Here is a 51,653-nt window from a genome sequence, read left to right as displayed (position 1 = left end):
GGGTCTGAGGGTGCAGGCATCGGGACCCACCTTGGGTCTGAGGGTGCAGGCATCGGGACCCTTTCCCGGGTCTGAGGGTGCAGGCATCGGGACCCACTCCCGGGTCTGAGGGTGCAGGCATCGGGACCCACTCCCGGGTCTGAGGGTGCAGGCATCGGGACCCACTCCCGGGGTCTTAGGGTGCAGGCATCGGGACCCACTCCCGGGGTCTTAGGGTGCAGGCATCGGGACCCACTCCCGGGGTCTTAGGGTGCAGGCATCGGGACCCACTCCCGGGGTCTTAGGGTGCAGGCATCGGGACCCTTCCCGGGGTCTTAGGGTGCAGGCATCGGGACCCTTCCCGGGGTCTTAGGGTGCAGGCATCGGGACCCTTCCCGGGGTCTGAGGGTGCAGGCATCGGGACCCACTCCCGGGTCTGAGGGTGCAGGCATCGGGACCCACTCCCGGGTCTGAGGGTGCAGGCATCGGGACCCACTCCCGGGGTCTTAGGGTGCAGGCATCGGGACCCACTCCCGGGGTCTTAGGGTGCAGGCATCGGGACCCACTCCCGGGTTCTTAGGGTGCAGGCATCGGGACCCACTCCCGGGGTCTTAGGGTGCAGGCATCGGGACCCACTCCCGGGGTCTTAGGGTGCAGGCATCGGGACCCTTCCCGGGGTCTTAGGGTGCAGGCATCGGGACCCTTCCCGGGGTCTTAGGGTGCAGGCATCGGGACCCTTCCCGGGGTCTGAGGGTGCAGGCATCGGGACCCACCTTGGGTCTGAGGGTGCAGGCATCGGGTCCCACCTTGGGTCTGAGGGTGCAGGCATCGGGACCCACCTTGGGTCTGAGGGTGCAGGCATCGGGACCCTTCCCGGGGTCTGAGGGTGCAGGCATCGGGACCCTTCCCGGGGTCTGAGGGTGCAGGCATCGGGACCCTTTCCCGGGTCTGAGGGTGCAGGCATCGGGACCCTTTCCCGGGTCTGAGGGTGCAGGCATCGGGACCCTTTCCCGGGTCTGAGGGTGCAGGCATCGGGACCCTTTCCCGGGTCTGAGGGTGCAGGCATCGGGACCCTTTCCCGGGTCTGAGGGTGCAGGCATCGGGACCCTTTCCCGGGTCTGAGGGTGCAGGCATCGGGACCCACTCCCGGGTCTGAGGGTGCAGGCATCGGGACCCACTCCCGGGTCTGAGGGTGCAGGCATCGGGACCCACTCCCGGGTCTGAGGGTGCAGGCATCGGGACCCACTCCCGGGTCTGAGGGTGCAGGCATCGGGACCCACTCCCGGGTCTGAGGGTGCAGGCATCGGGACCCACTCCCGGGTCTGAGGGTGCAGGCATCGGGACCCACTCCCGGGTCTGAGGGTGCAGGCATCGGGACCCACTCCCGGGTCTGAGGGTGCAGGCATCGGGACCCACTCCCGGGTCTGAGGGTGCAGGCATCGGGACCCACTCCCGGGTCTGAGGGTGCAGGCATCGGGACCCACTCCCGGGTCTGAGGGTGCAGGCATCGGGACCCTTTCCGGGGTCTTAGGGTGCAGGCATCGGGACCCACCTTGGGTCTGAGGGTGCAGGCATCGGGACCCACCTTGGGTCTGAGGGTGCAGGCATCGGGACCCACCCCGGGGTCTGAGGGTGCAGGCATCGGGACCCTTCCCGGGGTCTGAGGGTGCGGGCATCGGGACCCTTCCCGGGGTCTGAGGGTGCGGGCATCGGGACCCTTCCCGGGGTCTGAGGGTGCGGGCATCGGGACCCTTCCCGGGGTCTGAGGGTGCGGGCATCGGGACCCTTCCCGGGGTCTGAGGGTGCGGGCATCGGGACCCTTCCCGGGGTCTGAGGGTGCGGGCATCGGGACCCTTCCCGGGGTCTGAGGGTGCGGGCATCGGGACCCTTCCCGGGGTCTGAGGGTGCAGGCATCGGGACCCACTCCCGGGGTCTGAGGGTGCAGGCATCGGGACCCTTCCCGGGGTCTTAGGGTGCAGGCATCGGGACCCTTCCCGGGGTCTTAGGGTGCAGGCATCGGGACCCTTCCCGGGGTCTTAGGGTGCAGGCATCGGGACCCTTCCCGGGGTCTTAGGGTGCAGGCATCGGGACCCACCTTGGGTCTGAGGGTGCAGGCATCGGGACCCACCTTGGGTCTGAGGGTGCAGGCATCGGGACCCACCTTGGGTCTGAGGGTGCAGGCATCGGGACCCTTCCCTGGGTCTGAGGGTGCAGGCATCGGGACCCACCTTGGGTCTGAGGGTGCAGGCATCGGGACCCACCTTGGGTCTGAGGGTGCAGGCATCGGGACCCACCTTGGGTCTGAGGGTGCAGGCATCGGGACCCACCTTGGGTCTGAGGGTGCAGGCATCGGGACCCACCTTGGGTCTGAGGGTGCAGGCATCGGGACCCACCTTGGGTCTGAGGGTGCAGGCATCGGGACCCACCTTGGGTCTGAGGGTGCAGGCATCGCGACCCTTTCCCGGGTCTGAGGGTGCAGGCATCGCGACCCTTTCCCGGGTCTGAGGGTGCAGGCATCGGGACCCACTCCCGGGTCTTAGGGTGCAGGCATCGGGACCCACTCCCGGGTCTGAGGGTGCAGGCATCGGGACCCACTCCCGGGTCTGAGGGTGCAGGCATCGGGACCCGCTCCCGGGTCTGAGGGTGCAGGCATCGGGACCCACTCCCGGGTCTGAGGGTGCAGGCATCGGGACCCACTCCCGGGTCTGAGGGTGCAGGCATCGGGACCCACTCCCGGGTCTGAGGGTGCAGGCATCGGGACCCACTCCCGGGTCTGAGGGTGCAGGCATCGGGACCCACTCCCGGGTCTGAGGGTGCAGGCATCGGGACCCACTCCCGGGTCTGAGGCTGCAGGCATCGGGACCCACTCCCGGGGTCTTAGGGTGCAGGCATCGGGACCCACTCCCGGGGTCTTAGGGTGCAGGCATCGGGACCCACTCCCGGGGTCTTAGGGTGCAGGCATCGGGACCCACTCCCGGGGTCTTAGGGTGCAGGCATCGGGACCCACTCCCGGGGTCTTAGGGTGCAGGCATCGGGACCCACTCCCGGGGTCTTAGGGTGCAGGCATCGGGACCCACTCCCGGGGTCTTAGGGTGCAGGCATCGGGACCCACTCCCGGGGTCTTAGGGTGCAGGCATCGGGACCCTTCCCGGGGTCTTAGGGTGCAGGCATCGGGACCCACCTTGGGTCTGAGGGTGCAGGCATCTGGACCCACCTTGGGTCTGATGGTGCAGGCATCGGGACCCACCTTGGGTCTGAGGGTGCAGGCATCGGGACCCACCTTGGGTCTGAGGGTGCAGGCATCGGGATCCACCTTGGTTCTGAGGGTGCAGGCATCGGGACCCACCTTGGGTCTGAGGGTGCAGGCATCGGGACCCACCTTGGGTCTGAGGGTGCAGGCATCGGGACCCACCTTGGGTCTGAGGGTGCAGGCATCGGGACCCACCTTGGGTCTGAGGGTGCAGGCATCGGGACCCACCTTGGGTCTGAGGCTGCAGGCATCGGGACCCACTCCCGGGGTCTGAGGGTGCAGGCATCGGGACCCACTCCCGGGGTCTTAGGGTGCAGGCATCGGGACCCACTCCCGGGGTCTTAGGGTGCAGGCATCGGGACCCACTCCCGGGGTCTTAGGGTGCAGGCATCGGGACCCACTCCCGGGGTCTTAGGGTGCAGGCATCGGGACCCTTCCCGGGGTCTTAGGGTGCAGGCATCGGGACCCTTCCCGGGGTCTTAGGGTGCAGGCATCGGGACCCACCTTGGGTCTGAGGGTGCAGGCATCGGGACCCTTCCCGGGGTCTGAGGGTGCAGGCATCGGGACCCTTCCCGGGGTCTGAGGGTGCAGGCATCGGGACCCTTCCCGGGGTCTGAGGGTGCAGGCATCGGGACCCTTCCCGGGGTCTGAGGGTGCAGGCATCGGGACCCTTCCCGGGGTCTGAGGGTGCAGGCATCGGGACCCTTCCCGGGGTCTGAGGGTGCAGGCATCGGGACCCTTCCCGGGGTCTGAGGGTGCAGGCATCGGGACCCACCTTGGGTCTGAGGGTGCAGGCATCGGGACCCACCTTGGGTCTGAGGGTGCAGGCATCGGGACCCACCTTGGGTCTGAGGGTGCAGGCATCGGGACCCACCTTGGGTCTGAGGGTGCAGGCATCGGCACCCACCTTGGGTCTGAGGGTGCAGGCATCGGGACCCACCTTGGGTCTGAGGGTGCAGGCATCGGGACCCACTCCCGGGTCTGAGGGTGCAGGCATCGGGACCCACTCCCGGGTCTGAGGGTGCAGGCATCGGGACCCACTCCCGGGGTCTTAGGGTGCAGGCATCGGGACCCACTCCCGGGGTCTTAGGGTGCAGGCATCGGGACCCACTCCCGGGGTCTTAGGGTGCAGGCATCGGGACCCACTCCCGGGGTCTTAGGGTGCAGGCATCGGGACCCTTCCCGGGGTCTTAGGGTGCAGGCATCGGGACCCTTCCCGGGGGTCTTAGGGTGCAGGCATCGGGACCCTTCCCGGGGTCTTAGGGTGCAGGCATCGGGACCCTTCCCGGGGTCTTAGGGTGCAGGCATCGGGACCCACCTTGGGTCTGAGGGTGCAGGCATCTGGACCCACCTTGGGTCTGAGGGTGCAGGCATCGGGACCCACCTTGGGTCTGAGGGTGCAGGCATCGGGACCCACCTTGGGTCTGAGGGTGCAGGCATCGGGATCCACCTTGGTTCTGAGGGTGCAGGCATCGGGACCCACCTTGGGTCTGAGGGTGCAGGCATCGGGACCCACCTTGGGTCTGAGGGTGCAGGCATCGGGACCCACCTTGGGTCTGAGGGTGCAGGCATCGGGACCCACCTTGGGTCTGAGGGTGCAGGCATCGGGACCCACCTTGGGTCTGAGGGTGCAGGCATCGGGACCCACCTTGGGTCTGAGGGTGCAGGCATCGGGACCCACCTTGGGTCTGAGGGTGCAGGCATCGGGACCCACCTTGGGTCTGAGGGTGCAGGCATCGGGACCCACCTTGGGTCTGAGGGTGCAGGCATCGGGACCCACCTTGGGTCTGAGGGTGCAGGCATCGGGACCCACCTTGGGTCTGAGGGTGCAGGCATCGGGACCCACCTTGGGTCTGAGGCTGCAGGCATCGGGACCCACTCCCGGGGTCTGAGGGTGCAGGCATCGGGACCCACTCCCGGGGTCTTAGGGTGCAGGCATCGGGACCCACTCCCGGGGTCTTAGGGTGCAGGCATCGGGACCCACTCCCGGGGTCTTAGGGTGCAGGCATCGGGACCCTTCCCGGGGTCTTAGGGTGCAGGCATCGGGACCCTTCCCGGGGTCTTAGGGTGCAGGCATCGGGACCCTTCCCGGGGTCTTAGGGTGCAGGCATCGGGACCCTTCCCGGGGTCTTAGGGTGCAGGCATCGGGACCCTTCCCGGGGTCTTAGGGTGCAGGCATCGGGACCCACCTTGGGTCTGAGGGTGCAGGCATCGGGACCCACCTTGGGTCTGAGGGTGCAGGCATCGGGACCCACCTTGGGTCTGAGGGTGCAGGCATCGGGACCCTTTCCCGGGTCTGAGGGTGCAGGCATCGGGACCCACTCCCGGGTCTGAGGGTGCAGGCATCGGGACCCACTCCCGGGTCTGAGGGTGCAGGCATCGGGACCCACTCCCGGGTCTGAGGGTGCAGGCATCGGGACCCACTCCCGGGGTCTTAGGGTGCAGGCATCGGGACCCACTCCCGGGGTCTTAGGGTGCAGGCATCGGGACCCACTCCCGGGGTCTTAGGGTGCAGGCATCGGGACCCACTCCCGGGGTCTTAGGGTGCAGGCATCGGGACCCACTCCCGGGGTCTTAGGGTGCAGGCATCGGGACCCACTCCCGGGGTCTTAGGGTGCAGGCATCGGGACCCACTCCCGGGGTCTTAGGGTGCAGGCATCGGGACCCACTCCCGGGGTCTTAGGGTGCAGGCATCGGGACCCACTCCCGGGGTCTTAGGGTGCAGGCATCGGGACCCACTCCCGGGGTCTTAGGGTGCAGGCATCGGGACCCTTCCCGGGGTCTTAGGGTGCAGGCATCGGGACCCTTCCCGGGGTCTTAGGGTGCAGGCATCGGGACCCTTCCCGGGGTCTTAGGGTGCAGGCATCGGGACCCTTCCCGGGGTCTTAGGGTGCAGGCATCGGGACCCTTCCCGGGGTCTTAGGGTGCAGGCATCGGGACCCTTCCCGGGGTCTTAGGGTGCAGGCATCGGGACCCTTCCCGGGGTCTTAGGGTGCAGGCATCGGGACCCACCTTGGGTCTGAGGGTGCAGGCATCGGGACCCACCTTGGGTCTGAGGGTGCAGGCATCGGGACCCACCTTGGGTCTGAGGGTGCAGGCATCGGGACCCTTTCCCGGGTCTGAGGGTGCAGGCATCGGGACCCACTCCCGGGTCTGAGGGTGCAGGCATCGGGACCCACTCCCGGGTCTGAGGGTGCAGGCATCGGGACCCACTCCCGGGTCTGAGGGTGCAGGCATCGGGACCCACTCCCGGGGTCTTAGGGTGCAGGCATCGGGACCCACTCCCGGGGTCTTAGGGTGCAGGCATCGGGACCCACTCCCGGGGTCTTAGGGTGCAGGCATCGGGACCCACTCCCGGGGTCTTAGGGTGCAGGCATCGGGACCCACTCCCGGGGTCTTAGGGTGCAGGCATCGGGACCCACTCCCGGGGTCTTAGGGTGCAGGCATCGGGACCCACTCCCGGGGTCTTAGGGTGCAGGCATCGGGACCCACTCCCGGGGTCTTAGGGTGCAGGCATCGGGACCCACTCCCGGGGTCTTAGGGTGCAGGCATCGGGACCCTTCCCGGGGTCTTAGGGTGCAGGCATCGGGACCCTTCCCGGGGTCTTAGGGTGCAGGCATCGGGACCCTTCCCGGGGTCTTCGGGTGCAGGCATCGGGACTCTTCCCGGGGTCTTAGGGTGCAGGCATCGGGACCCTTCCCGGGGTCTTAGGGTGCAGGCATCGGGACCCTTCCCGGGGTCTGAGGGTGCAGGCATCGGGTCCCACCTTGGGTCTGAGGGTGCAGGCATCGGGACCCACCTTGGGTCTGAGGGTGCAGGCATCGGGACCCTTCCCGGGGTCTGAGGGTGCAGGCATCGGGACCCTTTCCCGGGTCTGAGGGTGCAGGCATCGGGACCCTTTCCCGGGTCTGAGGGTGCAGGCATCGGGACCCTTTCCCGGGTCTGAGGGTGCAGGCATCGGGACCCTTTCCCGGGTCTGAGGGTGCAGGCATCGGGACCCTTTCCCGGGTCTGAGGGTGCAGGCATCGGGACCCTTTCCCGGGTCTGAGGGTGCAGGCATCGGGACCCTTTCCCGGGTCTGAGGGTGCAGGCATCGGGACCCACTCCCGGGTCTGAGGGTGCAGGCATCGGGACCCACTGCCGGGTCTGAGGGTGCAGGCATCGGGACCCACTCCCGGGTCTGAGGGTGCATGCATCGGGACCCACTCCCGGGTCTGAGGGTGCAGGCATCGGGACCCACTCCCGGGTCTGAGGGTGCAGGCATCGGGACCCACTCCCGGGTCTGAGGGTGCAGGCATCGGGACCCACTCCCGGGTCTGAGGGTGCAGGCATCGGGACCCACTCCCGGGTCTGAGGGTGCAGGCATCGGGACCCTTTCCGGGGTCTTAGGGTGCAGGCATCGGGACCCACCTTGGGTCTGAGGGTGCAGGCATCGGGACCCACCTTGGGTCTGAGGGTGCAGGCATCGGGACCCTTCCCGGGGTCTGAGGGTGCAGGCATCGGGACCCTTCCCGGGGTCTGAGGGTGCAGGCATCGGGACCCTTCCCGGGGTCTGAGGGTGCAGGCATCGGGACCCTTCCCGGGGTCTGAGGGTGCAGGCATCGGGACCCTTCCCGGGGTCTGAGGGTGCAGGCATCGGGACCCTTCCCGGGGTCTGAGGGTGCAGGCATCGGGACCCTTCCCGGGGTCTTAGGGTGCAGGCATCGGGACCCTTCCCGGGGTCTGAGGGTGCAGGCATCGGGACCCTTCCCGGGGTCTGAGGGTGCAGGCATCGGGACCCTTCCCGGGGTCTGAGGGTGCAGGCATCGGGACCCACTCCCGGGGTCTTAGGGTGCAGGCATCGGGACCCTTCCCGGGGTCTTAGGGTGCAGGCATCGGGACCCTTCCCGGGGTCTTAGGGTGCAGGCATCGGGACCCTTCCCGGGTCTGAGGGTGCAGGCATCGGGACCCACCTTGGGTCTGAGGGTGCAGGCATCGGGACCCACCTTGGGTCTGAGGGTGCAGGCATCGGGACCCACCTTGGGTCTGAGGGTGCAGGCATCGGGACCCACCTTGGGTCTGAGGGTGCTGGCATCGGGACCCTTCCCGGGGTCTGAGGGTGCTGGCATCGGGACCCACCTTGGGTCTGAGGGTGCAGGCATCGGGACCCACCTTGGGTCTGAGGGTGCAGGCATCGGGACCCACCTTGGGTCTGAGGGTGCAGGCATCGGGACCCACCTTGGGTCTGAGGGTGCAGGCATCGGGACCCACCTTGGGTCTGAGGGTGCAGGCATCGCGACCCTTTCCCGGGTCTGAGGGTGCAGGCATCGCGACCCTTTCCCGGGTCTGAGGGTGCAGGCATCGCGACCCTTTCCCGGGTCTGAGGGTGCAGGCATCGCGACCCACTCCCGGGTCTGAGGGTGCAGGCATCGCGACCCACTCCCGGGTCTGAGGGTGCAGGCATCGCGACCCACCCCCGGGTCTGAGGGTGCAGGCATCGGGACCCACTCCCGGGTCTGAGGGTGCAGGCATCGGGACCCACTCCCGGGTCTGAGGGTGCAGGCATCGGGACCCACTCCCGGGTCTGAGGGTGCAGGCATCGGGACCCACTCCCGGGTCTGAGGGTGCAGGCATCGGGACCCACTCCCGGGTCTGAGGGTGCAGGCATCGGGACCCACTCCCGGGTCTGAGGGTGCAGGCATCGGGACCCACTCCCGGGTCTGAGGCTGCAGGCATCGGGTCCCACTCCCGGGTCTGAGGCTGCAGGCATCGGGACCCACTCCCGGGGTCTGAGGGTGCAGGCATCGGGACCCACTCCCGGGGTCTTAGGGTGCAGGCATCGGGACCCACTCCCGGGGTCTTAGGGTGCAGGCATCGGGACCCACTCCCGGGGTCTTAGGGTGCAGGCATCGGGACCCACTCCCGGGGTCTTAGGGTGCAGGCATCGGGACCCACTCCCGGGGTCTTAGGGTGCAGGCATCGGGACCCTTCCCGGGGTCTTAGGGTGCAGGCATCGGGACCCTTCCCGGGGTCTTAGGGTGCAGGCATCGGGACCCACCTTGGGTCTGAGGGTGCAGGCATCGGGACCCACCTTGGGTCTGAGGGTGCAGGCATCGGGACCCACCTTGGGTCTGAGGGTGCAGGCATCGGGACCCACCTTGGGTCTGAGGGTGCAGGCATCGGGACCCACCTTGGGTCTGAGGGTGCAGGCATCGGGACCCTTCCCGGGGTCTTAGGGTGCAGGCATCGGGACCCACCTTGGGTCTGAGGGTGCAGGCATCGGGACCCACCTTGGGTCTGAGGGTGCAGGCATCGGGACCCACCTTGGGTCTGAGGGTGCAGGCATCGGGACCCACCTTGGGTCTGAGGGTGCAGGCATCGGGACCCTTCCCGGGGTCTGAGGGTGCAGGCATCGGGACCCTTCCCGGGGTCTGAGGGTGCAGGCATCGGGACCCACCTTTGGTCTGAGGGTGCAGGCATCGGGACCCACCTTGGGTCTGAGGGTGCAGGCATCGGGACCCACCTTGGGTCTGAGGGTGCAGGCATCGGGACCCACCTTGGGTCTGAGGGTGCAGGCATCGGGACCCACCTTGGGTCTGAGGGTGCAGGCATCGGGACCCACCTTGGGTCTGAGGGTGCAGGCATCGGGACCCACCTTGGGTCTGAGGGTGCAGGCATCGGGACCCACCTTGGGTCTGAGGGTGCAGGCATCGGGACCCACCTTGGGTCTGAGGGTGCAGGCATCGGGACCCACTCCCGGGTCTGAGGCTGCAGGCTTCGGGACCCACTCCCGGGTCTGAGGCTGCAGGCATCGGGACCCACTCCCGGGTCTGAGGCTGCAGGCATCGGGACCCACTCCCGGGTCTGAGGCTGCAGGCATCGGGACCCTTTCCCGGGTCTGAGGCTGCAGGCATCGGGACCCTTTCCCGGGTCTGAGGCTGCAGGCATCGGGACCCTTTCCCGGGTCTGAGGCTGCAGGCATCGGGACCCTTTCCCGGGTCTGAGGCTGCAGGCATCGGGACCCTTTCCCGGGTCTGAGGCTGCAGGCATCGGGACCCTTTCCCGGGTCTGAGGCTGCAGGCATCGGGACCCACTCCCGGGGTCTTAGGGTGAAGGCATCGGGACCCACTCCCGGGGTCTTAGGGTGAAGGCATCGGGACCCACTCCCGGGGTCTTAGGGTGAAGGCATCGGGACCCACTCCCGGGGTCTTAGGGTGAAGGCATCGGGACCCACTCCCGGGGTCTTAGGGTGCAGGCATCGGGACCCACTCCCGGGGTCTTAGGGTGCAGGCATCGGGACCCACTCCCGGGTCTGAGGGTGCAGGCATCGGGACCCACTACCCGGGTCTGAGGGTGCAGGCATCGGGACCCACTCCCGGGTCTGAGGGTGCAGGCATCGGGACCCACTCCCGGGTCTGAGGGTGCAGGCATCGGGACCCACTCCCGGGTCTGAGGGTGCAGGCATCGGGACCCACTCCCGTGTCTGAGGGTGCAGGCATCGGGACCCACTCCCGGGTCTGAGGGTGCAGGCATCGGGACCCACTCCCGGGTCTGAGGGTGCAGGCATCGGGACCCTTCCCGGGGTCTTAGGGTGCAGGCATCGGGACCCTTCCCGGGGTCTTAGGGTGCAGGCATCGGGACCCTTCCCGGGGTCTGAGGGTGCAGGCATCGGGACCCACCTTGGGTCTGAGGGTGCAGGCATCGGGACCCTTCCCGGGGTCTGAGGGTGCAGGCATCGGGACCGTTCCCGGGGCCTGTGGGTGCGGGCATCGCAGAGGACCCTTCGGGGCCTGTGGGTTCGGGCATCGCAGAGGACCCTCTCGGGGCCTGTGGGTTCGGGCCATCGCAGAGGACCCTCTCGGGGCCTGAGGGGGCGGGCTTCAGGACGCTCACGGGCCTGAGGGGACGGGCTTCAGGGCGCTCACGGGGCCTGAGGGGGCGGGCTTCAGGACGCTCACGGGGCCTGAGGGGGCGGGCTTCAGGACGCTCACGGGGCCTGAGGGGGCGGGCTTCAGGACGCTCACGGGGCCTGAGGGGGCGGGCTTCAGGACCCTCACGGGGCCTGAGGGGGCGGGCTTCAGGACCCTCACGGGGCCTGAGGGGGCGGGCTTCAGGACCCACACGGGGCTTCGCACAGACCCCTCTCGGGACCTGTGGGTGCAGGCTTCGCACAGACCCCACACGGGGCCTGTGGGTGCAGGCTTCGCACAGACCCCACACGGGGCCTGTGGGTGCAGGCTTCGCACAGACCCCACACGGGGCCTGTGGGTGCAGGCATCGCACAGACCCCTCTCGGGGCCTGTGGGTGCAGGCATCGCACAGACCCCTCTCGGGGCCTGTGGGTGCAGGCATCGCACAGACCCCTCTCGGGGCCTGTGGGTGCAGGCATCGCACAGACCCCTCTCGGGGCCTGTTGGTGCAGGCATCGCACAGACCCCACACGGGGCCTGTGGCTGCAGGCTTCGCACAGACCCCTCTCGGGGCCTGTGGGTGCAGGCATCGCACAGACCCCACACGGGGCCTGTGGGTGCAGGCATCGCACAGACCCTCTCGGGGCCTGTGGGTGGCAGGCATCGCACAGACCCACACGGGGCCTGTGGGTGCAGGCATCGCACAGACCCCCTCACGGGGCCTGTGGGTGCAGGCATCGCACAGACCCCACACGGGGCCTGTGGCTGCAGGCATCGCACAGACCCCACACGGGGCCTGTGGGTGCAGGCATCGCACAGACCCCACACGGGGCCTGTGGGTGCAGGCATCGCACAGACCCCACACGGGGCCTGTGGGTGCAGGCATCGCACAGACCCCACACGGGGCCTGTGGGTGCAGGCATCGCACAGACCCCACACGGGGCCTGTGGGTGCAGGCATCGCACAGACCCCACACGGGGCCTGTGGGTGCAGGCATCGCACAGACCCCACACGGGGCCTGTGGGTGCAGGCATCGCACAGACCCCACACGGGGCCTGTGGGTGCAGGCATCGGGACCCACTCCCGGGTCTGAGGGTGCAGGCATCGGACCCACTCCCGGGTCTGAGGGTGCAGGCATCGGGACCCACTCCCGGGTCTGAGGGTGCAGGCATCGGGACCCACTCCCGGTCTGAGGGTGCAGGCATCGGGACCCACTCCCGGGTCTGAGGGTGCAGGCATCGGGGACCCACTCCCGGGTCTGAGGGTGCAGGCATCGGGACCCACTCCCGGGTCTGAGGGTGCAGGCATCGGGACCCTTCCCGGGGTCTGAGGGTGCAGGCATCGGGACCCTTCCCGGGGTCTTAGGCTGCAGGCATCGGGACCCTTCCCGGGGTCTGAGGGTGCAGGCATCGGGACCCACCTTGGGTCTGAGGGTGCAGGCATCGGGACCCTTCCCGGGGTCTGAGGGTGCAGGCATCGGGACCCTTCCCGGGGTCTGAGGGTGCAGGCATCGGGACCCTTCCCGGGGTCTGAGGGTGCAGGCATCGGGACCCTTCCCGGGGTCTGAGGGTGCAGGCATCGGGACCCTTCCCGGGGTCTGAGGGTGCAGGCATCGGGGACCCTTCCCGGGGTCTGAGGGTGCAGGCATCGGGACCCTTCCCGGGGTCTGAGGGTGCAGGCATCGGGACCGTTCCCGGGGTCTGAGGGTGCAGGCATCGGGACCCACCTTGGGTCTGAGGGTGCAGGCATCGGGACCCACCTTGGGTCTGAGGGTGCAGGCATCGGGACCCACCTTGGTCTGAGGGTGCAGGCATCGGGACCCTTTCCCGGGTCTGAGGGTGCAGGCATCGGGACCCTTTCCCGGGGTCTGAGGGTGCAGGCATCGGGACCCTTTCCCGGGGTCTGAGGGTTCAGGCATCGGGACCCTTTCCCGGGGTCTGAGGGTTCAGGCATCGGGACCCTTTCCCGGGGTCTGAGGGTGCAGGCATCGGGACCCACCTTGGGTCTGAGGGTGCAGGCATCGGGACCCACCTTGGGTCTGAGGGTGCAGGCATCGGGACCCACCTTGGGTCTGAGGGTGCAGGCATCGGGACCCACCTTGGGTCTGAGGGTGCAGGCATCGGGACCCTTTCCCGGGTCTGAGGGTGCAGGCATCGGGACCCTTTCCCGGGTCTGAGGGTGCAGGCATCGGGACCCTTCCCGGGGTCTGAGGGTGCAGGCATCGGGACCCTTCCCGGGGTCTGAGGGTGCAGGCATCGGGACCCTTCCCGGGGTCTGAGGGTGCAGGCATCGGGACCCTTCCCGGGGTCTGAGGGTGCAGGCATCGGGACCGTTCCGGGGTCTGAGGGTGCAGGCATCGGGACCCACCTTGGGTCTGAGGGTGCAGGCATCGGGACCCACCTTGGGTCTGAGGGTGCAGGCATCGGGACCCACCTTGGGTCTGAGGGTGGCAGGCATCGGGAACCCTTTCCCGGGTCTGAGGGTGCAGCATCGGGACCCTTTCCCGGGGTCTGAGGGTGCAGGCATCGGGACCCTTTCCCGGGGTCTGAGGGTTCAGGCATCGGGACCCTTTCCCGGGGTCTGAGGGTTCAGGCATCGGGACCCTTTCCCGGGGTCTGAGGGTGCAGGCATCGGGACCCACCTTGGGTCTGAGGGTGCAGGCATCGGGACCCACCTTGGGTCTGAGGGTGCAGGCATCGGGACCCACCTTGGGTCTGAGGGTGCAGGCATCGGGACCCACCTTGGGTCTGAGGGTGCAGGCATCGGGACCCTTTCCCGGGTCTGAGGGTGCAGGCATCGGGACCCTTTCCCGGGTCTGAGGGTGCAGGCATCGGGACTCACTCCCGGTTCTGAGGGTGCAGGCATCGGGACCCACTCCCGGGTCTGAGGGTGCAGGCATCGGGACCCACTCCCGGGGTCTGAGGGTGCAGGCATCGGGACCCACTCCCGGGTCTGAGGGTGCAGGCATCGGGACCCACTCCCGGGGTCTGAGGGTGCAGGCATCGGGACCCACTCCCGGGGTCTGAGGGTGCAGGCATCGGGACCCTTTCCCGGGTCTGAGGGTGAAGGCATCGGGACCCTTTCCCGGGTTCTGAGGGTGCAGGCATCGGGACCCTTTCCCGGGTCTGAGGGTGCAGGCATCGGGGACCCACTCCCGGGTCTGAGGGTGCAGGCATCGGGACCCACTCCCGGGTCTGAGGGTGCAGGCATCGGGACCCTTTCCCGGGTCTGAGGGTGCAGGCATCGGGACCCTTTCCCGGGTCTGAGGGTGCAGGCATCGGGACCCTTTCCGGGTCTGAGGGTGCAGGCATCGGGACCCTTTCCCGGGTCTGAGGGTGCAGGCATCGGGACCCTTTCCCGGGTCTGAGGGTGCAGGCATCGGGACCCTTTCCCGGGTCTGAGGGTGCAGGCATCGGGACCCTTTCCCGGGTCTGAGGGTGCAGGCATCGGGACCCTTTCCCGGGTCTGAGGGTGCAGGCATCGGGACCCTTTCCCGAGTCTGAGGGTGCAGGCATCGGGACCCTTTCCCGGGTCTGAGGGTGCAGGCATCGGGACCCTTTCCCGGGTCTGAGGGTGCAGGCATCGGGACCCTTTCCCGGGTCTGAGGGTGCAGGCATCGGGACCCTTTCCCGGGTCTGAGGGTGCAGGCATCGGGACCCACCTTGGGTCTGAGGGTGCAGGCATCGGGACCCACCTTGGGTCTGAGGGTGCAGGCATCGGGACCCACCTTGGGTCTGAGGGTGCAGGCATCGGGACCCACCTTGGGTCTGAGGGTGCAGGCATCGGGACCCACCTTGGGTCTGAGGGTGCAGGCATCGGGACCCACCTTGGGTCTGAGGGTGCAGGCATCGGGACCCACCTTGGGTCTGAGGGTGCAGGCATCGGGACCCACCTTGGGTCTGAGGGTGCAGGCATCGGGACCCACCTTGGGTCTGAGGGTGCAGGCATCGGGACCCTTCCCGGGGTCTGAGGGTGCAGGCATCGGGACCCTTCCGGGGTCTGAGGGTGCAGGCATCGGGACCCTTCCCGGGGTCTGAGGGTGCAGGCATCGGGACCTTCCCGGGGTCTGAGGGTGCACGCATCGGGACCCTTCCCGGGGTCTGAGGGTGCACGCATCGGGACCCACCTTGGGTCCTGAGGGTGCAGGCATCGGGACCCACCTTGGGTCTGAGGGTGCAGGCATCGGGACCCTTCCCCGGGGTCTGAGGGTGCAGGCATCGGGACCCTTCCCGGGGTCTGAGGGTGCAGGCATCGGGACCCTTCCCAGGGTCTGAGGGTGCAGGCATCGGGACCCTTCCCGGGGTCTGAGGGTGCAGGCATCGGGACCCACCTTGGGTCTGAGGGTGCAGGCATCGGGACCCTTCCCGGGGTCTGAGGGTGCAGGCATCGGGACCCTTCCCGGGGTCTGAGGGTGCAGGCATCGGGACCCTTCCCGGGGTCTGAGGGTGCAGGCATCGGGACCCTTCCCGGGGTCTGAGGGTGCAGGCATCGGGACCCTTCCCGGGGTCTGAGGGTGCAGGCATCGGGACCCACCTTGGGTCTGAGGGTGCAGGCATCGGGACCCACCTTGGGTCTGAGGGTGCAGGCATCGGGACCCACCTTGGGTCTGAGGGTGCAGGCATCGGGACCCACCTTGGGTCTGAGGCTGCAGGCATCGGGACCCTTTCCCGGGTCTGAGGCTGCAGGCATCGGGACCCACTCCCGGGGTCTGAGGGTGCAGGCATCGGGACCCACTCCCGGGGTCTGAGGGTGCAGGCATCGGGACCCACTCCCGGGGTCTGAGGGTGCAGGCATCGGGACCCACTCCCGGGGTCTGAGGGTGCAGGCATCGGGACCCACCTTGGGTCTGAGGGTGCAGGCATCGGGACCCACCTTGGGTCTGAGGGTGCAGGCATCGGGACCCTTCCCGGGGTCTGAGGGTGCAGGCATCGGGACCCTTCCCGGGGTCTGAGGGTGCAGGCATCGGGACCCTTCCCGGGGTCTGAGGGTGCAGGCATCGGGACCGTTCCCGGGGTCTGAGGGTGTAGGCATCGGGACCCACCTTGGGTCTGAGGGTGCAGGCATCGGGACCCACCTTGGGTCTGAGGGTGCAGGCATCGGGACCCACCTTGGGTCTGAGGGTGCAGGCATCGGGACCCACCTTGGGTCTGAGGGTGCAGGCATCGGGACCCACCTTGGGTCTGAGGGTGCAGGCATCGGGACCCACCTTGGGTCTGAGGGTGCAGGCATCGGGACCCTTCCCGGGGTCTGAGGGTGCAGGCATCGGGACCCTTCCCGGGGTCTGAGGGTGCAGGCATCGGGACCCACCTTGGGTCTGAGGGTGCAGGCATCGGGACCCACCTTGGGTCTGAGGGTGCAGGCATCGGGACCCACCTTGGGTCTGAGGGTGCAGGCATCGGGACCCACCTTGGGTCTGAGGGTGCAGGCATCGGGACCCACCTTGGGTCTGAGGGTGCAGGCATCGGGACCCACCTTGGGTCTGAGGGTGCAGGCATCGGGACCCACCTTGGGTCTGAGGGTGCAGGCATCGGGACCCTTCCCGGGGTCTGAGGGTGCAGGCATCGGGACCCTTCCCGGGGTCTGAGGGTGCAGGCATCGGGACCCTTCCCGGGGTCTGAGGGTGCAGGCATCGGGACCCACCTTGGGTCTGAGGGTGCAGGCATCGGGACCCTTCCGGGGTCTGAGGGTGCAGGCATCGGGACCCTTCCCGGGGTCTGAGGGTGCAGGCATCGGGACCCTTCCCGGGGTCTGAGGGTGCAGGCATCGGGACCCTTCCCGGGGTCTGAGGGTGCAGGCATCGGGACCCTTCCCGGGGTCTGAGGGTGCAGGCATCGGGACCCTTCCCGGGGTCTGAGGGTGCAGGCATCGGGACCCTTCCCGGGGTCTGAGGGTGCAGGCATCGGGACCCACCTTGGGTCTGAGGGTGCAGGCATCGGGACCCACCTTGGGTCTGAGGGTGCAGGCATCGGGACCCTTCCCGGGGTCTGAGGGTGCAGGCATCGGGACCGTTCCCGGGGTCTGAGGGTGCAGGCATCGGGACCGTTCCCGGGGTCTGAGGGTGCAGGCATCGGGACCCACCTTGGGTCTGAGGGTGCAGGCATCGGGACGCACCTTGGGTCTGAGGGTGCAGGCATCGGGACCCACCTTGGGTCTGAGGGTGCAGGCATCGGGACCCACCTTGGGTCTGAGGGTGCAGGCATCGGGACCCACCTTGGGTCTGAGGCTGCAGGCATCGAGACCCTTTCCCGGGTCTGAGGCTGCAGGCATCGGGACCCACTCCCGGGGTCTGAGGGTGCAGGCATCGGGACCCACTCCCGGGGTCTTAGGGTGCAGGCATCGGGACCCACTCCCGGGGTCTTAGGGTGCAGGCATCGGGACCCTTCCCGGGGTCTTAGGGTGCAGGCATCGGGACCCTTCCCGGGGTCTTAGGGTGCAGGCATCGGGACCCTTCCCGGGGTCTTAGGGTGCAGGCATCGGGACCCTTCCCGGGGTCTTAGGGTGCAGGCATCGGGACCCTTCCCGGGGTCTTAGGGTGCAGGCATCGGGACCCACCTTGGGTCTGAGGGTGCAGGCATCGGGACCCACCTTGGGTCTGAGGGTGCAGGCATCGGGACCCTTCCCGGGGTCTGAGGGTGCAGGCATCGGGACCGTTCCCGGGGTCTGAGGGTGCAGGCATCGGGACCCACCTTGGGTCTGAGGGTGCAGGCATCGGGACCCACCTTGGGTCTGAGGGTGCAGGCATCGGGACCCACCTTGGGTCTGAGGGTGCAGGCATCGGGACCCACCTTGGGTCTGAGGGTGCAGGCATCGGGACCCACCTTGGGTCTGAGGGTGCAGGCATCGGGACCCTTTCCCGGGTCTGAGGGTGCAGGCATCGGGACCCTTTCCCGGGTCTGAGGGTGCAGGCATCGGGACCCTTTCCCGGGTCTGAGGCTACAGGCATCGGGACCCACTCCCGGGGTCTTAGGGTGCAGGCATCGGGACCCACTCCCGGGGTCTTAGGGTGCAGGCATCGGGACCCACTCCCGGGGTCTTAGGGTGCAGGCATCGGGACCCTTCCCGGGGTCTTAGGGTGCAGGCATCGGGACCTTTCCCGGGGTCTTAGGGTGCAGGCATCGGGACCCTTCCCGGGGTCTTAGGGTGCAGGCATCGGGACCCTTCCCGGGGTCTTAGGGTGCAGGCATCGGGACCCACCTTGGGTCTGAGGGTGCAGGCATCGGGACCCACCTTGGGTCTGAGGGTGCAGGCATCGGGACCCACCTTGGGTCTGAGGGTGCAGGCATCGGGACCCTTCCCGGGGTCTTAGGGTGCAGGCATCGGGACCCACCTTGGGTCTGAGGGTACAGGCATCGGGACCCACCTTGGGTCTGAGGGTGCAGGCATCGGGACCGTTCCCGGGGTCTGAGGGTGCAGGCATCGGGACCGTTCCCGGGGTCTGAGGGTGCAGGCATCGGGACCCACCTTGGGTCTGAGGGTGCAGGCATCGGGACCCACCTTGGGTCTGAGGGTGCAGGCATCGGGACCCACTCCCGGGGTCTTAGGGTGCAGGCATCGGGACCCACTCCCGGGGTCTTAGGGTGCAGGCATCGGGACCCACTCCCGGGGTCTTAGGGTGCAGGCATCGGGACCCTTCCCGGGGTCTTAGGGTGCAGGCATCGGGACCCTTCCCGGGGTCTTAGGGTGCAGGCATCGGGACCCTTCCCGGGGTCTTAGGGTGCAGGCATCGGGACCCTTCCCGGGGTCTTAGGGTGCAGGCATCGGGACCCACCTTGGGTCTGAGGGTGCAGGCATCGGGACCCACCTTGGGTCTGAGGGTGCAGGCATCGGGACCCTTCCCGGGGTCTTAGGATGCAGGCATCGGGACCCACCTTGGGTCTGAGGGTGCAGGCATCGGGACCCACCTTGGGTCTGAGGGTGCAGGCATCGGGACCGTTCCCGGGGTCTGAGGGTGCAGGCATCGGGACCGTTCCCGGGGTCTGAGGGTGCAGGCATCGGGACCCACCTTGGGTCTGAGGGTGCAGGCATCGGGACCCACTCCCGGGTCTGAGGGTGCAGGCATCGGGACCCACTCCCGGGTCTGAGGGTGCAGGCATCGGGACCCACTCCCGGGTCCTGAGGGTGCAGGCATCGGGACCCACTCCCGGGTCTGAGGGTGCAGGCATCGGGACCCACTCCCGGGTCTGAGGGTGCAGGCATCGGGACCCACTCCCGGGTCTGAGGGTGCAGGCATCGGGACCCACTCCCGGGGTCTTAGGGTGCAGGCATCGGGACCCACTCCCGGGGTCTTAGGGTGCAGGCATCGGGACCCACTCCCGGGGTCTTAGGGTGCAGGCATCGGGACCCTTCCCGGGGTCTTAGGGTGCAGGCATCGGGACCCTTCCCGGGGTCTTAGGGTGCAGGCATCGGGACCATTCCCGGGGTCTGAGGGTGCAGGCATCGGGACCCACCTTGGGTCTGAGGGTGCAGGCATCGGGTCCCACCTTGGGTCTGAGGGTGCAGGCATCGGGACCCACCTTGGGTCTGAGGGTGCAGGCATCGGGACCCACCTTGGGTCTGAGGGTGCAGGCATCGGGACCCACCTTGGGTCTGAGGGTGCAGGCATCGGGACCCTTCCCGGGGTCTGAGGGTGCAGGCATCGGGACCCTTCCCGGGTTCTGAGGGTGCAGGCATCGGGACCCTTCCCGGGTTCTTAGGGTGCAGGCATCGGGACCCACCTTGGGTCTGAGGGTGCAGGCATCGGGACCCACCTTGGGTCTGAGGGTGCAGGCATCGGGACCCACCTTGGGTCTGAGGGTGCAGGCATCGGGACCCACCTTGGGTCTGAGGGTGCAGGCATCGGGACCCACCTTGGGTCTGAGGGTGCAGGCATCGGGACCCACCTTGGGTCTGAGGGTGCAGGCATCGGGACCCTTCCCGGGGTCTGAGGGTGCAGGCATCGGGACCCTTCCCGGGGTCTGAGGGTGCAGGCATCGGGACCGTTCCCGGGGTCTGAGGGTGCAGGCATCGGGACCCACCTTGGGTCTGAGGGTGCAGGCATCGGGACCCACCTTGGGTCTGAGGGTGCAGGCATCGGGACCCACCTTGGGTCTGAGGGTGCAGGCATCGGGACCTTTTCCCGGGTCTGAGGCTGCAGGCATCGGGACCCACCTTGGGTCTGAGGGTGCAGGCATCGGGACCCACCTTGGGTCTGAGGGTGCAGGCATCGGGGCCCACCTTGGGTCTGAGGGTGCAGGCATCGGGACCCACCTTGGGTCTGAGGGTGCAGGCATCGGGACCCACCTTGGGTCTGAGGGTGCAGGCATCGGGACCCTTTCCCGGGTCTGAGGGTGCAGGCATCGAGACCCTTTCCCGGGTCTGAGGGTGCAGGCATCGGGACCCTTTCCCGGGTCTGAGGGTGCAGGCATCGGGACCCTTTCCCGGGTCTGAGGGTGCAGGCATCGGGACCCTTTCCCGGGTCTGAGGTGCAGGCATCGGGACCCTTTCCCGGGTCTGAGGGTGCAGGCATCGGGACCCACTCCCGGGTCTGAGGGTGCAGGCATCGGGACCCACTCCCGGGTCTGAGGGTGCAGGCATCCGGGACCCACTCCCGGGTCTGAGGGTGCAGGCATCGGGACCAACTCCCGGGTCTGAGGGTGCAGGCATCGGGACCCACTCCCGGGTCTGAGGGTGCAGGCATCGGGACCACTCCCGGGTCTGAGGGTGCAGGCATCGGGACCCACTCCCGGGTCTTAGGGTGCAGGCATCGGGACCCTCTCCCGGAGTCCTTAGGGTGCAGGCATCGGGACCCACTCCCGGGTCTTAGGGTGCAGGCATCGGGACCCACTCCCGGGGTCTTAGGGTGCAGGCATCGGGACCCACTCCCGGGGTCTTAGGGTGCAGGCATCGGGACCCTTCCCGGGGTCTTAGGGTGCAGGCATCGGGGACCCTTCCGGGGTCTTAGGGTGCAGGCATCGGGACCCTTCCCGGGGTCTGAGGGTGCAGGCATCGGGACCCACCTTGGGTCTGAGGGTGCAGGCATCGGGACCCACCTTGGGTCTGAGGGTGCAGGCATCGGGACCACCTTGGGTCTGAGGGTGCAGGCATCGGGACCCACCTTGGGTCTGAGGGTGCAGGCATCGGGACCCTTCCCGGGGTCTGAGGGTGCAGGCATCGGGACCCTTCCCGGGGTCTGAGGGTGCAGGCATCGGGACTTCCCGGGGTCTGAGGGTGCAGGCATCGGGACCCTTCCCCGGGGTCTGAGGGTGCAGGCATCGGGACCCTTCCCGGGGTCTGAGGGTGCAGGCATCGGGACCCTTCCCGGGTCTGAGGGTGCAGGCATCGGGACCCTTCCCGGGGTCTGAGGTTGCAGGCATCGGGACCCACCTTGGGTCTGAGGGTGCAGGCATCGGGACCCACCTGGGTCTGAGGGTGCAGGCATCGGGACCCACCTTGGGTCTGAGGGTGCAGGCATCGGGACCCACCTTGGGTCTGAGGGTGCAGGCATCGGGACCCACCTTGGGTCTGAGGGTGCAGGCATCGGGACCCACCTTGGGTCTGAGGGTGCAGGCATCGGGACCCTTCCCGGGGTCTGAGGGTGCAGGCATCGGGACCGTTCCCGGGGTCTGAGGGTGCAGGCATCGGGACCCACCTTGGGTCTGAGGGGTGGCAGGCATCGGGACCCACCTTGGGTCTGAGGGTGCAGGCATCGGGACCCACCTTGGGTCTGAGGGTGCAGGCATCGGGACCCACCTTGGGTCTGAGGGTGCAGGCATCGGGACCTTTTCCCGGGTCTGAGGCTGCAGGCATCGGGACCCACCTTGGGTCTGAGGGTGCAGGCATCGGGACCCACCTTGGGTCTGAGGGTGCAGGCATCGGGGCCCACCTTGGGTCTGAGGGTGCAGGCATCGGGACCCACCTTGGGTCTGAGGGTGCAGGCATCGGGACCCACCTTGGGTCTGAGGGTGCAGGCATCGGGACCCACCTTGGGTCTGAGGGTGCAGGCATCGGGACCCTTTCCCGGGTCTGAGGGTGCAGGCATCGGGACCCTTTCCCGGGTCTGAGGGTGCAGGCATCGGGACCCTTTCCCGGGTCTGAGGGTGCAGGCATCGGGACCCTTTCCCGGGTCTGAGGGTGCAGGCATCGGGACCCTTTCCCGGGTCTGAGGGTGCAGGCATCGGGACCCTTTCCCGGGTCTGAGGGTGCAGGCATCGGGACCCACTCCCGGGTCTGAGGGTGCAGGCATCGGGACCCTTTCCCGGGTCTGAGGGTGCAGGCATCGGGACCCTTTCCCGGGTCTGAGGGTGCAGGCATCGGGACCCTTTCCCGGGTCTGAGGGTGCAGGCATCGGGACCCACTCCCGGGTCTGAGGGTGCAGGCATCGGGACCCACTCCCGGGTCTGAGGGTGCAGGCATCGGGACCCACTCCCGGGTCTGAGGGTGCAGGCATCGGGACCCACTCCCGGGTCTGAGGGTGCAGGCATCGGGACCCACTCCCGGGTCTGAGGCTGCAGGCATCGGGACCCACTCCCGGGGTCTTAGGGTGCAGGCATCGGGACCCACTCCCGGGGTCTTAGGGTGCAGGCATCGGGACCCACTCCCGGGGTCTTAGGGTGCAGGCATCGGGACCCTCCTTGGGTCTGAGGGTGCAGGCATCGGGACCCTCCTTGGGTCTGAGGGTGCAGGCATCGGGACCCTTTCCCGGGTCTGAGGGTGCAGGCATCGGTACCCTTTCCCGGGGTCTGAGGGTGCAGGCATCGGGACCCTTTCCCGGGGTCTGAGGGTGCAGGCATCGGGACCCTTTCCCGGGGTCTGAGGGTGCAGGCATCGGGACCCACCTTGGGTCTGAGTGTGCAGGCATCGGGACCCACCTTGGGTCTGAGTGTGCAGGCATCGGGACCCTTTCCGGGGTCTGAGGGTGCAGGCATCGGGACCCTTTCCCGGGGTCTGAGGGTGCAGGCATCGGGACCCTTTCCGGGGTCTGAGGGTGCAGGCATCGGGGGTCTGAGGGTGCAGGCATCGGGACCCTTTCCGGGGTCTGAGGGTGCAGGCATCGGGACCCTTTCCGGGGTCTGAGGGTGCAGGCATCGGGACCCTTTCCGGGGTCTGAGGGTGCAGGCATCGGGACCCTTTCCGGGGTCTGAGGGTGCAGGCATCGGGACCCTTTCCGGGGTCTGAGGGTGCAGGCATCGGGACCCTTTCCGGGGTCTGAGGGTGCAGGCATCGGGACCCTTTCCCGGGGTCTGAGGGTGCAGGCATCGGGACCCACCTTGGGTCTGAGTGTGCAGGCATCGGGACCCACCTTGGGTCTGAGTGTGCAGGCATCGGGACCCTTTCCGGGGTCTGAGGGTGCAGGTATCGGGACCCTTCCCTGGGTCTGAAGGTGCAGGTATCGGGACCCTTTCCGGGGTCTGAGTGTGCAGGCATCGGGACCCACCTTGGGTCTTAAGGTGCAGGCATCGGGACCGACCTTGGGGTCTGAGTGTGCAGGCATCGGGACCCGTTCCTGGGTCTGAGGGTGTAGGCATCGGGACCTACCTTTTGTCTGAAGGTGTAGGCATCGGGACCCTTTCCTGGGTGTGAGGGTGCAGGCATCGGGACCCTTTCCTGGGTTTGAGGGTGCAGGCATCGGGACCCTTTCCTGGGTCTGAGGGTGCAGGCATCGGGACCCTTTCCTGGGTCTGAGTGTGCAGGCATCGGGACCCTTTTCTTGGGTCTGAAGATGCATGCATCGCGACTCTTCCCTGGGTTTGAGGGTGCAGGCATCGGTACCCACCTTGGGTCTGAGGGTGCAGGCATCGGGACCCTTCCCGGGGTCTGAGGGTGCAGGCATCGGGACCCTTCCCTGGGTCTGAGGGTGCAGGCATCGGGATTTACCTTGGGTCTGAAGGTGCAGGCATCGGGACCCTTTCCTGGGTCTGAGGGCGCAGGCACCGGGACCCACTCCCGGGTCTGAGGGCGCAGGCATCGGGACCCACTCCTTGGTCTGAGGGCGCAGGCATCGGGACCCACTCCCCGGTCTGAGGGCGCAGGCATCGGGACCCACTCCCGGGTCTGAGGGTGCAGGCATCGGGACCCTCCTTGGGTCTGAGGGTGCAGGCATCGGGACCCTCCTTGGGTCTGAGGGTGCAGGCATCGGGACCCTTTCCCGGGTCTGAGGGTGCAGGCATCGGTACCCTTTCCCGGGGTCTGAGGGTGCAGGCATCGGGACCCTTTCCCGGGGTCTGAGGGTGCAGGCATCGGGACCCTTTCCCGGGGTCTGAGGGTGCAGGCATCGGGACCCTTTCCCGGGGTCTGAGGGTGCAGGCATCGGGACCCTTTCCGGGGTCTGAGGGTGCAGGCATCGGGACCCTTTCCGGGGTCTGAGGGTGCAGGCATCGGGACCCTTTCCGGGGTCTGAGGGTGCAGGCATCGGGACCCTTTCCGGGGTCTGAGGGTGCAGGCATCGGGACCCTTTCCGGGGTCTGAGGGTGCAGGCATCGGGACCCACCTTGGGTCTGAGTGTGCAGGCATCGGGACCCACCTTGGGTCTGAGTGTGCAGGCATCGGGATCCTTTCTTGAGTCTGAGGGTGCAGGCATCGGGACCCACCTTTTGTCTGAAGGTGCAGGTATCGGGACCCTTCCCTGGGTCTAAAGGTGCAGGTATCGGGACCCTTTCCGGGGTCTGAGTGTGCAGGCATCGGGACCCACCTTGGGTCTTAAGGTGCAGGCATCGGGACCGACCTTGGGGTCTGAGTGTGCAGGCATCGGGACCCGTTCCTGGGTCTGAGGGTGCAGGCATCGGGACCCACCTTTTGTCTGAAGGTGTAGGCATCGGGACCCGTTCCTGGGTGTGAGGGTGCAGGCATCGGGACCCTTTCCTGGGTGTGAGGGTGCAGGCATCGGGACCCTTTCCTGGGTCTGAGGGTGCAGGCATCGGGACCCTTTCCTGGGTCTGAGGGTGCAGGCATCGGGACCCTTTCCTGGGTCTGAGTGTGCAGGCATCGGGACCCTTTTCTTGGGTCTGAAGATGCATGCATCGCGACTCTTCCCTGGGTTTGAGGGTGCAGGCATCGGTACCCACCTTGGGTCTGAGGGTGCAGGCATCGGGACCCTTCCCGGGGTCTGAGGGTGCAGGCATCGGGACCCTTCCCTGGGTCTGAGGGTGCAGGCATCGGGATTTACCTTGGGTCTGAAGGTGCAGGCATCGGGACCCTTTCCTGGGTCTGAGGGTGCAGGCATCGGGACCCTTTCCTGCGCGCCCCTACCTGGAACTGCAAAATCACGTCTATATATGTGATTTCGCGCACCCGTGCCGCCCTTTAGCCATATTTCTGCTAAAGGGAACACGGAAGCGGTTAAGGGCCAGTTCGCATCAGACTGCAGTGCGGGAAACCGGGGTTCTATGAGCATTTCCTGCACTGCATTTAAAACACACTGCACTTGAGTTCTGCAGCAGGTGTCCGTGTTAACAACATCCCAAAAGCAGCTCACAAACGCAATGCATTTGCCTGCACTGGATCACATGGTACAGTAGTACCATTCGATCCGGATGCTGTGCGTTTTATAAGGTAGCGCATGCACTACTTTTGGTGCGGTTCAAATGAATGGGACGAAATTGCACTGTACCCGTATCGCATGTGAATCGCACAGAAACATGCTGCTGTGAACCGTCCCGAAGGGAAACATTAGCTGATAGAAAAATGTAAGCTGCCAGTTCTAGCCTCTGCCTCTGAAATTGCCAGCTGCCATGTCATGTCATGTTAACCCTGTAACACTGGTACAGCTCCAATTCCAAACAAAGTTAGTAAAATCTACAATGTATTACTGAGGTAATCCAACCCCCTCTATAACTGAGGTAATCCAACACTCTCTCACTGAGGTAATCCAACACTCTCTATTACTGAGGTAATCCAAGCCCCTCTATAACTGAGGTAATCCAAGCCCCTCTATAACTGAGGTAATCCAACCCCCTCTATAACTGAGGTAATCCAAGCCCCTCTATAACTGAGGTAATCCAACCCCCTCTATAACTGAGGTAATCCAACCCCCTCTATAACTGAGGTAATCCAACCCCCTCTATAACTGAGGTAATCCAACCCCCTCTATAACTGAGGTAATCCAACCCCCTCTATAACTGAGGTAATCCAACCCCCTCTATAACTGAGGTAATCCAACCCCCTCTATAACTGAGGTAATCCAACACTCTCTATTACTGAGGTAATCCAACACTCTCTATTACTGAGGTAATCCAACACTCTCTATTACTGAGGTAATCCAACCCCCTCTATAACTGAGGTAATCCAACACTCTCTCACTGAGGTAATCCAACCCCCTCTATTACTGAGGTAATCCAACACTCTCTCACTGAGGTAATCCAACCCCCTCTATAACTGAGGTAATCCAACACTCTCTCACTGAGGTAATCCAACCCCCTCTATTACTGAGGTAATCCGACCCCCTCTATTACTGAGGTAACCCGACCCCCTCTCGTTACTGAGGTAACCCGACCCCCTCTCGTTACTGAGGTAACCCGACCCCCTCTCGTTACTGAGGTAACCCAACCCCCCTCTCGTTACTGAGGTAACCCAACCCCCCTCTCATTACTGACGTAACCCAACCCCCCTCATTACTGACGTAACCCAACCCCCCTCATTACTGACGTTATCCAACCCCCTCATTACTGATGTAATTCAACCCAGCCTTTTTCAACCAGGATGCCTTCTGGGGTGCCTTGGCAAAATGACTAAAATTGCTCCAAATTGCCTAGAAATTGTGCACAGGCAGCTTGCTCTGGTGGCATAAATAGAACAGAAGAAGCCAGCTGCTTTAAGGACTAAAACTCAACTCCAAGAAGAAATCTATTTATTTTTGGAAAGCCGGGTAAATATTGATGTTCTTGTACCATTCTTCCTATGCCTCTGGCAGCTTTTCAAGAAATGAGTGGAGCTGTTGTCACTGAGACATGAAGACAGAGGCAATAAATTTAATTCGTTAGATATTCTTGGGAAAAAGTGTTTTCTTGCAGTCTGTCTCTACAGGAAGTGGTGGAAATCTCCCTAACAAGTACATTGACAGTATAAACCCAACAAAAGTTGTACCCCTTACCCATCCTGTGCTAATCTAACAAAAAAAAAAGTTTTTTTATCTGCAGTTTGTCTTCAGTCTACAAAAGCTTTAGTCATTTTATATAAAAACTGCTGTACATGCTGATTTGTCCAGTGAGCAAAGCCACACTGATAAAGATAATGTTCTGTTGACAAAAAATAATTATTATTAATATTATACCTTTATGACTTTATATGCAGTGCACAAACAATAGTGGTTGTGTTTTATTAATCCTTTACTTTTCCATAAAGGGAAAACTAAACTAAGTAACGGAAGCTAGGCAGAGCACACAAGGATCTGTTCCCTGTTAAATGTAACCAAATTCATTTCTTTATTGCAGCAATATCAGGATGCCATACGGGCTTCCAAAGCTGGCAGATCAGTGAATCTGGCAGAGCTCCCAGTACCTCCAGGTAACATATTACTTGTTTTGTTCTACATGTAAATTCCATCAAAAAGCTTATTGACACAGGCTAACATTTCTTCTGATTGCAGGCCTAGTTTTTATTTTTAATCCTTTAAAGCAGTCCTAGTTGCTAAAGTAATACTGGCCGTAGACGGTTCATTTTTTTTTTTTTTTGATCAGTTAGCTAGTTGACCGAAAAAAAAAAAAAGTGAATGGATTCCCTCATCCACACAAGCTAGGTGGATGGAGGAATCCTCCCTGCGGTGCCATTGTATTCTGACAGTGGGTCTTTTCCACTGTTAGAATACTTTGATCAGTGGCTGCAGCCAATTTGCTGCAAGCTGTTAACTGACAAAAGTTTTCCAACAGTCGATGAGGAATGGCCATAGATGAATTGAAATTTGTATGGTCCTTGCCGTACCGGCTTAATTCAGTCCATCTATGGGTAGATTAAGACTTCTCTTCCCAGGAGTGCTGATTTCCTGGTTCTCTGCTGTGCTCTGTGGTTTGTTCCATCAGCTGCTGTGCCACTACAGGATACAGTGGTGACATCAGGGCTGTTTGGTTGAATCACGGTTGACATGTCAGACTTTACATGCCCGTCAGGCACCATTTTTTCTTCACTACTGCAGCGATCAGTAATACATGCAGCAGGAGAGATGAGTACTCCAAGTGTTTGCAAAGGACAAATGTACTTAAAGTTTTTATTTCAGCCGCATATGTTTACTGTTTTGCCTGGTATATTGGCGGGGTAATCCTTATGACTAGTAGGGTCAAAACAAGATATAAAATAGCTGGCCAAAATGGCACAGTTGTGGCAGGTAAACAGGAAAATGTATATATTTAAATTTTCTAATAGCATTGAAATGTTGTCTTTAATTTGACAGCCTTCCTCTTATATTGTTGCCATCTCCGCAGTAACACAGCTGATCCGGTAAATCATAGATCAATAAGAAGATAGGCTTTTTTGTATCATGGGTTGTCAAGGGGCAACTTAGATCCGTGAGAGTATAAAAAATACAGTGAGCGCTCCAATGGTCAGCAGCTGAACATTCAAGGAAAACACTTAAAAGTCCCAAAAATATATATATAAAGAAAATGCAGCGCTGTGTGATGTTACTATATTGCGGGCAAATATAAATAATAAATGAAACCAAAGCAAATGAATAAAAAAATAAATAAATCACAGTCCAGTAATGGTGCTTGCTGATTCCCAGTGCAAAAGTTAGAAATGCGCACTAACCAGAAACGTATTAATAATACGTATGTGTATATGATATCATGGAGATTCCCCTCTCTTTTCTGGTCTGGTAATGGGCAGGAGCTGGAGATAGTAGAGATAAAGCACCCTCGTGTGGCGAAATGTAGGTACAGCAGGTCACAGAAATCCTTACAGAAGTGTGTGAAGTGGAAAATTCCTCCTCTCAAAGGCTGGTGCAGGGATCAATCTGGGTCTGCAGAAGCTGAAAAGGCTCATCGCAGAAGACACAGGAAAGAACCCATAGTGTAGTAGGTTGATGAAAATGATTTTATTCAAGAAAAACAGGAGTGTTCAGAAAAAACTCACAATGGTGCCAGGTCTAATCAAATGACTGACCCTTTAAGATTAAAGATGGCCGCCGGGCCTCCACGTGGCACTGGCGGCGTAGTGTCCATGGCGTCCTGGGCTCCACCTAAAATAATTGTGTGGTTTCTGTACATTATCCCATGTAGCATATGGTAGTACATGAAAAAGTACGTTGGCATTTCTTAAAATTTTAGTGGCACTCCAACTCACCTAGGCAGTGCGCTGTATTGCCTGTATGTTAACTATTAGTGCTTTGTAGTATGCTGTGTTGGGAAAAAAATAGTGCTTGTCCAGGTTTCGTGTGTTGTGGTGGTTTGGCAGCACCAAAATGAGAGGGCTTCCTAACCCAACGCTTTTCAACTCATAAATGCTGCATGTTAAAGTTGCATGTTGGGAAAAAAAACATGATGTTTTATGCATTCTGGGGGTTTGGTAGCCACTTCACTGCAGCGCACATCAACACATGAATACTGCACATTAAATGCACATGTATTACCAAGGGCAAATTTCCACTTCAGCATTCCCTTGCAGAGTTTTTTCTTGTTTTCCAGTAAAGCAACCCATTCATTATATATTGGCTGCTCCTGAACTGTGACAGACAAAAAAATAAATTCACATTTCCCTTTTATTACATCCAGTACATTGTTTGTTGGCTGCTATTGTACAGTGTTTTAGGGTGGCTTTTGCACATCACTCTGCACATAGTTACCATTTTGGCAACTGTGAATGAACTCTTAAGAGATACTATAATAGAAAGTACAAGACATGAGCCTTCAGCCAATCTTTATTCTATTTCAAGTGGACTTCTCACCTTTTTTGGAGGGGGAGAACCATTTTATGATCTCGAACAGCTTTTTGGGTTTCAGTCTCCTTACCGTGTAGAAATACCTCCTTGGTTAAAGAATGCAATTTCCTTGTAGGGTTTCCTCCATCCCCTGGCATGGAGAGCGCGGGAGATGTGGGCAGTGTGGAGAAAGCTTTGGAAGCTGCTCAGAAGTTGGCACATGCTGGTGAGGATGATGGAGCTGAAGATGAAGAGGAGGAGGTAGGCAATTGTTGATTACTGAATCTCTAAACTATAAACTCTAGTTACCCCTTGAATACTCCCCTCTGATTTGACCCACAGAGGATTTCTTGTTTTTATTTTATTTAAACAGTCTCATCTGGTAATTAAAAATAAAGTTGCTTAAAAGAGCGACTAAAATTGCATTTTGCGCACACGTTTTTTCGCATCAAGCATTTAAACGTTTGTGGATTTCGTTGGCCAGGATAATAATTTATTCAGACCATTACAATATCTCCCTGGTTCGTTGCAGGAGTAGAAAGGCTTCAGCTGGGTCCCTGGACATCCAGCAGGCCTTCGATTGCTGCCTTAAAAAAATATTTTCTGGAGAAAAGAATTCTTGTGGTCAATAAAATTTGAAAGTGTACTTACATCTGTGTTGTTGCTTGAAACCAAAGAATGTTCAGCAACCTGTTGTCACACTTATTGCAAACCTTTGGATTGGCCACTTTCTAGGCTGTAGGGCAGCCCACAAACTTTATCGGAAATTACTGATGTGTTGTCCTACAGTGTGTGTAGTGATTTGTATCATTAAAGTGTTCTTTTTTTTTTTTTTTTTTTTTATTGCCATTCATATCAAACATGTTATACTTACCTGCTCTGTGCAGTGGTTTTGCACAGAGCAGCCCCAATCCTCCTCATCTCGGGTCCCCTGCTTCTGGCCCTTCTTTCCTGCTGAGTACCCCCAGAGCAAGTGACTTGCTATGGGGGCACCCAAGCAGGTTTGCTCCCAAGGTGTTGCTCTGTGTGTCCATTCACACATAGAGCTGTGGCTCAGACCTGCCCCCTCTCTCTCCTCATGGGCTCACTGACTGTGATTGACAGCAGCGGGAGCCAATGGCTGTACACAGAATGCATGATGGTAGGAAAACCTTGAGAATTTACAACCACTTTAATTCTCTTTCTTGAAGGTGTTCAAAGCTGTTCTGAATAAAACCTTACTTTGTGATACAATACCACTGCCTCAGAGCACATCTTCATTCCACAACCTGTAATCAGGAGTGCCTCAACCATGCTCTCCTTGGCAAAAACAGAAATTCTTGCACATCCAAAAGCATTTGCATAGATTGTCTTATGAGTGATCTGGCTCTGGTAAATGTTTATGTATTTAAACTGTGCCTTTAGCTTTTTTGTCAGGAGTTTCTCTTTAAAAGTTGCACTTATTGTGCCTGTTTACCAGAGAAACAGGCTTGTACAACATGACCATTTATGAGTAAGGCCAGTTATGTTTGTCTCAGTTAATCTACTCATTGGTTTCTTGAATCCAGTGTGGCAAGGACAACTGTTTATATGGTGCATTTAACAGTATGTCCTTCATGAATTATTTTAAATTTTTTTTTTTTTTTAAAGTAAATCACACAGATTTTACCCATGTTGCACAATTCAGCCTTGATCATGTGACAGTAAAGAGCTTTTGCACAGATTTCAGGGACTTCCTTTTACACATATTGTTGGTCACAAGAACAGTTGTGCCATATGACTGAAATTTGAGGTTGAGTCTGTCTGAATATCGTGGCTGTGAGAAAAAAACAAACTATTGCTCCCTTACTTCGGGAAGCGAGATCCACTGTAAGTTTCTGCTTTTATCAATTCTCTTATTCTTTCTACTTTTTCCAACAAATCGTTTTACATTCTTTCTTCCCTTTTTTTTGCTGTTTGCTACCATTGCCTTATCTATAGCATTCCATTCAAACAAATAACATACCAAAGAAAAAATCCAACAGGATTTTGGAAAGGAGGGGGATGATGAGATTGGCATTGCTGGGGTCTTCATCAACTGTTTTTGTTTGCTTTTTACTATGGGGATGCGAAACTTGCATTTAGCAAATCAAATGTGGGTTAGAAAGAGATCAACTGCAAGTCAAATGCAACCTGTCAAGAAATGTTGATCCCAGAAACTTCTCAAATTAATGTCAATCTTATACCATAGACACAAGCCCAAAGGTAGTCAACACAGGCCCTAAATCTGGCTCGCATCTTTGCCCCTGGTGGAGTGGTGCATCATTTTAAACCAGTTTTCTCTGAACACCACAGTGTTCAGTCTAACATGTTTATTAGAAGATTCCCATAGACTTCTGTCTGAAAATCTTCAGCCTGATTGCACAGCACAGTGGCTGGAAAGGAGCTGTACTGAGAATCTGTCAGCTTTGACAGGAGCATTGCAGGATTGAAGACATGGAGGTGATCAGGTCACAAACCTACATTTCTTACCCTCTGTACATTGCTAGCCCCCTAATATGTTTATGTGGGTTCTTTAAATGTTTTTTTAACATACAATTAAAATGTGTGCGTAAACCTAATAAAATCTTATATATGCTCTAAAATGTTAATATAATATCAAAAGATGTTCTATTTTTTTAATTTGCAGCTGTAATTTAAATACTTATTATACAGGATTTATATAGCGCCAACAGTTTGCTCAGCGCTTTACAATATAAAGGGAGAAAATATAGCAATGATATAGTTCAATACAAGAGGGTTAGGAGGGCCCTGAACTTCCTTGTGATCCTTTTATGAAGTTCCTTATTCAGGCATTTCCTGTCATAGGACAGCAATGCTTTGTCTCCTAAATGTACGTTTCATCACAAACAACGCAGAAATGCCTGAAAATTGTCATGTAGCCATCATCAGGATGCATTTAGACAGGAAATGACTGCAAAGTGGCTGCAGAAGAACAGGACTATCAATAAAAAGTGAAACAAGTATCTAATCCAGAAAAATGACAGCTGACGCATACCGTGTTTCCCCGAAAATAAGACTTCGTACTATTTTTGGGAATTGCTAAAGTATAAGACCTAGTTGTGATCGGGGTTTTTTTTTTAACCCGGAATGTGGTGAAACGCCGTTCCGCCACCTCCAGCACTGGCCCTGTGCACACCAATATCTACTGTCTCTTCTAAACACAGAAACGTGGCTTTTGTGTTTGTAAGTGACAGCACCATTCGCTCCCATGGAACCTCCCTATCTCTGTACTCACTGTGGGACAGGGAAGGAACAGATATCTGCAGGCGCAGTGTGTTTAGGGACGGGGCATCCTAATGCATGGAAGCCGATGCCCCAGGGTTGATTGCCGGCCAGTGGGGAAGAGGCGGAGCGGTGAGTAAGTGCACTTGGTGCACTGTGTAGGAAGATAGGACCCGAAACGAGAGTTACTATAGAGAGGGGCCGGCTGCTGACAGCAGTGTTTTGCAATGCTAGCTAACCATATGAGGGCAGTGGAGGGGGGGGTGTAAAGGTGAGCTGCAGTCAGGTGTTGCAGAGGTAAATTGACAAGTGAGTTGCAGAAAGGGTGCATAGGTGAGCTTTGGCTGGGGGGGTGCAGAGGTGAGCTGAGTTGCAACCCACCTCTGCACCCCCTGGCCACAGCTTGCCTCTGCACCTCCCAGCCACAGCTCACCTCTGCATCCCCTGTCTGCAACTCACCCATGCACCCTGCCTGAAACTCACCTGTCAATTCACCTCTGCAACACCTGACTGCAGCTCACAACTGTCACCAGCCAGCCCTCTCTATGGTAACACTCATCCACAACTGCCTGCAACTCACCTCTGCACCCCCTGTCCACACCTGGACATTAAAAAAATTAGACCTACCCCCAAAAATAAGACCTAGTGTGATTTTTTTGTTTTTTTTTTGTTTTTTTTTTTAGCCAAAAAAAATTTAAGACCATGTCTTATTTTCGGAGAAACACGGCAGTACTCAAACAATGTAAATGTAATTGGGGTTTATATCTAATTTACAGGTACTTTAAAAAAGTACGTTGTTTACAGTTTAAAATGAACATGCAGCATGGGAAGCTCAGAGTTCTGAGTACTCTCTCTTTTTTTTTTTTTTTTTAGGGTGAACAGCCAGCAAAGAAACCTGTCCCACAAAAGCCCATCCAGATTGTCAAACCACAGGTGTCATCAACCTTTCCACAGCAAGATGAGGCACCTCAAAAAACCAAAGTCGCTGAAACCACAGAGCCCACTGGGGACTTTCCCCCTGAAGGTATGGATAGGAATAATATACATAAGCTCTGGGGTTCTGTTGTGTTCATGGCCCCAAACAGCGGACTTTTCTAACTTTCATCCGGTCATGTGACTTTCAGTACAAGAACAGCTGGAATTCCTGGAGAACCGCAGGAGACAGTACAGGAAAGCAGCTCTCCAAGCTAAGAAAAAAAATGACCTGGTCCTTGCCAAAGAGCACATGGTAGTGGTCCGTACTATCCAAGCTTCCATCGATAAAGTCAAAAGTGGGACCCTGGTTGACATTGCCAAGGTTGGTGTCCCAACAGACTTTAACTTCACCTGTTAAAGCAGTAGTAAACTTCTGAAAAAAGAAAATTTTCCTTCTGGAAGGTAATATCACGCGATGCATCAAAGCAGAGTATGAAAGACTCACCTTGAAACAAAGCCCTCCAGCGGTGCGCTATCACAACTGACAGGGCTTCCATCTACACACAGGCTTCCTTCCAAGTTAGCGGGCTTCGGCCGCTTGAATGGCTGAACTGTAATAAATTCACTCCTGCGCATGTGCACAGGAGTTACGGCAGTGGCACAGAGCTCTGAAGGAATAGCATGAGTATGCCGTTTCTTCAGAGCGCATGCACCAGTGAATTCACCATCACGTTTGGGAGATATTAATTTTACCTACAGGTAAGCTTTATTATAAGCCTACCTGTAGGTAAAAATCACAAAGCGGAGTTTACTACAGCTTTAACATAGCTTTTTTAGAATGATTAAATTAGACATGTGTTAAGAGAAATGTGTGAACTGCTTTTGCTGATCTGCTCATGAAAATGTTATTTCCTGACTGTCCCAGGATTGAGCACTTTCTGGTGTGCAGCAAGTGTAATCAGAACTCCCAGTCTGCATGTGTTTTATGTCATTGATTAGGACTGCATTCTAACCAGAAGTGTAGCACAGAAGCCAGTGAACTGGTGTCTACAGAAGTGGATCAGAAATATCAACACTGTATTTCTCTGACAGGTTTCCTTTAACCGCCTCCCCCCCACCATATAAGGTAATGACGGGCGCAAGGCGGTTCTCTCATTTTGGGAGGACGCCATATGACGTCCTCCCACTCTAACCGCACATGCGCGGCTCCGGGGGCGTGTAGCACAGCGATCGGTGGTGCGCTGTGCCCCTCAGACACAGCGGATCACCGATCAACGGAAAGAACCGAAGATGTCGGCTTGGTCATGTGGTCAGCTGTGTCCAATCACAGCTGATCTTATGTAAATAGGGAAATGCCAGTTTTCTGACAGCTCGTGAGGAGTGGAGAGCCGATAATCGGCATTCCTCAGAGGGGACATCTACACTGATCATCAGTGCCCATCTGAGCTGCCTTTCAGTTTCACCTATCGCTGCCAATCAGTGCCACCTATCAGTGCCGCCTGTCAGTGCTGCCTATCACTGCCGCCTAACAGTGCCAGTCAGTGCCACCTAACAGTGCCAGTCAATGCCGCCTATCAGTGCTGCCTATCACTGCCATATGAGTGCTGCCTTTCAGTGCCCATCAGTGATGCCTGTCAATGCTCATCAGTGCCACCTACCAGTGCCTCCTCATCAGTGGCCATCAGTGCAGCCTATCAGGGCCCATCACCGCAGCCTCATTAGCGCACATCAGTGAAGGATAAAAATCACTTATTTACAAAAGTTTATAACAAAACTAAGGAAAAACTTTTTTTTTTCTAAATTTTCAGTTGTTTTTGGTTTGTTTAGCAAACAATAAAAAACCCAGAGGTGATTAAATACCACCAAAAGAAAGCTCTATCTGTCTCAAAAAAATGATAAAAATTTCATATGTGTACATTGTTGCATGACCGCGCAATTCCCATTCAAAGTGTGACAGTGCTGAAAGCTGAAAATTGGCCTGGACAGTATACGTGCCCTGTAGGCAAGTGGTTAAAGGTGTGCATACATTTTTATCCACTCAGAGCAGGCTGGCTCTATGGGTCTTGATTGTTTATCCCACTGTTTGAAATGGGCAAAATATAGTGGTCTTAAGCTAGCAATTGCTTAACCACTTGCAGCACAATCACGTAAATATATGTGATTGTGTTCACGTGGTTATACGGGGGCCATGGCTGCATCTGCTAGCAATAACCCCAGTATTAACTTCTTGCCGACCGCGCATAGCCGAATGACGGCTTCACCGCGGCCAGCCAGTTCTGAGTGGACGTCATATGACGTCCTCCCAGAACGCGCTCTCCTGCGCGCCCCAGAGGGCGCGCACCCGGCGATCTCCGTGATCGCTGTGTTCTACGGACACAGCTGATCACGTGATGTGGTGAAAGGCCGATCCCACCGGCCTTTTACCACGTGATCAGCGGTGTCCAATGACACGCTGATCACAGGGAAATGCAAGTGCCGGTTCTCGGCTGCACTTTCCTCACACTGTCAGATCGTGAGGAAAGTACTGCCGAGAACCGGCAGTTGTCAGAGCGGGGATCGGCACCGATCATCAGGGCACTAATGATCAGTGCCCTGATGATCGGTGCCCAGCAGTGACACCCGCAAGTTCCGCCCAGCAGTGCGCCCACTAGCCCCGCCCACCCGTTCCCAGCAGTGCCCCCACCTGTGCCCAGCAGTGCCCCCACCTGTGCCCAACAGTGCCCCCACCTGTGCCCAGCAGTGCCCCCACCTGTGCCACTCTGCAGTGCTACCTACATGTGCCCAGCAGTGCCACCTACATGTGCCCACCTGTGCCCACCCACCAGTGCAGCCCAGCAGTGCTGCCAGTCAGTGCCACCAGTCAGTGCCCAGGGGTTGTGCCAGTCAGTGCCGCCAGTCAGTGCCCAGAAGTGATGCCAGTCAGTGCCGTCTATCAGTACCCATCATCAGTGTCACCTATCAGTGCCGCCTATCAGTGCTGTCTATCAGTGCCGCCTATCCGTGCCACCTCATTAGTACTGCCTATCAGTGCCCTTTAGTGCTGCCTATCAGTGCCCATCAGTGCCGCCTATCAGTGCCCATCAGTGCCGCCTCATCAACGCAAATCAGTGAAGGAGAAAAAATACCTGTTTGAAAAATTTTATAAAAGAAACAAACTTTTTTTTTTTCAAATTTTTTGCACTTTTTTAAATTTATAGCGCAAAAAGTAAAGCGCCCAGTGGCGATTAAATACCACCAAAAGAAAGCTCTATTTGTGAGAAAAAAATGATCAAAATTTCATATGGGTACAATGTTGCATGACCGCGCAATTGTCAATCAAAGTGCGGCAGCGCTGAAAGCTGAAAATTGGCCTGGTAAGGAAGGGGGTATAAGTGCCTGGTTGGCAAGTGGTTAAAATTTTCAGCCAGGGATTGCCTACCCTTTTAAAAGTGTTCTGAGCAGCTTTTAAAGGTAGCAGGAGGGTTGCCCCTCCAGTGCCTCTCCGGTCTCTCCCGTGTGATCGGGAAGCCCGGCACTGAAGTCAGCAGTTCCACCGGCTGATCGGAGACCGAAAATTCAGATTTTTACTTGTAAACAAAAAATGTCTGAAAAGTGTCTTCTGTCTTCAAGTGGTTAATCATAATCCTAATGATGGATCTCTTTTGTTTGACCTATAGGCTGAATGAGAAAAATCTAAGAGATTCCCACATCCACTGCATATCCTTTATTGCAATTAATGAGCCATCTTTCATTGTAGGCGTATTGCAACAGATTGACATATCCTCAAATCATTAAGCAGTCTTTGCTTTTATTCCCCAGATCCCACCACCTCCAGATGAGGACAGTGACTTTGTTGTAGTAGAACATGAAGATACCAGGTCACCACAGAACTCAGATGAAGTTTACTCTCAGTTGTTGAAGCTTCTTCATGAACAGCATGAGGTATCTTGCACTGATCCTCCAAATATTCCATCATATTCTCTAATTTTATACCTAAAAATCAACTCCAGCCTACCTTTTTTTTTTCTTCAAATTGATAGAATGGAATTTGTGTGTCCCCACTCCAGAGATTCTTCTCACTTTCTGTCCTGGTCACATGGTTATGCCCTAGTGCAGTGGTCGGCAAGCCGCGGCTCGCGAGCCACATGCGGCTCTTTACACAATTTAATGCGGCTCTTCTGTGTGCCGGGCGCCCGCTCCCCTCCCTCCTCTCGGGCGCCCGGCACATTGGCTGTCAGGATGTAGGCGGGGCAGCGTGACGAACTTCTCTCCTCTCACAGTCCACCCTGAAGACCGGAACGGCGCGGGAACACGGCGAGAGGAACGCGCGGAGCAAAGGTAAGTGAATTGGCACAATATGGGGAATGAATTACTATAGGGGGAATGAATTACTATATGGGGGATGAATTACTATATGGGGGATGAATTACTATGGGGGATGAATTACTATATGGGGGATGAATTACTATGGAGGATGAATTACTATATGGGGGATGTATTTTCAGTTTTAAAAATGTGGCTCTCAAAATAAATTTCAATCGTGGTTTGGGCGAGATTTGGCTCAGTTGAAAAAAAAGGTTGCCCACCACTGCCCTAGTGCACCTTCTCACAGTGCAAATCTATGAATCAGCGAAGCCATTAAAAAAAAAAATCTACTCCCCAGTGATATATCTTATCCCTAGAGCTTCATCTATGAGCGAATCTACAAATATTGCTGTGTTTATGACAATACAAAAGAAACATTGGGGAGCAAGTTAGTAAAAATGTGAAAGACTCTAAGGAATTACTGCAGAGTATATCCTGCTATTATCTCACATTATGTACGCACGAAAAAAATTACTTTCCTTTTCCTTTAAAGTTGAACTGTGATTGGTAACTGGAAATAGTGGGATCATGATATTATTTACATTGAAGCATCATACTTCTTAAGGTTTTGTGATGGAACTACTTTGATTGAGTGGTGATAATGTATGACATATGAACTTTGAACCTTTTGAATAAGGATGTTGTAGGCTTTATATTAAATGTTATTTATGGAATACATATTAAATTATTTGCGTATATGAATCTCTCAAATGAGCAAGACCGAAACTGAAACATCTTGGGTAGTGTCTAATGATCTATACTAACATATATGATTTTATTATCACTAGAAGCCAAATTAACAAAGCTAAAACACCAGGATAAAGATCTTTATTCTTAAAGGAAAGTTGTTTTAGGCTGAGTTCAGTGAGATTCAAAATTTAATGTCACATGGATAAAATAAAAATCCTTATCCTTGCATAAATCTTTATGAATTGAACCTTATTGGATTTCATCTGTCTTCAAGGCCTGCCAAAGGTTTTTTTCAGCATATACTGTATAGTGTCTTTTGTTTCTAAATGCATTGTATGGTCAAATGTTTGTGGACACCTGACCATCACACCTACATTAGCTTGCTTGAAAAGCCATTCCAAAACCATGGGCATTCATTCAAATTGAGATGCCCCCCCCCCACCCCCTTTTTGGTTGCTTTAAGCAGCCACCACTGTTCTGAAAAAGCTCTGGAGTGTGTCTGCAGAATTTCGTGCCCATTAACCCACAATAGCATTTTCAAGGTTGAATATCGATGTTGGAGAAAGCGGCCTGGCTCAGTCAGCATTCAAGTTAGCTCTGTGCAGGCAATGCGGGTTTTGACACACCAAACTTGCCAATGCATGTTTTATTGATCTGGGGTTGTGCACAGGAGCACAAATATATGCCGGAACAAAAGAGGGTCTTCTCCAAGTTGAAACCACCAAAGATAGAAGTCTACAATTGTCTAAAATGTCTGTATTTGTAGCTTTAACAGTACCCCTCACCAGGAAAGGGTGTCCACATACATCTGACCATATAGATAGATTTGATGATCAGGTATCTACAACTTATGGCCAAATAGTGTACATAATGTAGTATTAAGGTGATAAACATTCACAGATAGTTGATATGTCTCCATTTTTCAGACCCAGAAGGTCCACCCATGGGGTTTACATCTATACAGTCCCTTTAGTATCTTTTCTATGTAAACTGGTACAAATGATAGCACAATATGGCTACTTTTATTATTTCATAAAAAATAAACACTTTTTAAGCTGTTAAGTATGTAGAAAGTATAGATTTACAGCTATGAACTAGATTCATCTTCATAGGCTTTATGGACTGGCATCATCCAGTCTTTTGTTTCCTCCTAGAAATGTTTGCGGTACTCCAAGCAATTTACTCAGATGGGAAATGTTGCAGAAACCACAAGGTGAGTAAAAAGTCTCTACATCAGTAACCAGATAGAATGTAAAGATGGCCATAGACATTAGGGAATGAAGGCACACGTGTCCTAAAGTCATGTTATTCAAAGAGAATGGTACACAGACACATTTTTTTTCTTGTCCTTTGAGAAATGTAGAGAGTCTTAAACCTTTTATTTATGCTACCGCCTACACTAGCATTGGCAAAGAAAAAAATGTAGCCCGTCCCAGGGTATAATTCTCCTACTTACCAGCAAGGCTCAATTATTGCTTTATTATTATAAAGGTAGATTTTATATATAAATACCTTGCTACAATCATTAATTAAGGTTTAGCTCTCAGTTACTGCACAGTCACAGTGACTTCAGTGGGGACATGCCAAGTTAAGGTGATCATTAAGCAAAGCTTCGTAGCCACGAGGTTCCCCTTCAGTTGCCATGGTAAGTTTTTTAGGTGGGCAGTCAGGGATGGTAAAATCATGGCTTTTACCATCCTGTTGCCACCCGTGCAATCAAGGCCTTATTCCTGTACAGAGATTGAAAATGCCCTGATAGGCTGTTTGCTAATTCTAAGCACTTGCCTTTTCTGTTTTGTTCCAAAGCTGTTCATTCCTACTGTGGATCTGTTGACTGCTGGTCCCTTGCTTTAACAGCATGACTGTTAAAACCCAGGTTTTAACATACAGGGCATCTCTTAAGTTTGATTCCTATGTTACTGAAGGCTAGGAAATACACTTCCCACAAGGTTTACCACCAGACATGGAAGGTGTACTTTGCTTGCTGTGGGTCTAAGGGCTTCCACCCCTGGAGTTTCTCCATATGACAGATCTGTTCTTTTTTGCAGTTGATCTGAGCCAACACCTGGCTGGTAGTACCATGGGTTGGATTTATCCCCTTTCCATTTAGTTTCAGAGACTGTTGGCTTTCCATTTTCTAATTAAACCCTTTGTGTAGGGGTTTTTCATGGGGCTCCCAGTCCAGTCCCCTTTGAACCTTCCACTCTCCGGTCAGACTCACAAGGTTGCATTTTTTGTGGCAATCACCTCGGCTAGGCAAGTGTCTGAGCTGACAGCTATATCCTGCAAGAAACCCTTTATGTTCTTGCACAAGGACAATGTTGTATTGAGGCCCTGGGCTTCCTTTCTTCCCAAAGTAGTCTCTGTTTTGCAACCTAACCAGATCATTGTAATTCCATCCCTTTTGTCCAGCTGCAGTTCACAAAATTGAAATTTTCTCTATTGGTTGGATGTGGTTCAGGCTGTGTAAATGTTTCAGCTGCTGCTTCTTTCATGAAGATGGATTCCCTTGTTGACATCTCAGACGGGGGCACAGCATGGGCTCCCAGGTTTCCAGTTTCACCATCTCTAGGTGGCTTGGACAAACCAAGGTTCAGGCTGTGGTCTTCAAGATTGGGCTGGCTTTCTTCACTAAGCACCTCTTCAGCTATACGGCATCAAGCCTTTGTGACATTTTATTTATGTATGTGTGTGTGTGTGTATGTGTATATATATATATATATATATATATATATATATATGTATGTGTGTGTGTGTAAATTTTATTTTTCTATTTTTAAACCATTTAAAATTCTTTTATGAGGCATGCTGATAGTAGGAGGGTTATACCTTGGGCTGTTCTACAGTTTTTTTGTTTGCCAGTATCCAGTCGTCCCTACAGGCAGCAGTATAACCTACAGGATTATAAAATTCTGTATCCCTCATTGGGCTCCAAGAAAAAAAGTTAATGGTAAGTACACAAATCCATATTTTTGTTGTATTATATTGTTATTCCCCTCTTTGATAAACTGAGAATATGTAGAAGTCTTGACAGAGCTCCTTGGGCTAAATCTTCAGCAATGTCTGATGTTGTTTGTGTTCTTGTGGCAGGTTAAAAAAAATGGCAGATGAATGCAAGAAGTATTGTGATATCCTTCACCTATCTCAAGCTCAGGGCCGTGATCCACCTCCCTATCATTTTGAAGACAAGACATTGAGAATAGTCCGGTAATCATTTTGATCAATACTGACTGTGAGGAATGTTGAGAAGCCGTTCAAGGCAGGCATAGGTCAGATCAAGCACCAGTAACTGTTTATCAGGCATAGATCAAACCTAAGACCACTAAATGTTCAGGCCAGGCACAGGTCAGAAGTATCACCAGTAACTATTCAGGTCAGCCATAAATTAGACCAAACTCCAGCAGCTATTTAGCTCAGGCATATGTCAGATCTAACACCAGTAACTGTTTGGGTCAGTCACAGAGCAGATCATAGAACAGATCTGACACCAGTAATATGTCAAATCTACAACCATTAGGTGTTCCAGTCAGGCATAGGTCAGACTCCAACACCAGTAACTGTTCAGATACAGTGTCTATGTATTTTTCTTTTTGGAAATGGTAGAATACTGAAATGAAAAGGGGGAGGTTATGTGAGTTGTTTGGACTAATTGTTGGTCTGTATATAACTGATCATGATCCTTCTTTCCCAACAGAGTATTCTCGGAGCTAAGTAGTACAGAGATGCTGCTGATTATAGTACAAGGCATTAATCTTCCAGCCCCTGCAGGTGACATTCTCCTTGTCTCTGTCCCTTTCAACACCTTCCAAAGAGTGCTCTCTTCCTCTTTAGTTGTTTTGTAATGAATTCTGGAGGAAAACATGTTTGTCTAGCAAACTGCAGATATTTCTCAGCCATATTCTTACCTGCTCTTTTGCGAGGAGAGGTGTCTGCATATTGCAGGTTGTTTTTATCAGTGTATTTTTTTTATTGTATTTATTTTTAAAGCCCCACTCCAAGGACAGAAAAAAATGACTGTTTCAGTGTCAGCACTGCAGGGGTTTGCTTATTTTTGTCTAGGGGATGAAGAATAAGGTGTGAATACTTACCTTATTCTCCACTCCTGCAGGGTCCCTCCAGTGTTGTCACTGTTCCCCCCCCAACCTCTTCTCCAAGGCCCTCCTGGCTACAGTCTCACTCTTGCCATCTCTACCTGCAAATGCCCTGCATGGCACATTATGGATGCCAAGGGACCACCTACAGACTGGAGCACCGGAGAGTGCCGGAGCTGGCCAGAGTGGGGGTAAGGCAAGTAATGCAGCCTTCTTATCTGCCTCTAGACAAAATTAAACATACCCTTGCACTGCTAGGGAGAATAGGGACCCCCGCTGCAAGAGTTTTTTTTCTTCCAACCTGAACTTGGGTTTTAAGGGTAATGTGCAGTGTTTTTTTTATATATTTTGAATATTATGGTTAGAGTTAAAAAAAAAAAAAATTACCAAAAATAGATTTTCTTCTTTTTCTGGCAAATATTAAATATTGAATATTCCTACTTTGTATGCTCATTTTATATTCAGTGGGTGCTTTTTAAGCACCTCTTCATCTGTGTCCTGCTCCCATTTCTCAACTCTTTTATAGTATGAAACTCTCAGTTTTTCTGGTTTCTGATAATAACATTAGTATATTGGTTCACTAACCAGTCATCAAAGAGAGCATCCAGTTGCATGTGGATACTTATTTTAGACCAACCCCAGAATAGGCGCGCTTTTTTCCTACACCTACTGAATAGCCTGGCTGAGTCTAGCATATCAGTTGTCTAATTTTGCTGCCATTCTTAGGGTTGTTGTCAATGGAAGTTCAGCTTGTGTTGATGACATCAGTTTGAGACACTTCTGCTTCAAATTGGTTTTGCATTCCCATAGACTTGTATGAAGATGCAAAACTGCTTGAAGTGAATAAAAGCCTGTCACCATAGTCCCTTACTACACTAGAATGGTGTCAGCTGTTATCTGACATGTCTGCCATCTCTGTATACAAATTGGCCAAATGAGTTCAGCTGAGCTTTTTTCCACATTTTATTTCAGGGCTGTCCAAAGCAGTGTTTAGGGTTTCTGTAACACAAAATATAGAAGGGAGGTGTGATTTACTAAGATTTATGTATCTGCCTCCATGCTCTGATCTGCAATTGGAACTCAGTTTGGAGTTGATCGGCCCTGTTTGTCTCACCCCATGGCTGGTGTCTCTGCTAGAGCATCCATTCACTAGTGTTGCAGTAACATCCTGGGCTCATTGAGTACTATATGACTCCAGAGAGACTCTGAACTGCTAAAGCCAGTGCTGATTGGCACTTCTCTGAACACACCCCAGAACTTCATGTCACCGAACTCAGGGGCGGACTGACCATTTGGAAACTCGGGCTCTGCCCAAGGGCCCGGGGTCAGTAGGGGGCCCCATGAGATGCCCCTGGTACCTTTTTCATAGGCTTTTTTGAGTTTGGGCAAGGACACAGGCGCCCCATGATCCCCTATTTCCTGGGGGCCCCATGAGTTGTTAGTCCGCCCCTGCCTGAACTACAGTTAGATTTTAGAGAAATGTTAATGAGTTTTTCACTTGTATTCTTAAATGAAATCTATTTTTTTCTTGTTCAGTTGCATTTTGATCTTGTAACCTGAAAGATTCAAGTGAACCTGTGCTTTGCACATGCATTGTAAAGCAACTTGTTGACTTTAATGCCACCTTCTCCTATGCTCGCCTATTTGTTGATCTCCCATGCCTTCTTTCAACAGTCGAGGAAGGAAATCCCTGTGTTCTTGTTAAGCTTACAAAGGCGCTGAAGACTCTCGCTCCCAACCCCATGTGGCAACACTGACTCAATCACAAGCACCAATGTGATCATGTGAGAGGAAAGGGAGTTGGGCAGTCCATAGATGATTTGAAAGAAAGGAAAGAAAACCGTTTGATTCCCCCATCAACAATGCCTCGCGCTGAGCCATGTTCAGCTATGTTCTGCCAGCAGGGGGGAGCACAGGGAGCCTTCCTAGCAGGCAGAACACTGATTACTCCTAGAGGCTATAGCCGCTAGCAGTAATTACATGTAGAAAATTCCTACAGGCTGGTTGTACCCAAGTCAATTGATGGATCGATTTGGGGAACAGTCAGCTTGTCCATACATGGATGGAATCTTGGATGGTCCCTGCTGAACTGACCGAATTTTGATCCATGAATAGCCTCCTTTTTTTCACATCCTCCCTGATTCACAAAAGTACCATATTTATTTTTTAGCTGCAAGTGACTGAATGTAGCACTGGGGAAAATGATGAAAAGAAACATGTTATGCAGGAGAGGGGGGCATTCAAGGCACCTTGTTGTTTTGCCCTGGATGGACAAAGCAAGATTTGCTTTAATGGCACAAACGCTCAAATGGCCCTTCAAAAGCTGCTGAATATACTGCAGAGTGTGGACTCTATCCATGGCTGTGTTGCCCCATGTGTCACCATACAACTTCATGTTTTATGTGCAGTTTCTTTTCTCAGTTATTTTTTAGTTGTAGTGTCACTTGGTATCCGATGAAAATTGCTCACTTCTATTAATCTGTTTCACAGGAATGGCACCCAATGACCTGCATGCGTTTGTGAAGTTTGATTTTCCATATCCAAGCACGGTAAGAAGTGAAGAGAAAACTGATTGTACCTGTGAAATCTCTGTCTCTGAAATTCTTCTTTGAGGGTTTCAAAGGCCAGAGACAGCTGACAAGTGTAATGTTGCTGCAGTCCTGTCTTTATATTTTAAGACTGGTGAAGCACACCATCTCATGCTCCTATTATTGTGCTGGAATGGAATTATGTTTTGAAATGCAACGTTTGAATCTATTTGAGCTTTTAAACACAGTCAATGTTTGTCTCTTGCAGGAACAGCCACAGAGAAATAAAACCTATGTAGTTAAGAACACCAACTCTCCAGGTGACATTGCTCAAGTATTTTTGTGTCTAGTGCTATTGTGGGCCAAAGTATGTGTGATGTGAGAGCTAAAGCCATCGCTAGTCAGAATATTGCTGCAGGAAGGTGATGCTATATGTCCACAAGAATAAACCCAGCTTGGAATGACACCGTGGGGAATATTTTCTAAAACTAGTGCAGCTGTGCATGGTAACCAATCAGCTTCCAGGTTTCATTGTCAAAGCTCAATTTCAGAAGTTGAAGTTAGAAGCTGATTGGTTACTATACACAGCTACCCCAGATTCTGTGTGCACCAGTTTTAGTAAATCTCCCCGTGTTTCTGTTTATGGATAATATACTACAGGGTTGATTTACTAAAGACAAATAGACAGTTGCACTCTGCAAGGGAATTTGCTCCAGAGTTTGGTAAATGAGGGGAAGCTCTACTGACTTCCATCATTCAATCATGTGCTAGCAAAAATGTGATTGTGTTTACTTTGCAAAGTGAATCTTTGCCTCATTTACTAATCTCTGTAACTAATTTCCTTGTGGTGTGCAACTACAAGTACGAAGTGAACAGTTTGCCTTTAGTAAATCAACCCCTATGTTTAATCCATACAGGGGCGGACTGACAACTCATGGGGCCCCCGGGCAATAGGGGATCATGGGGCCCCTGTGTCCTTGCCCAAACTAAAAAAAGCCTCTGAAAAAGGTACCAGGGGCATCTCATGGGGCCCCCTACTGACCCCGGACCCTCAGGGCCTGGGTCTCTAATTTTCATTCTGTTATGTTTTTGTGGACTTACAGCATCCTCTCAATACATATTTGTGGGTGGAGCCTGAAAAATTGCTAAAATCAAAATGATTCTCTCTGAAAGTGAAATTTATAAGCTTGCCTTTCATGTGTCAGTGGGTTACATTATGAAAGTAAAGAGGTGTACCAATTTGGATTTTTTTTTTAGTCAATTGCTTTTACTTTCTATAGCAGTGCTCCTCTAAATGTGCATGCAAGGGTAATCTGTTCATGTCTGTTTATAGTAAGATCATGCCATACATCTAATTACCATTTGTAGCAGATCTCTCCTCAAGAATTACAGCTACAGATCTGCTTAAATCTTATATATTAATTATATACTAGAAAATCTACATTTTCTGGGGAAATTGTGTAAAGTGTTCTTGCAAGTAACCTTTACCAAGTAATGATGAAATGTAAGCAGTGTACATAGCAAGCCTGACAGAGGGAGGAATGGATTTTAGCTTGTATTTTGCAGCTCACAGTTAGCCTCAATGACTCAGCTGCGTGTGAGTCATGTTTGGTTGCTATAGCAACTCACTCAGTCAGGAATGTCAGCAGGTCTGTTCTAAACACACTGTTTAAACTTGCCAACTTCACTGGCGATTGCCATCTTCAAACACTTGTAGTTTTAAAAGTATAAATGCTACAGCAAAGAGCCTTATATTGTGTATGTCTCTGAAAGATAAAAAATGAAGGCACAGTCGCAGTTTAAAAACGTCCCTTCACATTTCAGGTGGCTGTGAGTGAAGTTTCTCATCTGACTCTTGAGTGACCTTTGGTTGCTATAGCAACTCACTCAGTCAGGAATGTGACAAGCTCTGTTCTAAACACTGCTGCAACTTGCCAACTTCACTGGCGATTGCCATTTTCAAACACTTGTAGTTTTAAAAGTATAAATGCTACTGCGAAGAGATTGGTATTGCAAGAATCACAAGAAATTGAGCTAAATTTTGATGTATAGTATGTCTCTGAAAGATAAAAAATGAAGGCACAGTCGCAGTTTAAAAACGTCCCTTAAAATTTCAGGTGTCTAGAGTGAAGTTTCAATGAAAGTCAATGGGAGGGGTGAGTTGCAAACAAATGGTCATATTGTGAAAACTATCAGGAGTATGTCCTAGCCGTGAACATTTTTAGTGACAGCAGGGTTAGCTGAACGTTTTGATATAAGATATGTGTAGGTGGGCTTGAAAATGACAGAGTGATGGCAGTTTACAAATCATGTTCTGATTTTTCCTTCCACCCTGTAGCTGTGCTCTGCTCCCACTCTAGATGCACCATTCATTCCTATGGGAAAATTTCGCCACAAAAACCGCGATATTTCGTGAACCATTTGGCGAAACGTTCCACAAAGTAATAGCAATCCGATCGGGAACAATCCGCACATTTTGATATATTACTTGTCTTTGTAGTGTAAAAACTGTGGGAGGAGTTAGCGTGGCAAATATGGCTATAATAAGAAACGGAATAAGAATATATTTGTGAGATAACAATAAGTGCTCTCGCTATGCAAGAACACTTAATAAGTGGCTATACTGTTTAAAATCCAGTAATACACTGTCTCAATCAGCTTGGCATATGCACAGTTACTCTCTATTTTTTGGCACTGTACCTAAAATCAGAGCCACTAGAGGCTGATCTGCTGACATCCTAAAGATTTAATGCTGCTCAGGGGCTCTGGCTCTGCAAAATGGCAGCCTCCAGCAAGAAGAAACAGGAACAATTTTGGAGATAATTTACAGCACACACTAATTTCAGTAGCATAATTATTAATGTGGAGTGTATGTTCCTTGATAAAGAACATAATTTTTTTTATCAAGTTTTTCCGCTTCCACTTTAATTCCGCCCAAAACTGAAATTTTAGCTTTCTGTGGCTAAAACACATGCTGACTTTCTATCTATTATCTCTTTTAGGGTCTCTGGTGCCTGTTACCAAAATAATTTCCATGAAGTCTTCAAGGAGTATGAAGCCCATAAATGATTTATTGGCCACCAAAATAGAAATATCCATTTTGGATGGTGATGCTTTTTTTCATAAAAGGGTCCTTCTACATCATCTGCTGGGGTGCAAAATTAGAATGGCACACTGCAAAACAACAGAGTTATTGGGCCCTAAATCTGAAGAAGCCTGTAGATGTATTCTGCATTGCCAAACATACCCTTAAATAATTTGTCTGGTTTTAGTATTTTGATTTCTTTCACAACGTGTCATAAAGTGTATGTATACCCGAACAACAAACTTTTCTCATTGGCTCCCTATTAATTACTGATCTGGAAAAATATACCATTGAAAGTGTTCAGTTATATCTGTTCAAGTGCAAAATAATACTTGTTGATCCTGATAGAGATCCAGTGCTGTTTAGTGATCTGTGCCCTCTGCAGTGTTATCTCAAATAATATAATAAACCCTGCCCAGCTCCAGCTCAGTTTTCTGGTCTACAAAACATCTTACCTCTATGTAATATAATAGAGGAGAGGGGGAAATGTGTAGTCCTAAAATACTTCCTGTCCTAGGGTGGCTACCCTGCTTTGCCAAAGATACAGCTGTTACCTTGTTCTTGGATTTAGATACACTTTACTAAGTACAAGATGTACCAGTAACCCTGTACTTCTGGCAACATGTAACTACCCATCGGCAAACTGTCTATAGGAATGATTGATTCATTCAAATAAACAATACCGTTATTTCTCCCCACCACGAAAATAAAATTTGAATTGCAGTTGCCCATGGCCACTGATCAAAATCTATCTTCCTGGGATTTGATTTCAGCAGAGCAAGCACTTCTTGGTTGGCATTGGTACCTGCATTTAATGTATGTTTGCTTTTTCAACACATGGCAAAGCAACAGGTGTACTTAAACATCCTTCTGTCCAGTAGCATTTACTTACTTTGCTTTTGCACCCCCCACTACTCTGTCCACCTTCTGGAAGCAAAGTTTTGTGTAAGCTACAAGTCGCTGGAATCATAGTTGCCCAGGACTATGGACCATTGGTGTGAAAGTGCTGATTGGGAGAGTGCTGTTACAAATAGATAGTCACATGCTCCTCCATACCTGAAAATATGTAATATTTTTTTGGGCTCCCAGTTCTGAACAGAGCAGTGGGGCAGCTGCTGGGAAGGGGTGAGGTAACAAATGTGTTACTTTTCTCTGAAAGAGCAAAGTATTGGTTTGCTGGAAGAACAGGAACTCCCGGCTTGCTGCTCCAAAGCCTAATCAAAGTCAGTGGTTGTCATGAAAACAAGCCATACAAAAGGATGGCAACCACCCTAATTTATAACTAGCCTTTGCAGCAAGATGCACATGGAAGGGCATCACACATCACCAATAAACAAAAAATATCTCAGCACACTTACCAGCTAGTCTACAAAAAAACCCAAAAGACAAATTGACCTTGTCTAACAATTCATGGTAAAAACAGAAGGTTTAGTTCCAAACATTTGTAAATATATGTGAAAGCCAAAGTGCCTCGCCAAGCCTCCAGTGGTTGTCCACCTTGGATGCCCATCCTATAGTTCTTCAAGCCCACCGGTTTCAACAGAAATGGAGAAATTGAGCCACACACCAGGAGGTCCTTGCTAATTACAATGTATTGAGATATAATCAATTCTGCCCCAAACTGGCTCCTCAGTCTGACACATTTCATCCAGTAAGGGGCTTAAACATATATATGTATGTAAAAGGCAAAGGAAAAAGAAACAGCGCATTCAACTTAATGTAGTAGTTTATTGGGTAAGGTGGAGGTGGGATGTGAAGAGAAAATAACTCTCCCTATCCTTGTATAACGGTTTCACTGGTGCCACACCCCTAATGAAATAATTGAAAAGAGAACCCTAACCACAAAAGCTAATGGGGCTTTGAAAGTACCATACCGTACCAATACAAGTGAAGTGAAAACATGAAAATAGTAGATAAAATTGAACACCTTTTATTGGGTTAAAAAACCACCCATCCGTGGAAAAAATTAGTGAGACATAGACACAAAAAGGCATATAGTCAGACTGTCAGGAATGGATTCACCACTGGTGGTGGGACTCACCTGCCGTGTGGGCTGCAGTACCAGGGCTGGCCAGCGGGTGCTCTCAGCAACCAGAAGCTCATTCCTACAGTCAGCCATCAGCTGAAGCTGATTGCAGGAGGTGTATTTAAGCAGGACCAGGCCTGTGATCAGTGCCTTGGTGTATGTTTCCCATGAGCTCCTGTACCTTGTATCCTGTGTTCCTGTTCCTCTGCCTGATTTGTTGCCGACCCTGCATTGTTCCTGACCCTGCTGACCGTCTCCTGTTTAACCCCTGGCTTGCCTGACCATCCTTCTGCCTGATCCTCTGTACCGTGCTGCCCGTGAGTTACTGAACCCGGCTTGTGACCCTGACCATTTTCTGCCTGACCATTCCACTTCTCCAGCCCTGACTACGCCAGTGTTCCTGAAGCCTGCTACTTCCCTGTGTCAGTCCACACATTTCTGGTCATATCCAAATCCCTAACACAGACATAGACATGCACTCGCAGTGTGTGATCCAAAAAAACAGGATGTAATGCAAATCCACTTGTTGGCAGCCTTTCCTCAGCTCAGGCACTTCCTCATGCTGATAGCCTCTTGCCAGGAACAAGAAGTGGTCCACATTAAGATCATCATGGTGGAAGCAGGGCACCAAAATGGCGTGATGGGATGGCGTGGAAACATGTTTTGGTTGCATTCCTGCTCCTTGGATGCCCCATTGCATTACAGAAACACAGAAAGAGTTCTTACAAAGCGGTAATGTGGTGAAGGAGTGTGGATGGGTAAGTATAACTTGCTGGGGGGTTGTCTATCAGTA

At 55.0% G+C, this 51,653-nt stretch overlaps 1 protein-coding gene across 1 annotated transcript; it reads left to right on the top strand.

The window, feature by feature from the left end:
* The first annotated feature begins 27,390 nt into the window (after nt 1-27,390).
* On the top strand, nt 27,391-49,076 carry LOC149441075 (coiled-coil and C2 domain-containing protein 1B-like). The gene is made up of 11 exons (XM_089657799.1): nt 27,391-27,594; nt 30,075-30,199; nt 34,055-34,205; nt 34,306-34,478; nt 37,895-38,017; nt 40,285-40,343; nt 42,221-42,337; nt 42,825-42,898; nt 45,712-45,770; nt 46,018-46,069; nt 48,752-49,076. The coding sequence occupies exons 2-11, from the start codon at nt 30,095-30,097 to the stop codon at nt 49,000-49,002; spliced, it is 1,164 nt and encodes a 387-aa protein (XP_089513925.1). The 5' UTR covers nt 27,391-27,594; nt 30,075-30,094; the 3' UTR covers nt 49,003-49,076.
* Nucleotides 49,077-51,653: the final 2,577 nt, after the last annotated feature.

This window comes from Staurois parvus, unplaced genomic scaffold, assembly GCF_062004578.1.
Source record: "Staurois parvus isolate SC_StPar_1 unplaced genomic scaffold, SC_StPar_1.0 ptg001028l, whole genome shotgun sequence".
NCBI lineage: Eukaryota > Metazoa > Chordata > Amphibia > Anura > Ranidae > Staurois > Staurois parvus.
Note: the sequence above shows the minus strand (reverse complement) of the source record. Positions and strands in the feature narration are given on the sequence as shown.

Bases quoted from the DNA above. Each gene is read 5' to 3' on its own strand.
- LOC149441075 (XM_089657799.1), top strand. From the start codon at position 30,095: ATGGAGAGCGCGGGAGATGTGGGCAGTGTGGAGAAAGCTTTGGAAGCT. The intron at 30,200-34,054 runs GTAGGCAATTGT...TTTTTTTTTTAG, and splicing joins CTGAAGATGAAGAGGAGGAG to GGTGAACAGCCAGCAAAGAA. The intron at 42,899-45,711 runs GTGACATTCTCC...TCTGTTTCACAG, and splicing joins TAATCTTCCAGCCCCTGCAG to GAATGGCACCCAATGACCTG.